Source organism: Etheostoma spectabile, unplaced genomic scaffold (assembly GCF_008692095.1).
Source record: "Etheostoma spectabile isolate EspeVRDwgs_2016 unplaced genomic scaffold, UIUC_Espe_1.0 scaffold00008492, whole genome shotgun sequence".
In the NCBI taxonomy this organism is placed as follows: Eukaryota; Metazoa; Chordata; class Actinopteri; order Perciformes; family Percidae; genus Etheostoma; species Etheostoma spectabile.
This window is the reverse complement of record NW_022603595.1, coordinates 1-60,071: the sequence shown is the minus strand read 5'-3', so window position 1 is coordinate 60,071 and position 60,071 is coordinate 1. Positions and strand designations below refer to the sequence as shown.

Here is a 60,071-nt window from a genome sequence, read left to right as displayed (position 1 = left end):
AAGTAATGCAGAAACCTTAAATAAATGGATTAAGAGCTCTCTTTAAGAGTTGGGTCTCACCAGTCTTTGTTGATGAAGTACATGCAGACCTTAAATAACTGGATTGAGAGCTCTCTATAGGAGTGGTGCTCACCATTTTTTGTTGATGAAGTACATGCAGACCTTGAATACTGGATTTAAGAGCTCTCTATAGGAGCGATGTTCCTCACCAGTCTTTGTAAGGAAGTACATGCAGAGCTTAAATAACTGGATTAAAGAGCTCTCTACAGGAAGCGGTGTCTCACCAGTCTTTGTTAATGAAGTACATGCAGAGCTTAAATACGGATTTAAGAGCTCTATATAGGATGGTGTCTCACCAGTCTTTGTTGATGAAGTACATGCAGAGCTTAAAATAACTGGATTTAAGAGCTCTCTATAGGAGCGGTGTCCTCCCAGTATTTGTTGGATGAAGTACATGCAGACCTTGAATAACTGATTTAAGCTCTCTATAGGAGTAGTGTATCACCAGTCTTTGTAAATGAAGTACATGCAGAGCTTAAATAACTGGATTAAGAGCTCTCTATAGGACGTGGCTCACCAGTCTTTGTTGATGAAGTACATGCAGAGCTTAAATAATGGATGTAAGAGCTCTCTATAGAGTGGTGTCTCACCAGTCTTGTTGATGAAGTACATGCAGACCTTGAATAACTGGATTTAAGAGCTCTCTATAGGAGTGGTGTCTCACCAGTCTTTGTTGATGAAGTACATGCAGACCTGAATAACTGGATTTAAGAGCTCTCTATAGGAGTGGTGTCTCACCAGTCTTTGTTGATGAAGTACATGCAGACCTTGAATAACGGGATTTAAGAGCTCTCTACAGGAGCGGTGTCTCACCAGTCTTTGTTGATGAAGTACATGCAGAGCTTAAATAACTGGATTTAAGAGCTCTCTATAGGAGCGGTGTCTCACCAGTCTTTGTTGATGAAGTACATGCAGACCTTGAATAACTGGATTTAAGAGCTCTCTACAGGAGCGGTGTCTCACCAGTCTTTGTTGATGAAGTACATGCAGAGGGGGTAGGCGGGCAGCTCCACCAGGCCGTACATCGCCACGTTAAGATACCGGCTACCGGAGGTCTCACTGGCCCCCAGAGTCAGACCGTAGTACACCAGACTGCAGGCGTACCTGCAACACAGCCCTTTGGTTTTATTGGTAATAACTTATTTGGTTTCTTGTTGCACAACCTGGATGTGCAGGTGGACATTTTTCTCGTTTTATCCGTTTCTAGAAGCACATCCTGCCCCGTCCTTTCCCTGCAGAGGAGCTGGTTCTGGGTAAACTGCATATTTTCACATGTAAAAATCTGTAAACCAGGTGTCTAATTCAACATGTTATACTATGACTTTTTAAAACTTTTTCAACATGTTATACTATGGCTTTTTAAAACCTTTTCAACATGTTATACTATGGCTTTTTAAAACTTTTTCAACATGTTATACTATGACTTTTTTAAAACTTTTTCAACATGTTTACTATAACTTTCTTGACTTTTTTCAACATGTTATACTATGACTTTTAAAACCTTTTCAACATGTTATACTATGACTTTTTAAACTTTTAAAAACCTTTCAACATGTTATACTATGACTTTTTAAAACCTTTCAACAATGTTATACTATGGCTTTTTAAAACTTTCAACATGTTATACTATGACTTTGACTTTTTTCACATGTTATAACTATGACTTTGACTTTTCAACATGTTATACTATAGGACTTTTAAAACTTTTTCAACATGTTATAATATCACTTTTTAAAACTTTTTCAAATGTAATTGTATGACTTTTTAACAACCTTTTCAACTGTTATACTATGACTGACTTTTTTCAACATGTTATACTATGACTTTCTTGACTTTTTTCAACATGTTACTATGACTTTTTAAAACTTTTTCACATGTTATAGATGACTTTTTAAAACCTTTTCAACATGTTATACTATGACTTTTTAAAACTTTTTCAACATGTTATAGTATGACTGACTTTTTTCAACATGTTATACTATGACTTTTTAAAACTTTTTCAACATGTTATACTATGACTTTCTTGACTTTTTCAACATGTTATACTATGACTTTCTTGACTTTTTCAACATGTTATAGTATGACTTTTTAAAACTTTTTCAACATGTTATACTATGACTTTTTAAAACCTTTTCAACATGTTATACTATAACTTTCTTGACTTTTTCAACATGTTATACTATGGCTTTTTAAAACTTTTTCAACATGTTATACTATAACTTTCTTGACTTTTTTCAACATGTTATACTATGACTTTTTAAAACTTTTTCAACATGTTATACCATGACTTTTTAAAACTTTTTCAACATGTTATACCATGACTTTTTAAAACTTTTTCAACATGTTATACTATGGCTTTTTAAAACTTTTTCAACATGTTATACTAGGACTTTTTAAAACTTTTTCAACATGTTATACTATGGCTTTTTAAAACTTTTTCAACATGTTATAGTATAACTTTCTTGACTTTTTCAACATGTTATACTATGGCTTTTTAAAACTTTTTCAACATGTTATGTATGGCTTTTTTAAAACTTTTTCAACATGTTATACTATGACTTTATTGCTTTTTCAACATGTTATACTATGGCTTTTTTAAAACTTTTTCAACATGTTATACTATGACTTTTTAAACTTTTCAACATGTTATGGTATGAATTTTTAAACCTTTCAACATGTTATAGTATGACTTTTTAAACTTTTTCAACATGTATACTATGACTTTTTAAAACCTTTTCAACATGTTATACTATAACTTTCTTGACTTTTTCAACATGTTTACTATGGCTTTTAAAACTTTTCAAATGTTATACTAAACTTTCTTGACTTTTTGCAACATGTTATTACTATGGCTTTTTAAAACTTTTTCAACATGTTATCCATGACTTTTTAAAACTTTTTCACCATGTTATACTATGACTTTTTAAAACTTTTTCAACATGTTTCTATATGACTTTTTAAAACCTTTTCAACATGTATACTATGACTTTTTAAAACTTTTTCAACATGTTATACTATGGCTTTTTAAACTTTTTCAACATGTTATACTATACTTTCTTTGACTTTTTCAACATGTTTATACTATAACTTTCTTGACTTTTTCAACATGTTATACTATGACTTTCTTGACTTTTTTCAACATGTTATACTATGACTTTTTAAAACTTTTTCAACATGTTATACTAGGACTTTCTTGACTTTTTGCAACATGTTATAGTATGACTTTTTAAACTTTTTTCAAATGTTATACTATGACTTTTAAAACTTTTTCAACATGTTATCTATAACTTTTTAAACTTTTTCAACATGTTATAGTATGACTTTTTAAAACTTTTTCAACATGTTATACTATGACTTTCTTGACTTTTTCAACATGTTATACTATGACTTTCTTGACTTTTTCAACATGTTATAGTATAACTTTCTGACTTTTTTCAACATGTATACTATGGCTTTTTAAAACTTTTTCAACATGTTATACTATGACTTTCTTGACTTTTTTCAACATGTTTATAGTATAACTTTCTTGACTTTTTTCAACATGTTATACTATGGCTTTTTAAAACTTTTTCAACATGTTATACTATGACTGACTTGTTTTCAACATGTTTACCTATGACTTCTTGACTTTTTTTCAACATGTTATAGTATGACTTTTTAAAGCTTTTTCAACATGTTTTATAGTATGGCCTTTTTAAACTTTTTCAACATGTTATAGTATGGCTTTTTAAAACCTTTTCAACATGTTATAGTATGACTTTTTAAAACTTTTCAACATGTTATAGTATAACTTTCTTGACTTTTTTCAACATGTTATACTATGGCTTTTTAAAACCTTTTCAACATGTTATAGTATGACTTTTTAAAACTTTTTTCAACATGTTATACTATGACTTTTTAAAACCTTTTCAACATGTTATACTATGACTTTTTAAAACCTTTTCAACATGTTATAGTATGACTTTTTAAAACCTTTTCAACATGTTATACTATGACTTTTTAAAACCTTTTCAACATTTTATACTATGACTTTCTTGACTTTTTCAACATGTTATACTATGACTTTTTTTCAACATGTTATACTATGACTTTTTAAAACTTTTTCAACATGTTATACTATGACTTTCTTGACTTTTTCAACATGTAATACTATGACTTTTAAAGCGAGAACAAAACAAAAACATACATAATAGTTGCACCTTAAAGCCGTACTCACCAGACGTACATGAGCACCATGGTCCTCAGACGGAGGACTGGGTGGACCACCAGCTGCAGGACGCCGGCCCGGTTCCCACGCCTCCCCCCTTTGGCAGAACCCACGTGCTTCAGCACCAGGTTCTTGGCAGCGTTCCCGTTCCTCAGCGCCATGTAGCGCAGAACCTGTGAACACAAGATGAACAATATCAGGGTTTTTTCCTGCATAGACGCAATTTTGGAGCCCCTCAAAAAAGGTTTTAGTAACGGGTTGTTACGGTAAAAACTCATATTCACTAGGGATGTAACGGTTAAAAACACGTAAAAAACATTTAAAAAACTTTACATCTAGACCCTTATATGTAAAAAAAACTTTACGTCTACACCCATTTATGTAAAACAACTTTACGTCTACACCCGTATATGTAAAACAACTTTACATCTAGACCCATGTGTGTAAAACAACTTTATGTCTACACCCGTATTTGAAAAACAACTTTACGTCTACACCCGTATATGTAAAACAACTTTACACCTACACCCGTATATGTAAAACAACTTTACGTCTACACCTGTATATGTAAAACAACTTTATGTCTACACCCTTATATGTAAAACAATTTTACATCTAGACCCATATGTGTAAAACTTTACGTCTACACCCGTATATGTAAAACAACTTTACATCTAGACCCATGTGTGTAAAACAACTTTACGTCTACACCCATAAATGTAAAACAACTTTATGTCTACACACGTATATGTATAACAACTTTATGTCTACACCCGTATATGTAAAATTTTACGTCTACACCCGTATATATAAAACAACTTTACATCTAGACCCATGTGTGTAAAACAACTTTATGTCCACACCCATATATGTAAAACAATTTTACATCTACACCCGTATATGTAAAACTTTACGTCTACACCCGTATATGTAAAACAACTTTACATCTAGACCCATGTCTGTAAAACAACTTTACATCTACACCCATGTGTGTAAAACAACTTTGTCTACACCCGTATATGTAAAACAACTTTACATCTAGACCCATGTCTGTAAAACAACTTTGTCTACACCCATATATGTAAAACAATTTTACATCTACACCCGTATATGTAAAACTTTACATCTACACCCGTATATGTAAAACAACTTTACATCTAGACCCATGTGTGTAAAACAACTTTGTCTACACCCGTATATGTAAAACAACTTTATGTCTACACCCGTATATGTAAAACTTTACGTCTACACCCGTATATGTAAAACAACTTTACATCTAGACCCATGTGTGTAAAACAACTTTGTCTACACCCATATATGTAAAACAATTTTACGTCTACACCCGTATATGTAAAACTTTACGTCTACACCCGTATATGTAAAACTTTACGTCTACACCCGTATATGTAAAACAACTTTACATCTAGACCCATGTGTGTAAAATAACTTTATGTCTACACCCATGTATACAAAATCCGACTTTTTTAAGTGCATTGATATATTTTACCTCTTCAGCTCGCTCCGTCTGACCCTGAGAATAAAGCCAGCGAGGAGACTCTGGAAGACTTCTGAGGAGAGGAAAGACCAGAGGACAGATTATTGTCTCTGTACAGACATGTTGTCCTGGATATTGACTTTTAACGTCACAGTTGATGAGTGACTAACTTTTTGACATGTTACACAATTTTTTGTCGGTTAGTTCAACATTTCTCAAGTTATTTTCTCAGTTTTCAGAAGTTTACTACCTGAGCAGCTTTGTATGAGAGAATGTTATATAATACATAACAGGCCTAATGGACAATGGGGTGTATTTTAACCAGGGCCCCAAGACCACCTTAGTTCAAGACAAGTCCAAGACCAGGACTAGTCGAGTCCAAGTCAAGACCGAGTCCAAAGAGGTTTGAGTACAAGTCAAGACCGAGTCCAAAGAGGTTCGAGTCAGAGTCCAAAGAGGTTTGAGTCCAAGTCAAGTATGAGTCCAAAGAGGTTTGAGTCCGAGTCAAGACAGAGTCCAAAGAAGTTCGAGTCCAAGTCAAGACCGAGTCCAAAGAGGTTAGAGTCCGAGACAAGACAGAGTCCAAAGAGGTTCAAATCCGAGACAAGACCGAGTCCAAAGAAGTTCGAGTCCAAGTCAAGGCCGAGTCCAAAGAGGTTTGAGTCCGAGACAAGACAGAGTCCAAAGAGGTTCAAGTCCAAGTCCAAAGAGGTTTGAGTCCAAGACAAGACCGAGTCCAAAGAGGTTCAAGTCCGGGTCCAAAGAGGTTCGAGTCCAAGTCAAGGCCGAGTCCAAAGAGGTTCAAGTCCGAGTCCAAAGAGGTTTGAGTCCAAGACAAGACCGAGTCCAGGACAGAATAAAGGTCTTATGCATGACAGTATCAAGACAATCATTTTGGGTTTCACTTTCCCTCCAATATTATTATCAACATAATAAAGACACCAGGACTCGGTCCAGACCAGAAGCCCAAAAGCCATATTGGGCAAGACCAGCGGCCGAGACAAGTCCAAGTCCAAATACTAGCGAGTAAGAGACAAATCCGACACCATATTAATCAGGGAAGGTCCACTGAATGGCCGCCTATCTTTTGCCTGGAGGCTTCCAGGTACAACCACAGTCTGATCTGCTGCCACTGAGCAGCTCCACTGGAGGGATTTTGGGGTTAAGTGCCTTGCTCAAGGGCACCTTAGTGGTGGTGATGAGGGAGGGACAAGCGCTGCTCTTTCACTTCCCCCACTAAAATTTAGTCCAATGTTGGAACAAAACCTGAACCTTTGTTTTAATCCATCCCATTCTGTGTGTTTGAGGAGCTTAACCCTAACTTTAAATGCTTTTATTGGTCTGGTTTTATGCGGCAGCCGGCGTGGACTCGGGTCTCTGACGGGTTTTTAGGGTTTGAGACTCACACGGACATCAGGAAGAACAGGACACCGGACGAGTTCGCCACAGTCGCCAGGTTCCTCCACGGCCGGATGAAGTATCCCAGAGCTCCGAACAGACTTAGACTTAGACTTAGACTTCTCTTTATTGATCCTTTGGGATGACTCCCGCAGGAAATTGAAAGTTCCAGCAGCAGTTTTTAGCAAGAACAAAGAAATAAAAAATAGATAAAAAGACAGTATAAAGACAACAAAATCAACAAAATACCAATAAAAATTATAACAACTATAAGAACATTTGTCAAATAAACAAAGAAAAGACCATAAATTATTATTAAAGTGTCAGTGTTTAGTCCAGTGTTAAAAATGATTATAAATAAATTGACCAGGTGTGAATTTAAGTCCAGGTGTGCATGTATGTATGTATGTGTGTATGTATGTATGTATGTATGTATGTATGTATGTATGTATGTATGTATGTATGTATGTATGTATGTATATGTATGTATGTATTGTCCTCTCTGCCCTATTTCCTCCTCCCCCCTAGTGAGGAGTTGTATAGTCGGATGGCATGAGGGACAAAGGAGTCCTTGAGTCTGTTGGTCCGGCACTTGGGAAGGAGCAGCCTTCCACTGAACCGGCTCCTTGGGTGCTGATGACGGTGTGCAGGGGGTGGCTGGCATTGTCAGTAATGTCCAGCAGTTTGTCCAATGTCCTCCTCTCTGCCACCGTCACCAGTGAGTCCAGCTTCATGCCGACCACAGAGCCGGCCCGCCTGATCAGTTTATCCAGCCTGTGGGTGTCCTTCTTTGATATGCTGCCCCCCCAGCACACCACAGTGTAGAAGAGGACACTGGTGACCACAGACTGGTAGAACATCCACAGCAGTTTGCTGCAGATGTTAAAGGAGCGCAGCCTCCTCAGGAAGTACAGCCGGCTCTGTGTCTTCTGTACAGGTGGCTGCTGTGTGTTGTCCAGTCCAGTTTGCTGTCCAGCCACAGCCCGAGGTATTTGTACGACTGAACTGCCTCCACCTCAACTCCCTCTAGCAGGACCGGTCGTGGTCTTGGTCTGGACCTCCCAAAGTCAATGACCAGCTCCTTCGTCTTAGAGGTGTTGAGCTGTAGGCAGTTAGTGCGACACCAGAGAGCAAAGTCCCCCACCAGACTCCGATACTCCTCCTCCCTGTCACCGCTAATACACCCAACGATGGCTGTGTCATCTGCGTACTTCTGTATGTGACACAGCTCCGAGTTGTAGCAGAAGTCCGAGGTGTACAGGGTGAAGAGAAGAGGGGCAGCACTGTGCCCTGGGGGGCTCCAGTGCTGCTGACCACAGTGTCAGACATGATGTCCTTTAGCCTTACGTACTGTGGCCTGTCGGTGAGGTAGTCTCTGATCCAGTCCACCAGATAGGGGTCCACTCCATCCTGATCAATTTGTCCTGGAGTATAGGGGGGCGAATGGTATTAAAGGCACTGGAGAAGTCCAAGAAGAGGACCCTCACTGTGCCATTCCCCTTATCCAGATGGGAGTGGACCCGGTGTAGCAGGTAGAGGATGGCGTCCTCCACACCAACGTCTGGCTGGTACGCAAACTGTAGGCGGTCCTGGGCGTGCTGTACCTGAGGTCTGAGGAGGCAGAGGAAGAGCCGCTCCAACGTCTTCATCAGGTGTGAAGTGAGTGCCACCGGTCGGAAGTCATTCAGCTCGCTGGGCCTGTTCTTCTTGGGAACTGGAACGATGCAGGATGTCTTCCAAAGGGTGGGCACTCTCCCTAGCTGCAGGCTAAGGTTGAAGATCCGTTGGAGCGGCTCCCCCAGTTCTGCTGCGCAGGTCTCAGCAGTCTCGGACACACTTTATCCGGCCTGCTGCTTTCCTGGGCCGGAGCCTCCTTAGCTGTCCTCTGACTTGGTCTGTGGTGATGTGGGGGGGGGTTGTATTGAGGAGTAGGGGGGTATTGTGGTGTTGGGGGGGAGGTGTGAAGAGGGGGGTATTGCGGTGTTGGGGGGGAGGTGTGAAGAGGGGGGTATTGCGGTGTTGGGGGGAGGTGTGTAGACTGGGATGTGGTGGTGTCAGGGGGGAGGTGTGTGGAGGGAAGGGAACATTGCTGCGGTGAGGGTGGGGGTGGGGGGGGCAAGGGTGGTTAAACCTGTTGAAAAAGTTATTCAGCTCCTTGGCCCTCTCCATTGTCCCCCTGTAGTTCTGGTCTTTGTGTTGTGACCTGTGATGGTCCTCACACCTTCCCAGACCTCCCTCATGTTGTTTTCCCTCAGCTTCTGCTCCACCTTCCTCCTGTAGCTGTCCTTAGCTTTCCTCACACAGTGTTTCACCTCCCGCTGTGCTGCCTTCATGGCCTCCCTGTCCCTGCTCCTGAAGGCAGCCTTCTTCCTGTTGAGGACAGCCTTAACCTCCTGTGTTACCCATGGCTTGTTGTTAGGGTAACATCGGACGGTCTTGATAGGGGAGACCACGTCTGCACAAAAGTTCAGGTAGTCCGTCAGACAGTGTGTCATCCCCTCTATGTCTCACCATGCGGGTCGATCAGCACATCCCAGTCTGTGGTGTTGAAACAGTCTCTCAGGGCACTTTCCATCTCAGGGGACCACCTCCTGCTGTTGCGAGTTGTCACCGGCTGTTTTGGACCAGGGGGGTGTACAGTGGCTGTAGATGAACCAGGTTGTGATCAGACTTCCCCAGTGGGGGAGGGGAGTCGCTCTGTATGCATCCCTCACATTAGCATACAGGAGATCAATTGTCCTGTTGTTTCTGGTCGGACAGTCTACAACCTGGTGAAAAACAGCCAAAGTAGAGTCCAAAGTAGCATGGTTAAAGTCCCAGAGATGATCATGAAGGCCTCAGGGTGCTGTGTCTGCAGCGCTGCTGTGACGGAGTGAATCTTCTCACAGGCAGCGGCTGCGTCCGCTCTCGGAGGGATGTAAACACAGAGAGTAAACACATGGCTAAACTCCCTGGGTAAATAATATGGCCTCATGCTAACGGCTAGCAGCTCGAGGTCCCGGCAACATGAGGCTGTCTTTACGGAGACATGTCCTGGGTTACACCAGCGGTCGTTTGACATACATGATGAGTCCCCCACCTTTGCTTTTTCCACTTGCCTGTGTGTCTCTGTCGGCTCTCACGGCAGTGAATCCAAGCAGGTCCACGTTAGCATCTGGTACGAGGTGGTTTAGCCATGTCTCCGTAAAGATGAACAAGCTGGTCTCACGGTAAGTCCGCTGGTTGTTCAGCGCGGACAGCTCGTCGATCTGTTCGGCAGCGAGTTCACGTTCCCCATGATAACGGAGGGAATCGACGGCTTGTAGCGCCTCCGATTCTCCGCTAGCTCGGCCTTTAGCTTCGCCCCGGCCTTGCAGCCCCTGGGTCTCCTCCTCAGCTCCGTCGGGATAGGGTGCCGTGTCCCGGCGCGTCCCTTTGTGTGCAGAGCCAGCATTCCTCTCTGAGTAAGTGAGAAAGCTGGCTCCTGGTTGAATTATACGATTGGGAATATCCATAGGATATATAGAAACACACTATCTTCGCAAGAAGAGTTAAAAAGAGATACAAAAAAGAGGTTTAAATAAGTAAAAAGAGCTAAAAACTGGAGAGCTACTGGAGAGGCAGCCGTCTTCCACAGCGCCAAAACTAATATCTATACATACACATACATATATACATACACATACATATACACATACATATACACATCTATACATATACATATATGCATACACATACATATCTATACATATACACGTATACATATACATATACATATACATACATATACACGTATACATATACATACATACATACATATACATATATACATACATATCTATACATATATACATACATATCTATACATACACATGCATATCTATACATACACATGCATATCTATACATATATACATACACATACATACATATCTATACATATATACAGGGCGATGCCGATCGCAAAACTCATGCTGGTCAACGTCCCTGGAGAAGGAAATTAATAAATAAACAGAAATCCAACAGTTTACGGTCTTGGTAGGGAAGTTACATCACGGGAACATCGTCAACAAGACAACTATAAGTAGAGCTGAACGATATGGTCAGGACGGGACAGGACGTTACGATGTTGACGCTAAAACGTTTTGCTGCTTGATAGACAAGTAAACGTCCACCTACCAGCCGGGCTAAAGCTAATATAGTTAGCCTGAAGAAACAAGCAGAAAGCTGCTATCAGATAGATAGATAGATAGCTCTCTCTCTCTATCTATCTATCTATCTATCTATCTATCTATCTATCCATCTATCTATCTATCTATCTATCTATCTATCTATCTATCTATCTATATCTAGCGATAGATAGAGAGAGATAGATATATAGATAGATGTTTACTGATCCCAAGAAAAGTGGGAAATTCTAGTGCTACAGCAACAAAATCAGTCACACAGCACAGAATATAAATGTACTAGATACTAGGAAAATATACATACAATATACGTGAAATAATAAAAATGGGAATAAAATAAAAGAACAAATATTGAATATATACATACCCTACATATCTATACATATACACATACATATATACATACACATACATATACACATACATATACACATCTATACATATACATATATGCATACACATACATATCTATACATATACACGTATACATATACATACATATACACGATACATATACATACATACATACATATACATATATACATACATATCTATACATATATACATACATATCTATACATACACCTGCATATCTATACATACACATGCATATCTATACATATATACATACACATACATACATAGTCTATACATATATACATACACATACACATATATACATACATATCTATACATATATACATACCTATCTATACTATATATACATACATACATACACATATATACATACACATCTATACTATATACATACACATATATACATACATATCTATACATATATACATACACATACATACCTATACATATACATACACATACATACATATATATATATATACATATACCCCGTACCGGTCATGGCCCAGTAGGACTTGCCCACGTACTCCTGGGTGAGGACGAAGCAGACGAGGCCGATGCCGCCGTTCATCAGGCCGACCAGGAGACGGGACGCGGCGAAGACCTCGTAGCTGGGCGCCACCGCCGTCAAATACCCGAAAATCACCTCGAAAAACAGACCTGGAAGAAGCAGAAAGACATTCTAGGTCCTTTCAACCCTCGAGTTGTCTTCCCGTCGAAATTGAAAATCAACACTTTCGTCCCATTTTTCAATGTCTGTCCCTTTTTTTGACGTCTTCAACACTACGTAACACTAACTTTATTAACTTTAGTTTTGCAGTTATTTTTGGAATTTATGGTCAATAAACCTCATTTATAGGAAATTATACCTAATGTTGGAGTTAGAGAAGCAGAAATTAGGAATTATTGAGACTAAAATTAAAGGAATGGATGTTGATGATAATCTCAGACTGGAATATGTCAACTTTTACTCAACACTATTTCAACAACACTTCACTTTGTTTTACAATGCTATAAAATAGAATAAGACCCAAAATTAATGAAAGTAGAGATTTGTACTTGGCAAGAGCGTTGGGATCATCATGTTATTTTGGGGATTAAAAAGAACATTGATATAGGACAACATGAGGACAACATGAGGACAATATGAGGACAACATGAGGACAACATGAGGACAACATCAGGGCAACATCAGGGCAACATGAAGGCAACATGAGGGCAACATGAGGACAACATCAAGGCAACATGAAGGCAACATGAGGACAACATCAAGGCAACATGAGGACAACATGAAGGCAACATGAGGACAACATGAGGACAACATCAAGGCAACATGAGGGCAACATGAAGACAACATGAAGACAACATGAAGGCAACATGAAGGCAACATGAGGACAACATGAGGGCAACATGAGGGCAACATGAGGGCAACATGAAGGCAACATGAAGGCAACATGAAGGCAACATGAGGGCAACATCAAGGCAACATCAAGGCAACATGAAGGCAACATGAGGACAACATGAGGACAACATCAAGGCAACATGAAGGCAACATGAGGGCAACATCAAGGCAACATCAAGGCAACATGAGGACAACATCAAGGCAACACGAGGACAACATCAGGACAACATCAAGGCAACATGAGGACAACATCAAGGCAACATGAGGACAACATCAAGGCAACATGAAGGCAACACCAAGGCAACACGAGGACAACATCAAGGCAACACGAGGACAACATCAAGGCAACACGAGGACAACATCAAGGCAACACGAGGACAACATCAAGGCAACATGAGGGCAACATGAGGACAACATGAAGGCAACATCAAGGCAACACGAGGACAACATCAAGGCAACATGAGGACAACATCAAGGCATCATGAGGACAACATGAAGGCAACATCAAGGCAACATCAAGGCAACATGAGGGCAACATGAGGGCAACATGAGGGCAACATGAGGGCAACATGAGGGCAACATGAGGGCAACATGAGGACAACATGAAGACAACATGAAGACAACATGAAGACAACATGAGGACAACATGAGGACAACATGAGGACAACATGAGGACAACATGAGGACAAATGTTGATAGTCCCCAGAGAAGAAATTGTTCATTTCGTGGCGCAGATTAGAACCCAAATTAAATCGTAAACTAAAATAATAAAACGATAGAACATTGTGTCAAACTGGTCGTTATCACCGGGACTAATGAAGTGTCAAGTTTAGTTTCCTCACCTGTCAGGTACACGGGCCTCCTTCCGATCCGATCCGAGAGCGGCCCGAAGACCACGTTCCCGACCAGCAGCCCGGCGAAGAACAGCGACCCGGCTAGACTGACCTTGTAGGCCTGATGCTTGATCAGGAACCACTGGGGGGACACAGAGAGACCGGCGGTCCCGTACAGGCATTAGAAGCTCTATTTCTGCACACCTCCCTGTAAGACCAGCACGCCCAGAATGCACCTGAACACACCTCCCTGTAAGACCAGCACGCCCAGAATGCACCTGAACACACCTCCCTGTAAGACCAGCACGCCCAGAATGCACCTGAACGCATCTCAGCTGCCTCACCTCGGTCACGATGGAGTCGATGTCCTCGGTAAAGGTGACGTGTTGGAGGAGCTCCTGCTGGCTGGGGGGGACGCCGTCCTGCAGGCTGGGGGGGACGCCGTCCTGCAGGCCGGGGGGGACGGCGTCCAGCTGATCGATGCGGTACTCTGGCGTATAACCAACCAGAACTATCAACATAGACTGACAGGCCATGTAGACCTGAAACACACAGAGACCATCACAGAGATATCTGTTGACATTGGATTCAAAGACACCCCCCCCCCCCCAGACCCCTGTTTTGTGTGCCCCCCAAACACACACACACCCTTGGTAACCCACCAGTGATCCCAGACTTTGAGGGGTCTCTAATGCAAGCTGTCTGGCTTAACACAAGTTTTAAAAGTTAATAAGTAATAAAGCGCCTACCTACTGACCCACTAGTTAGAGGGAGGGCTGTCTGAACCATACAGGAAGCTTTGACAAACTTCACTTGAATATGCCAATATTTGCGATTTAATTCGGCATAAATGTGACCTCCCTTTCAGCTATTTCCTTCCCGTAAGTGTAAATAAACTTCGTTCTATGACAAAACCTCATTTAGATATGACGACATTTGCGATGGAATTTGATATTAGTGACAATAAAGATAAATTAGGACATTACTGAAAAACCCCTCGGGAATAAGTGGGCTGTTGCCATGAATTCGGCACACATTTGACATGCATATGAGCCATTTCCTTTTAATAACTAAACAATTTCGACATGTGTCGCGGTGCGTGTCAATGTAAACATCAGGCGCATGGATGCTATGTCAACCTAGGCTAGCTAATAAGACTTGCGGGAATGAGAGGTTCAAAAACAACACATTAAATGTATAAACGAGCTTTGTATGGTATGCCGAATTAAAGAGTAGCTCATGTAAGATATGTAACCAGTGTTAAGTTAAGACTACTTTGTTTGTAAACTTGTCAAATAACAAGGATAAAATAAAATCCCCGTTTTTTTCAAGGAAGTCTGGTGTAAGGTTCTCTACCCCATAGAGTGCACTTGCTGCCCTCGTGCCAAGCTAGCTAAACTGTGACCAAGTAGTGACAGCTCAAGCATTAAAATTACATTTTAAATATTGTTTTACTGGTCCACAGTTGCTTAAAAAACCCTTTCGGAGAAGCCTTTTATTAAGCCACGTAGCGCTCCCGCTGTTAGCTTAAACTCACTGCTATTGCACGGACACTTCCCGCTGTTTTTGTTTCTAAAAACAATTAAAACATGTTTTATTTTAAAGTCACGAACCTGTGTCAGAACCAGGACAGCCACGGCCCGCTTCTGGTAGGGTCCAAACTCGCCGACAACTTGGAAAGCTTCTTCTAGATCCATCCCAGGTCTGGCGGCCTGGCGGCGGCTCTCCGGTTCGCTAGCGTCACCGCCAGAGAAGGGAGGAGAAAAGACGAGAGAGTTATGCGCGCTCACTTCCGGTTTCACTCCACTCCATTTACACCAGAGAGGAAGGAGAAAAGACGCGAGAGTTATCCGCTCTCACTTCCGGTTTCGCTTCACGCCTGCGTCCGTCACATAGACTGTAAATATTAAAGGTTCTGGTCATGTAAAATAATAATAATTATATATATATATATATATATATATATATATGTCTAAATAATATATGTCTAAATATATATGTCTAAATAATATATATATATATATATATTATTTAGACATATATATATATATATATATATGTCTAAATATAATATATATGTATATATAGTTATTTAGACATATATATATTATTTAGACATATATATATTATTTGGATATATATATATATGTCTAAATAATATATATATATATACATATATGTCTAAATAATAAATGATATATATGTCTAAATAATATATATATATTATATATTTCACATGACTAGAACATTTAATATTAACAGTTATAAATTAATGATAAATTAAAGGCCTTTTTCCTAAATTAAATAAAATTATGAATGAACTTTTTTTTTTTGATAGTTAAATTAAAAAAAATAGTTAAAATGGTAAATTTAATTTTTTTAATTTCTTTTATTCATTTTAATTTTATCAGAATTTTTTTATATCTTGTTCCTTTTTATGTTTTGGTGTGGTTTTATTATTATTATTATTTATTTAATTATGTTGTATTTATTTGTGTGCTGCTGATAATTAATTGTAAAACGTTAAGAATATAAAAATGTCTGTTTTGAATAAAAATAAATAAAATAAATATTGACAAGTAGAGTCGGTATAGCAGTGTCCCAGATTTATTGATAAGGCACATTGTATAAACACATGTTCTGACTATAATAAGATATTAAAAAAATAGTGGCTTTTTTTTCTAATCTCTGCTTCATCAACCAGGCGCTTTGGGGTTTTAGTCGAGTGCAAAATAAACAGAAAGTAGCACTTTGAAACGAGGCAAAACAAGACAATAATGGCGTTTTTCCACTGCTGGTAACAGCTCGACTCGACGCATCCTGCGTCCGTTTTCCGTTGCAGATTGAGTAACGAAAGAAAAAGCTTCAAAAGAAGCTGAAGGAAGCAACAAAAATCCCCGCTGAGAAACAACAGCAGGAGTTTGGGAATTCCGACGGAATTCCGACGGAGTTCAGACGTCGACATGACGGTTGTTCGCCGACACAAAAGGGTAAGTTAAGTTTCCTGGTAACGTTAGCTAACATCTGCGTGTGTTCAGGGTCACAGTCAGTATTTACTAGACGCTATATAACTTACATGAACTTTAGCAACATGATTACACACCAAAACATGTCTGCTGTGTACCGTTTGTGTTCCAGAGCATTCACGCTTTGCAAAATCGCCGCCGCAGACCGTCTGGTGGGCGAGGTCCGACCGGTGAGCTCTCTGGTTCTGACCTGCTGGGCTGTGTATAATCTTTATGAGAGTCACGGAGAGGCTTGTGACAACGACTGGGATGCATCTGGGCCGGGGGGGGGGGGGGGGGGGGACACTGTTCACAGGGGCAGAGGAAGAAGACCGGGATGTGCCGGAAGGGTTTGATGTGCTACTTGAAAAGCTAAATAAAAACTTTTCTTTGATATGTTGTCTTGTTTTTTTTAAAGTGACAGTGTGCAATATTGGAAACGACATAAAGCCCATAACAGCCCTTAATATTGAAAAGTGAGAATAGTGCAGAGAGTGGATAATCTGTCGGTGTCTGGCTAGATTTCTTTCTTAAATGTTGTGTTTGTTCTGCACACACACTCCGCACTCTTGTTCGCTAACAACGCAGTGATTAGTGATGATTCTCTCCGACCAATCAGCAGTCTGCAGGTTTCCACGTCACCTTATGGTGTCGCCTCAGCTCGCGTGGAACCTCGACTGAGGTAGTACTAAAAAAAAAAAAAAAAAAAGTACCTGGTAGCAGGTCCCAGGGACTTTTTCTCTTAATGGAAAACCCCCAAAAAAGGCGAGTAGAGTCGAGGCGAGTCGAGTAGATACTAAAGATAGATAGAAAACCGCCATAAGATCCACATCTCAAGTTATACACATAAGAAGATCAGAAGATGTGCTCCCACATGAACATGAACATGCACCATTTTGGTTAAATCTGAGTCTTTCTTCCACAGCCAAATCCTTCTTTCGTCCAACATCCCGCTGTATTGATTTTTAAACAGGTCGAGCAGTTATCAGGAAGCGGTTCGGTACCGGATGGTGGTGCCACCCCAGGAGGCTGTACATGTTGAACTGTAGACCCAGTAGGCATACCAGGTCTGTTGTAGCCTCGATTGTTGCAACAACATAACGCAACCGCCGCTGCAGCCACAACAACCGCAACAACAACAAGGAGCACGAAGATGACACCCACAATCGTCTTAACGTTAGAGCTCCCTGGCTCCTGTATTAGGAACGGGTTTTCTTTGGGTCTACTTTGTCTCGCGCTGACTGGGTTCTGTATCCGGCAGGTGAAGGTCTCCACATCGGCTCTCTCCTCCTTGGTGATGTCCAGGTATTTTCCCGACTCCGTCCAGTCTCCGTCCCCCTTCTTCCAGCTGTAGGTGACGGGTCCATCGTTCGTGGTGACCCCTTCACAGGACAACGTGCAGCGGTCCAACGCGGAGGGACACATCCACGGTCTGACCCATACCATAGGCTCGGGGACTTCTTTTATCAATATAGCGTCATAGCGCTCATTCTGGACCTTGTAGTTCAATTCCACTGAATACACACCCATGTCGGCTTTCGTCATGTTGTTGATCACCAAACGTCCAGTGGTCACATCCACGGTTGCGCGTCCAATGAAGGTTTTGAAGTAAGACAGAACTTCATCTTTGACCCACTTGGCCACCACCAGGTTTCCCTGATGTTTCCACACGAGGTTGGTGATGGGTTCACTAGGACGAGGGCTCAGGTCCAACGTTAGCACCCCGCCATCTTTGTAGTATTTCGGGGTTGACTTGTCCTGGGCTCGAGCGACGTTCAGCACCGCCAAAAGCAACAAAAAAAGTAGTTTCTCCATAGTTCACCGAGGAAGGATATCAACGTTAATTCTTTTTCTCATCCACATACAGGGAACACTGGCTAAGTGAATAACTTCAACTGTATAAAAAAATCATACACGTAATGTATGATATCGAAAGTATAATTTTTACCGGAAAGATTGTTGTGGATAGTCTAAAATGACGAAGGAATGTCCCGCCCTACTCCGCCTCTGATTGGCTAACCCTGACAAATCATAGGCTACTCCTCATAACTGAAGCTAAACCAATCCATACAACGAAGGCAAAGAGTTCTATTCAATCAGAGGCAGAGTAAGGGTGGGTCTTGCCAAATGCCTTCACCGTGCTGTAAATAATCAAGAGGGTAAGTTTAAAGGTTTTTTTGGGACTGTCTATGGTCACTCCCCAATGTGTATAACATTCTCTATCTAATTATATATATAAATGTTTAGAAATCGCGGGACGATACTTTAATGGTAGCGCAGTGGATAAGACGCTCGCCTTTCATGCGGGAGACCCGAGTTCGAGTCCCCAGCGACGCAATTTTATTATTATTCCCTATCTTCTACAGACTTTCAGTTGTTAAAACCATTCATCTTTTAAAATCTAGCTCTAGCTCCTTGTGGTGTTATTCAACTTCATTAAAACCATTCTTACTTTTTTTCTATTCTCACTACTTCCTCATCTTCTTACTGATTTAAGCTGTTTATCCAGTTTAGCTTCAGCACTTCAATTATTTTTGTAGTTTTTCCACCTTTTTTTACATTAGTGGTGTTATTCAACTTAATTAAAGCCATTCCTATTATTTCTATTCTCACTACTTAAGCTTCTTCTCACTGATTGAAGCTATTTATCCTGTTAGAGAAAGATTAAAGCCCTCCTTCCTAAATCCAAATCCAATTCTAAACTAAAATTAATTCAGTTTATTTATAATTTTTATTCATCAGCATGTATTTAATCTTTATTTATTATCGTTAGGTATGTTTTTTCTTTGTTATTTATTTGGTAATGCTGTAATTTACTTGTATGCTGCTTGTAATTATTTGTAAAATGTGAATATAACTAAAAATGTCTGTTTTTATATTTGGAACCATTGAATAAAAAAAATAAAAAAAAATAACCAATATTGACATTGGTACAGTCGGTGTAGCGGTGTCTCACATTTATTGATAAGGCACATCGTATAAACAGAAAATTAAAAACACACATGCTGACTATAATAAATTAAAAAAAGTGGCATTTAATGTTTTTTTCTTGACGTCTGCCTCATGAAACCACGACGACGTGCGACAGAAAGCACGTAAAAAACAGGAAAAAGATAAAAGACAAAGATAGACCAGCAACATTAAAGTGCTCATATTATGCTCATTTTGTATTATTTCTTTAACCCTCATGTTGTCCTCATGTTGTCCCCATGCTGTCCTCATGTTGTCCCCATGTTGTCCCCATGTTGCCCTCATGTTGTCCCCATGTTGTCCCCATGTTGTCTTCATGTTGTCCTCATGTTGTCCTCATGTTGTCCCCATGTTGTCCTCATGTTGCCCTCATGTTGTCCTCATGTTGCCCTCATGTTGTCCCCATGTTGTCCTCATGTTGCCCTCATGTTGCCACCATGTTGTCCCCATGTTGCCCTCATGTTGCCACCATGTAGTCCCCATGTTCTCCCCATGTTGTTCACATGTTGCCACCATGTTGTCCCCATGTTGTCCTCATGTTGCCCTCATGTAGTCCCCATGTTCTCCCCATGTTGTCACCATGTTGTCCCCATGTTGTCCTCATGTTGCCCTCATGTTGTCCCCATGTTGCCCTCATGTTGTCCTCATGTTGCCACCATGTAGTCCCCATGTTGTCCCCATGTTGTCCTCATGTTGCCCTCATGTTGTCCCCATGTTGTCCTCATGTTGCCTCATGTTGCCACCATGTTGTCCCCATGTTGCCCTCATGTTGTCCTCATGTTGCCACCATGTAGTCCCCATGTTCTCCCCATGTTGTTCACATGTTGCCACCATGTTGTCCTCATGTTGCCACCATGTAGTCCCCATGTTCTCCCCATGTTGTCCACATGTTGCCACCATGTTGTCCCCATGTTGCCCTCATGTTGTCCCCATGTTGTCCTCATGTTGCCCTCATGTTGCCACCATGTTGTCCCCATGTTGCCCTCATGTTGTCCTCATGTTGCCACCATGTAGTCCTCATGTTGCCACCATGTAGTCCCCATGTTGCCCTCATGTTGTCCCCATTTTGTCCTCATGTTGCCACCATGTAGTCCCCATGTTGCCACCATGTAGTCCCCATGTTGTCCTCATGTTGCCACCATGTAGTCCCCATGTTGTCCTCATGTTGCCCTCATGTTGCCACCATGTTGTCCCCATGTTGCCCTCATGTTGTCCTCATGTTGCCACCATGTAGTCCCCATGTTGTCCCCATGTTGTCCTCATGTAGTCCCCATGTTGCCCTCATGTTGTCCCCATGTTGCCACCATGTAGTCCCCATGTTGCCCTCATGTTGTCCCCATGTTGCCACCATGTAGTCCCCATGTTGCCACCATGTAGTCCCCATGTTGCCCTCATGTTGTCCCCATGTTGCCACCATGTAGTCCCCATGTTCTCCCCATGTTGTTCACATGTTGCCACCATGTTGTCCCCATGTTGTCCTCATGTTGCCACCATGTAGTCCCCATGTTCTCCCCATGTTGCCACCATGTTGTCCCCATGTTGTCCTCATGTTGCCCTCATGTTGCCACCATGTTGTCCCCATGTTGCCCTCATGTTGCCACCATGTAGTCGTCATGTTGCCACCATGTTGTCCCCATGTTGCCCTCATGTTGTCCTCATGTTGCCACCATGTAGTCCCCATGTTGCCCTCATGTTGTCCCCATTTTGTCCTCATGTTGCCACCATGTAGTCCCCATGTTGCCACCATGTAGTCCCCATGTTGTCCTCATGTTGCCACCATGTAGTCCCCATGTTGCCCTCATGTTGTCCCCATGTTGCCACCATGTAGTCCCCATGTTGTCCCCATGTTGTCCTCATGTAGTCCCCATGTTGCCCTCATGTTGTCCCCATGTTGCCCTCATGTTGTCCCCATGTTGCCACCATGTAGTCCCCATGTTGCCCTCATGTTGTCCCCATGTTGCCACCATGTAGTCCCCATGTTGCCACCATGTAGTCCCCATGTTGCCCTCATGTTGTCCCCATGTTGCCACCATGTAGTCCCCATGTTCTCCCCATGTTGTTCACATGTTGCCACCATGTTGTCCCCATGTTGTCCTCATGTTGCCACCATGTAGTCCCCATGTTCTCCCCATGTTGCCACCATGTTGTCCCCATGTTGCCCTCATGTTGTCCCCATGTTGTCCTCATGTTGCCCTCATGTTGCCACCATGTTGTCCCCATGTTGCCCTCATGTTGCCACCATGTAGTCGTCATGTTGCCACCATGTAGTCCCCATGTTGCCCCCATTTTGTCCTCATGTTGCCACCATGTAGTCCCCATGTTGTCCCCATGTTGCCCTCATGTTGTCCCCATGTTGCCCTCATGTTGTCCCCATGTTGCCACCATGTAGTCCCCATGTTCCCCTCATGTTGTCCCAATGTTGTCCTCATATTGCCACCATGTTGTCCCCATGTTGCCACCATGTATCCCCATGTTGTCCCCATGTTGCCACCATGTAGTCCCCATGTTGCCCTCATGTTGTCCCCATGTTGCCACCATGTTGTCCCCATGTTGCCCTCATGTTGCCACCATGTTGCCACCATGTAGTCCCCATGTTGCCACCATGTAGTCCCCATGTTGCCCTCATGTTGTCCCCATGTTGCCACCATGTTGTCCCCATGTTGCCCTCATGTTGCCACCATGTAGTCCCCATGTTGCCACCATGTAGTCCCCATGTTGCCCTCATGTTGTCCCAATGTTGTCCTCATATTGCCACTATGTTGTCCCTATGTTTTCTCCATCCTGTTCCCATGTTGTCCCCAAAAGCGTAAATATGAGCACTTTAAGCCGGTTTGATTGAGATCAGATGTAACATTTATAGATCGTCCAAATGCTTTGACATCTATAATATACACTTAAAAGTCACGTTAATAAAAGCCGGTGTTATACGACACGTTTTGTACATTCAACTCATCGCCGACAAGGTGAAAATAAGCCAACATTGACAGATACATATTCAAAAATCGTTAGAATAAGACATGATTTAAACTTGTGTTGTCTACTATGAATAATAAATGAATTAGTCAGTTTTTCCCCCAATATTATCATCAACATTTATCACTTTTATTTCCAATATTATCATCAACATTTGTCACTTTTTTTCCAATATTATCATCAACATTTGTGACTTTTTTCCCAATATTATCATCAACATTTGTCACTTTTTTCCAATGTTGTGGGAGCTTTTTTTTGACTTTTTGGTACACCTATTTTTCTGTGACACTTCTTTTTAAACTGAAAGCGGGTTAAATTTGACCCGGGACAACACGAGGGTTAAATAAGTGCTTCTGCATTTTAGTCCAGTGCATCAAAATGTAAATATACAGTTCCTCTAAATAACGCCAGCTCATTGGAGGAGTTTCCCCAATGAGTCACTAACGAGGCAGAAGAAGCATTTCATTCAGCAGAAAATAAAAAAACTCAACAGCTGGGCAGATATTTAAACATATATTTGATTTGACAGCCTATCTTAGGATCCTGTGCGACTCTTTTAATTACAGACACTGCACGTTGAAATGTCTGAATTGACAGAAAATGCAACCCCGCAAAAGACTAATCCACTAGCTGTCAATCATTGAGTCACATTTCACACTTTTTTTGATAATCAAGCAGTTGTTTTGAGTCATTTCTTTTCTATAAAAAAAAAGTCAAAATTGTCTGAAATCTGCTAGTCTGACATTAAAGTGAATGTCTCCGAGTTGTGGACAGGACGAGACGCCATTTTGGGGCTTTTGGGGGGACGTTGATCATCTTTGTTTTTTTGTGAATGAATCTTAATAATCGGTGTAATTGAAGGTCCGTATCAACCAGCCCGGATTGGCAACAACCGCTGTACATATACACACACACACACACACACACACACACACACACACACACACAACACACACTCTCTCTCTCTCTCTCTCACACACTCTCTCTCTCTCTCACACACTCTCTCACAATCACACACACACACACACACACACACACACTCTCTCAGTCACACACTCTCTCTCTCTCTCTCTCTCACACACAATCACACATACACACTCACATACTCTCTCACAATCACACACACACTCTCTCACAATCACACACAATCTCTCTCCCCCTCTCTCTCTCTCTCTCTCTTTCTCTCTCTCACACACAACACACACACACACACACACACACAAACTTCACTCCTTTTCTCCGCCATCTTGGTTCGTGTGTCCATTAAGTGACTCTAGTTCTTCTTCTGCCGCTCCTGGCTTCTTGTCAGAAGGTTCTGGTTTCCGTCCATTTTCGACCGAAGCACCACCAGCAGCAGCAGCACCAGCACCAGCACCACCAGCAGCAGCAGCACCAGCACCAGCAGGGCTGCTAACACCTCCAGTATTTTGGTTTTTTTTCTTGGAATACCAAATTCCACCCCCAATACCCGCAGCCACAATGATCCCAATGACGACACCCGCAATCACCCCAGCGTTAGAGCCACCTTGCTCCTCTCCTAAGAGCGGGTTTCTTTGGGGTTTACTTTCTCTCGCGCTGACCGGGTTCTGGATGCGGCAGGTGAAGGTCTCCACCCCCGCCGACCCCTTCTTGGTGATGTCCAGGTCCTTCCCCGACTCCGTCCACCCTCCGTCCCCCTTCCTCCAGCTGTAGGTGAGGGGTCCAGCGTCTACGAGGACCGCTGGGTCCGCGTCACAGGTTAACGTGCATTTTCCGACGCGGAGGAACACGTCAACGGCCGCGGCACCACCCCAGGCTCGGGGACTTCTTTTATCAATACGGCGTTGTAGAGCTCGGTCTGGACGACGCTGTTCACTTCCACCGAATACGCACCCGCGTCGGCTTTCGTCATGTTGCTAATTTCCAACCGTCCAGTGGTTAAATCCATGGTCGCGCGTCCTTTAAATGTTCTGTAAAAAGTCAGAGGAACTATTTCTTTACCGGTTTCCTTGTTTTTGAACCACTCCGCTACAAAGTTTCCCTCAAGTTTCCACACGACGTTGGTGAGCGGTTCAGTGGGACGAGGGCTCAGCTCCAGCGTTAGCCTCCGCCATCTTTGAAGTACTTCGCGGTTCCCTTGTCCTGGGCTCGAGCGACGTTCAGCGTCGCCAATAGCAACAAAAACCCGGCTAGCTTCTCCATAGTTCACCGAGGACGAATAACGAGCTTCATAACACCGAAAAACGTCGATTTCTATCAGCTAACCACGCTTCGACGACTCGCCAACACCCTTCCTCTCTCTCTCTCTCTCCCTTCCTTCTTTAGAGGCGTTTCTGTTTCTGCTGAAGCAACGGAAAAACCCGTTAACAATAACCCGGAAGTTGTTTTTATTTTTTATTTTTTAGAAATTAATTTACGACATCATGGCAGAGGAAATAACACCTCAACCCACACATAGGGAACACTGGATAAAACGACAACTTAAAATGTATTAAAAAAAAATAAAACATAATGAATTAAATCGAGACTTTGACCGAAGACGTCTAAATGTCCCGCCTACCTACTCTTGCCTCTGATTGGCTAGCCAGCTCTAACAGGACTAATCCAACCAATGAGGGCGCGTTCTTGCCCAGATCATGTGCGCCACTCGTTTGAAAAACATCAGAAATCCGACAAATAAAAAACAGTCTTACAAAAACACACATTAAGGACACTAAAAGAAACGTAAAGGACGCTAAATACTGGGGTTACCGTTGTACATTTGGTGATTAACTGAGTTTTTGCGGACGTCACAGCGGAAATGACGCGAATCTCGTCTACGTTCATGAACAATTCGAACGGGGAGACGTTATTTTCCGTTACACCGGGAGGAACCGAAAGCGGAGTGTGGGTACTTCCCAAATGCGTATCTTTCCCAGTGTGTAATGCAGGGCGTGGAGATAAAGTAACACCCTAACATACCACATTGGTGACTTACATGCATCACATTAGTAACATTTGGAGAAACCCCCCCCCCCACCCCCACCTACTGTGTAATACTATATGTACAATACCTAAAGTACACTGGCATTCTGTATAATACTACAAATAATACCTAAAGTACACTGGCATTCTGTATAATACTACAAATAATACCTAAAGTACACTGGCATTCTGTATAATACTACAAATAATACCTAAAGTACACTGGCATTCTGTGTAATAGTATATGTATATAATCCCTAAAAACACTCTCATTCTGTGTAATACTATATGTATATAATCCCTAAAAGTACACTCTCACTCTGTATAATACTACAAATAATACCTAAAGTACACTCTCATTCTGTATAATACTACAAATAATACCTAAAGTACACTCTCACTCTGTATAATACTACATATAATACCTAAAGTACACTCTCACTCTGTATAATACTACAATAATACCTAAAGTACACTCTCACTCTGTATAATACTACATAAAATACCTAAAGTACACTCTCACTCTGTATAATACTACATATAATACCTAAAGTACACTCTCACTCTGTATAATACTACATAAATACCTAAAGTACACTCTCACTCTGTATAATACTACATAAAATACCTAAAGTACACTCTCACTCTGTATAATACTACATATAATACCTAAAGTACACTCTCACTTCTGTATAATACTACATATAATAACCTAAAAAGACACTGGTATTCTGTGTAATTTCATTTATTTATTAATACTTATTATTTATTAATACTTATTTACTGTTCTACTTACATTTTATATTCTTATATTTGCGTTGACACTGTAAAAGGTGCAGTACTTTAATCTTATTATTAAAGTACTGCACTCATGTATAATGACAGTACTTTATACTCTATTTATTGGCAAAAACAAACAACAACTAGCCTGTTTTTAGAAATAAAAAGGCTGTAATACCTATAAAAAAGGTGCATATTTATTTACGTATGTGACCGAGTTCTGGACTGTTAATTTGCTAAAATCCAACAAAACTTATATTTAACAACAACAATCCTAAATTAGTTCTTCTAAAAAGATAATTTAAACATTTAATAATGTCTGCAACGTGAGCCGACACTTGGACATAATTATTAATCACAAGTACTTGTACTTTTTGAGTCTTCTCATCCCTCGTTCTACTACATTTCAGAGAGAAATAAAGTACTTTTTTTAACCACAGCTTTTTTTTTTTTTTAAAAGAAGTGTCTCACCCAATGTCATCCTGTTCCATCTCTCGGCGTCAATAAAGTTCGTACGAATTCAAGAACAACAACAACCACCACAACAACAAGAAGTATAAAAACAAGTATAAATCTCTTTAATTTTACAAGCAACTTGAAAACAGCTGAGACAAATATTAAAAGGACAAGAGACACTTCACGAGACATCCCGACACGTAGAAGACACAAAGATTAATAAAAAGTACACGAGATAGTCGTAGAGTAATGACGTTGTCGACGGAATAACATTTAAAAAGAAAGAAGGAAGTTAGTCGTCTTAGTTCTGACAGCGGAGCGGGAGTTTGGATCTCTGCGGCGTCGCGGCGTCGTTGTCGGACGCTTTAAACCTGGCGAGCGTCTTCGCCTCCTTCTTACCGCTCTTCTTCTTCTTCTTCTTCTGGGGAAAAAAATTACAAGAATGTACAATTATTAAAAGCTGTGTCAAGTAGAACGTGCACGACCGTGGTTAAGCTTTTCGACCTTGAGCCCCGTTAGCCTCCGAGATGCTAACGAGAGACTTCTGTAGCGTCTGAAGTAGCCTCCGAGATGCTAACGTGATGCTAACGAGAGACTTCTGCAACGTCTGAAGTAGCCTCCAAGATGCTAACGAGAGACTTCTGTAGCGTCTGAAGTAGCCTCCGAGATGCTAACGTGATGCTAACGAGAGACTTCTGCAACGTCTGAAGTAGCCTCTGAGATGCTAACGAGATGCTAACGAGATGCTAACAAGATGCTAACGAGAGACTTCTGCAACGTCTGAAGTAGCCTCCGAGATGCTAACGAGATGCTAACGAGAGACTTCTGCAACGTCTGAAGTAGCCTCTGAGATGCTAACGAGATGCTAACGAGAGACTTCTGTAGCGTCTGAAGTAGCCTCCGAGATGCTAACGAGAGACTTCTGCAACGTCTGAAGTAGCCTCCGAGATGCTAACGTGATGCTAACGAGAGACTTCTGTAACGTCAACACAGTAAAAATGGACCTACTTAACCAAGATGGTTCACTGCTAGCTTAGCTACAAGTTAGCATCAAACACAACAAAGGCTGTCAGTTGAATGGTGTTTTGAGCTAACGTTAGCATAGCATCAAACAACCATAGATAGCTACAACGTTTCTGAAATGATTCCCATCTTCTGTCACTGTTTGTAATGACAAAACTTTATTAATTTCATGGATTTCACTAATCTCAGTACGACAGTTGTGTCGTAAACCGTTTAAATCTGAGCATGCACGACCCCCCCCCCCCAAAATATCGATTATGTCTCCTCTACAGCACTAGGGACAACAAGAGATTCATCCCGGAGGTTGAAAATAATAATATATAATAAAAATAATACTAATAATGCGACGTCACAGGTCAATCAGCGTTAGTTCAAATATAGAATAGTTTGATTTCTGCAGCTCACCTTGAAGAAGGGAACCCGGTTGCTCTCGTTGAAGACGAGGTTCTCGTCGATGAAGGACGGCTCCGTGGCCAAGCTCTCGTTGCCGGCGCTCAGCTCGTCCTCCAGAGAGTCCTGGACACCGTGGGGGGGGGGGGCGGTGGAGGGGAAAATGGAGCAAAAAAAAAAATCAACATTAATGCACAAATGCTGGGAAAACCTCCCACAAATCTATCCCAGTAATGAGACAAAATTACCCGAAAAAGAGGAATTAAAACCAACAACGTTGAAGTGAATAAGCCCCCATGTTGTCCCCATGCCGCCCCCATGTCGCCCCCATGTTGTCCCCATGCCGCCCCCATGTTGTCCCCATGTTGCCCCCATATTGTCTCAATGTTGTCCCCATATTGTATCAAAGTTGTCCCCATGTTGCCCCCATGTCGCCCCCATGTCGCCCCCATATTGTATCAAAGTTGTCCCCATGTTGCCCCCATGTTGTCTTCATGTCGCCCCCATGCCGCCCCCATGTTGTCCCCATGTCGTCCCCATGTCGCCCCCATATTGTCTCAATGTTGTCCCCATATTGTATCAAAGTTGTCCTCATGTTGCCCCCATGTCGCCCCCATATTGTATCAAAGTTGTCCTCATGTTGCCCCCATGTCGCCCCCATGTCGCCCCCATGTTGCCCCCATGTCGTCCCCATGTCGCCCCCATGTCGCCCCCATGTTGTCATCATGTCGCCCCCATGTCATCATGTCGCCCCCATGTCATCATGTTGTCATCATGTTGCCCCCATGTTGTCATCATGTTGTCATCATGTTGCCCCCATGTCGTCATCATGTCGTCATCATGTCGCCCCCATGTTGTCATCATGTCGCCCCCATGTCGTCATCATGTCGCCCCCATGTCGTCATCATGTTGTCATCATGTCGCCCCCATGTCGTCATCATGTTGTCATCATGTCGCCCCCATGTCGTCATCATGTCGTCATCATGTCGCCCCCATGTCGTCATCATGTTGTCATCATGTCGCCCCCATGTCGTCATCATGTTGTCATCATGTCGTCATCATGTCGCCCCCATGTCGTCATCATGTTGTCATCATGTCGCCCCCATGTCGTCATCATGTTGTCATCATGTCGCCCCCATGTTGTCATCATGTCGCCCCCATGTCGTCATCATGTCGTCATCATGTCGTCATCATGTCGTCATCATGTCGTCATCATGTCGTCATCATGTCGTCATCATGTCGTCATCATGTCGTCATCATGTCGCCCCCATGTTGTCATCATGTCGCCCCCATGTCGTCATCATGTTGCCCCCATGTTGTCATCATGTCGCCCCATGTCGTCATCATGTTGTCATCATGTTGTCATCATGTTGCCCCATGTTGTCATCATGTCGCCCCCATGTCGCCCTCATGTTGTCATCATGTTGTCATCATGTCGTCATCATGTTGTCATCATGTTGCCCCCATGTTGTCATCATGTCGCCCCCATGTCGTCATCATGTTGTCATCATGTCGCCCCCATGTCGTCATCATGTTGTCATCATGTCGCCCCCATGTCGTCATCATGTTGTCATCATGTCGCCCCCATGTCGTCATCATGTTGTCATCATGTTGCCCCCATGTTGTCATCATGTCGCCCCCATGTCGTCATCATGTTGTCATCATGTTGCCCCCATGTCGTCATCATGTCGCCCCCATGTCGTCATCATGTTGTCATCATGTTGCCCCCATGTCGTCATCATGTTGTCATCATGTTGCCCCCATGTTGTCATCATGTTGTCATCATGTTGCCCCCATGTTGTCATCATGTCGCCCCCATGTCGTCATCATGTTGTCATCATGTTGCCCCCATGTTGTCATCATGTCGCCCCCATGTCGTCATCATGTTGTCATCATGTTGCCCCCATGTCGTCCCCATGTCGCCCCAATATTGTCCCCATGTTGTCCCCATGTTGCCCCCATGTCGTCCCCATGTCGCCCCCATGTCGCCCCCATGTTGTCTTCATGTTGCCCCATATTGCCCCCATGTCGTCCCCATGTCGCCCCAATATTGTCCCCATGTTGTCCCCATGTTGCCCCCATGTCGTCCCCATGTCGCCCCCATGTCGCCCCCATGTCGTCATCATGTCGCCCCCATGTTGTCTTCATGTCGCCCCCATGTCGTCCCCATGTTGTCCCCATGTTGTCCCCATGTTGTCCTCATGTTGTCCTTATGTTGCCCTCATGTTGTCCCATGTTGTCTTCATGTTGTCCTCATGTTGCCCTCATGTTGTCCTCATGTTGTCCTCATGTTGTCCCCATGTTGTCCTCATGTTGTCCTATATCAGTGTTCTTTTTAATTCCCCAAAATAACATGATTGATTCCAACGCTCTTTGCCAAGTACAAATCTCTACTTTCATTAATTTTGGGTCTTATTATATTTTATAGCATTGTAAAACAAATGGAAGTGTTGTTGAAATAGTGTTGAGTAAAAGTTGACATATTCCAGTCTGTGATTATCATCAACATCCATTCCTTTAATTTTAGTCTCAATAATTCCTAATTTCTGCTTTTCTAACTCAAACATTAGGTATAATTTCCTATAAATGAGGTTTATTGACCATAAAATCCAACAATAACTGTAAAACTAAAGTTAATAAGTTTGTGTTACGTAGTGTTGGAAACGTCATAAGTGTTAAAAAAAAAAAAGGGACAAAAACGTAAGAAAAAGTTAAAATCATTGACAACAAACGTCAACAAAAGCGTTGATTTTCAATTTTGGCTGGAAGACAAAACGAGGGTTAAAAAAGTGCAATTTCCCTGATACATTTAAGTCTCTTTTGGGGTCTTTTTGGGGTTGTTTTGACGTCTCTATGTGGTCGGTTTGTGTCTCTTTGTGGTAGTTCTGCGTCTTTTTTTTAAAAATCATTTTGGCCCGTTATAATCACCAAATCTGTGTGTAAGACACTGGAAAAGCTAGAGACAGATAATAAATAAATAAATAAATAAATACACAAATAACACTAAAAAATCTTAAAGACAAAACCGGCTAAAAACTACAGTCATTAGATTTCTTTAAAAGTTATATTTTAGAGATTAGAGAGATGAGATTTAGACTTAATTCATCCCACAGTTGCTCTATTACAGCAGCAGATGTTACCAACAGTAAAACAACAACAACAACAACAACAACAACCAGGAAAACAACAACGTGCAAAAAGCACTGAATTAATGCAAAGTGGCATTATTTAAACGATGTGGTTAAGGTGTTAAAGTTCGGTGGCCACGGCACAATGCAACTTATGCTCAATGACGTCAGTATTAATGACTTCATATCAAAGTGAATAAGTGACGTGAAATTAAAATAGAACATTTAACTAAATAATATAGCAAGAGTAAGTCACCGTAGTACAGATGAGATTGAGTATTTGGCTCGGGTGCTGCATTTAAAATGAATTAAACGCGACTAACTGGGAGTTAAATAAGTGAAAGTGAACGTACGTGATCCTCCTCCTCCTCTTCCTCCTCTTCCTCCTGCTGCTGCTGCTGCTCCTTCTCCATGGCGGCCTGCAGCGCCTCCTGCCTCCTCCGCAGGCTCTCCAGCAGCTCGCTGCGGCTCAGAGACTTCTCCAGCTGCCGGGGATACACAAACTCCCGACGCTGAGGGGTCGCGCCTGAAGGCAACGCAAGGAACAGACATGCAGTTAAAAAAAAAAAAAATCAAGGAAGTCAAAATTAAGACAATGGACACAAAACGTGGTTTGAATGCTAAAAGCAATGATTTAATAAATGAGATGTGTTGGGGTGTGTGTGTGTGTGTGTGTGTGTGTGTGTGTGTCATTAACTGAGACTCAGTGGTAAATGAAACCGAAACCAAAAAAAAAAAAAGGGACAGACTGAGAAGTAGCAGAGCCAAATTAGCACCTTTTTTAGTATTAGTGCTTGTCAAATTAAATTAAGTCATAAAGAAAAAGAAAAAAAAATGTTTATGTAAAATTAAATTAAATTTTTTTTAATTTTTCTAAAAAAAAAAAAAAAAAAAAGTATGACGCAGTCGGCTCGTAAATTAAGTCAAAGAGAAATTAATTTTTCTTTAAAAGAAAAAAATATTTTTGATGCTGTCGGCTCGTAAAATTAAATTAGAATTAAGTAAATTTAGTCAAAGAGAAATTATTTTCCTTTAAAAACAAACAAAATTCTTAAAAATAAAAAAAATGTCTTTAAAAAAAAAAAATTGTGACGCAGTCGGCTCGTAAAATTAAGTCATGAAAAAAAAAAATTGTAAAAAAAAAATGTAAATTTAAAATTAAATCATAATTAAGAAAAATAATTTTTCTAAAAAAAAAGTATGACGCAGTCGGCTCAAAAAATTAAATTAAGTCAAAGAGAAATTAATTTTTCTTTAAAAGAAAAAAAAATTAATTTTCCTTTAAAAAAAAAATTCTTTAAAAAGAAAAATAACAAAATTAAAAAAAAAATCTTTAAACAGAAAAAAATCTTTAAAAAGACAAAAATAATCTTTAAAAAAGACAAAAAAATCTTTAAAGAAAAAATTAATTTCCTTTAAAAATAAAAAAAAAATTAAAAGAAAAAAAATCATTAAAAGAAAGAAAAAAATTCTTTAAAAAGACAAAAAAAAATCTTTACAAAGAAAAAAAAAAAATTCTTGAAAAAGTAAAAAACAAAAAAAAATCTTTAAAATAAAATAAAAATTGTGACACAGTCAGCTCGTAAAATTAAGTCATTAAAAAAGAAAAAAGAAAAAAAAAAGGAATTTAAAAGTGAAATCGTGAACAGGGTGAGTTGAGATCGTGAATTTCCAACGATTAACCGCGCCGGCCTACGCCCGGGTTAGACCACGTACCGGTGGGCCGGTCCTGCTGCAGCTCCTCCTGCAGGAAGCCCTGGACCAGCTCCTGGCTCGTCTCCACGTGGTCCCGCAGCTCGGCCCGCTGCTGGTCCAGGACCGCCCGGTCCGCGGAGGTCTGGTCCTGCACGGCCACCAGAGACCGCGTCGCCTCCGCCCCCCGACTGGTCAGATCCTCCTCGGCTGTGCGGAGCTGGTCGGCGCAGCGCGTCTCCACGCTCTGGACACAAGATGGAGGGTCAGGGTTTCGTTCGTCTCCCAGGTGACGCTTTTGTTGTGATACAGTGAAAACTCAAACAGCAGCAGTATAAGAAACTGGAACATCCTGTGTGCCTCCTACTTGGTGCACATCCGAATAGCAATAAAACTTAATAAAAAATAATAATAAGATAGATAGAATGCCTTTATTGTCATTATACACAACAACACGGTACTTGTGCAACGAGATTAAAGCAACACCTTTAACAGCGTTGACACAAAAAATATAAGAATATAAGATAATACAAAATATAAAGTCAAAGATATAAAGTGTAGGTAGTGCAGTGAGAAAAGGGGGGGTGGGGGTGCTGGCTCACAGGCCTGAGTCCGGAGAGCAACCGTATCCATGTATATAAATGGGTTAGAAAATCCCCAAATCTGTTCCCCCATTTAAATGATCCCCGCGGGGACGGATTCAGCTGCAGAAATCATCTTCAATATGTTATTCTTCAAGAGGTTTTGTGAAATTAAGATACACACTTCTTAAGACTTTTAGAAATGTAGATTTTTCAAGATTTATTGTCCTACATTGCAGGGAATTTGGATTGGGCTTTAACCTGTGCTGCATCCTAAAAAAAACAACATATCTAATAACAACATTAAAAACACACTTGCACTTAATAGATAAAAACCTATAACAAATATGGAATTCCAGCTAAGGTATTACATAAATAAGCCTATGAAATTGTTACTAAATGAGGCAAGAAATGCATTTAATGAAATGTTAATACATAAAGGAGTGAGTACAGTTTAATAAATAAATATTTTAAATGAGAAATCTTTGGACAAGTTAAATGTACTTGTCCAAAAAGATTGTTATTGCCTTATTTATTCCTAAGCCAAATTAATATAGACATATTCATTTAATATAGACTTAAATGACATTCCATGTACCATATGTCAATTATCAATAAATACGATATTTAGTGTGTTCTCTTAAAGCGATACTCCACGGTAAATCTGGTGTGGAACATTATGAATGAGTCCAACTAAAAAGACGCAAAACCGCAGAGGTCAGAGGGCGTTTTTTTACCTGACAGAGGGCCTGAGCCTCAGTGGAAATCTTCCCCGACAGCGAGAGGTGTTCCTGGGCTTGAGTCTCTGCATGGTCCCGGGCTTTGGAGGTCCACTGGAGGTCCCGCTGGACCAGACCTGCGCACACACACACACACACACACACACACACACACACACACACACACACACACACACACACACACACACACACACACACACACACACACACACCACACACACACACACACCCACACACACACACACCCACACACACACACACACACACACACACACACACACACACACACACACACGAGTCCCCATCATCAGCACTAAACGCACACTGAATGTTTAAAGAGCCACTATTATGCTCCTTTTCAGCATCACATTCATCATGGATTAGATTAGACTTTGTTCATCCCACAGAGGGGAAAGTTCCTTGTTACAGCAGCAGCATGTTCTACATTAGAGCAAAAACAAGCAAACACACAAGCAAACACAAACACAAGCAGCAGACAGTGAGCAGAGGGGGGGGGGCTGGATGTAAGTGACATCAAATGAAAGATTTTGTAAAGTGCGTTTGCCATATTGCAGCGTAAGTGAGTGACATTAAATTAAGTTAAGTATGTAATTAAAATAGTTTAGCAAAAGTAGGTAACCATAAATAATATTGAAAAAGTAAGTACTTGCAACTGGATATCTTTACTATCTGTATTTATATATATATATATGTATATTTTTCAGAGTGTGTGTGGAATAAACGAAACGCAGGAACAGAAACTACAACATTACCAATGCTGTTAAGGGGATGAGAGCAGGCGGCAGCAGCCTGTGTGTGTGTGTGTAAGTGTGTAAGTGTGTGTGTGTGTGTGTGTGTGTGTCAAAAAAGCCATGCTCAAGACGGACAGCGGACCCCAGCACGAGTCCCCATCATCAGCACTAAACGCACACTGAATGCTCTGCAGATGTGGGTTTAAAGAGCCCCTACTATGCTCCTTTTCAGTCTATATAGCGCTAAATCACAACATTTGTACTCGTGGGGTCTAATGCAAGAGGTTTACATGTTCAAGATAACCTGCACCTCGCCTTTTAAGGGGATGAGAGCAGACGGCAGCAGCCTCTGTGTGTTTGTGTGTGTGTGTGTGTGTGTGTGTGTGTGACGCTCAAGACTGACAGTTTTCAGCCGTTTCCTGCAGCTTTCAGGCTCTAACAGGAAGTCACACAAACACTCACATCCTGTTGGGACCGATTTAATAAAACGTCATCAGACCCCAATTTATCAGCTTGCACAGTCTCCAGCTGTTTTATTTAGACAGAGCAGCTGTTAAATGCTCTACATGTGATCTGTTGCTGATGATAATTAACAACAGACTGTAGTTAGACCAGATGTAATCTCTCTGAATTCCAAACTTCACCTTCAGCTGCACATGTGTTCTGTTCAGAATCCGGCTTAAAAATCAGACAAATGGCGATTAAAATCCCTAAGATTCAAAAGCAATATAACGTATGTCACGTTCAGTCAATTCTGAACCAATCAGCTGATCAGATCAGGTCAGCTGAGAGCCAGATTTTTGGAATCCATGGTCATTAAACCTCATTTTTTAGGAAATTATACCTAATGATTGAGTTAGAAAAGCAGCAATTAGGAATTATTGAGACTAAAATTAAAGGAATGGATGTTGATGATAATCACAGACTGGAATATGTCAACTTTTACTCAACACTATTTCAACAACACTTCACTTTGTTTTACAATGCTATAAAATAGAATAAGACCCAAAATTAATGAAAGTAGAGATTTGTACTTGGCAAAGAGCGTTGGAATCAATCATGTTATTTTGGGGAATTAAAAAGAACATTGATATAGGACAACATGTGGACAACATGAGGACAACATGGGGACAACATGGGGACAACATGGGGACAACATGAGGACAACATGAGGACAACATGTGGACAACATGAGGACAACATGGGGACAACATGAAGACAACATGAAGACAACATGGGGACAACATGAGGACAACATGAAGACAACATGAAGACAACATGAAGACAACATGAGGACAACATGAGGACAACATGAGGACAACATGAGGGCAACATGAGGGCAACATGAGGGCAACATGGGGACAAGATGGGGGCAACATGAGGGCAACATGAGGACAACATGAGGACAACATGAGGGCAACATGAGGGCAACATGAGGGCAACATGAGGGCAACATGAGGGCAACATGTGGACAAGATGGGGACAAGATGGGGACAACATGAAGGCAACATGAGGACAAGATGAAGACAACATGTGGGCAACTTGAGGACAAGATGGGGACAAGATGGGGACAACATGAGGGCAACATGAGGGCAACATGAGGGCAACATGAGGGCAACATGAGGGCAACATGAGGGCAACATGAAGACAACATGAAGACAACATGAAGACAACATGAGGACAACATGAGGGTTAAATGATGATAGTGGAGGAGAGGACGTACCGGAGACGGAGCTGTGGAGGTGCGAGCAGCACCCCGTCAGCTCGTCCAGAGCCTGCTTACTCTCGTCGGCGGTCAGACGGAGGGAGGAGGCGAGGGAGGAGGAGGTGGAGGAGAGGAGGTCCGCCTGGGCCGAGGCCTGATGCTCCACTGAGCTGCACCCGCTGCACACAGGGAAGACAAGATGGTGGGGGGGGGCATTAATGGGACATAAACCAGAGATTGTAAAAATAACCGACGCCATTTTATTTTCTACATAGAGGAATTTTTTGCTCCCCTAAAGACGCTTTAGCCATCAGCAGAGCACAAGAATCATGAGAGTTGAAAAATAAAAATGAAGAAAATAATTGAATAAAAATAGCAATGGGGGGGGGGGGCAGTAGCTCGGTCCTTAGGGAGCTGGAACAGAGGGTCGCTGGTTCAAGTCCCCTAACAGACCAAAGTTGGGTGGTGGACTGGTCTTGAGCAAGGTACCAAACCCCCCCCAGCTGCTCGGGGTGCCTTTCCATGAGCATCTAGTGGTATATTTAGTAAATATAACAAACAGCTGTTGAACAAGCAGCATAAAAACAAGCAGTACATAAAAGTTAAGTGAGCAACAGGCTCATTTTCTCAGAGACTTCTATAGGAACAGACTTCTTTTTGGAGCCAGTAGCGCCCCCTGCTGGAAGGAAAACATTACACACGTGTGTGTGTGTGTGTGTGTGTGTGTGTTTTTTTTTTTAAATAAAATGGACGTGTGTCTGTGACTGACCTGCTGATGTTCTCCTGGAGGGTCTGTAGAGGTTTCTGCAGAGCTCTGGAGGAGGAGTGCAGGTCCGTGTAGTCCTGCTGGGCCTCCATGGTGAGCAGGTTGAGCTGGTCCTGCAGGAACTGCATGGTCTGCTTCATGCCCTGAGAACAGGAAGACCAGCAACACCGTTAGCCTCATTTAGCATTCCGGGACCGATACAACGACCTATTTATAAGACGTGGAAAAACGGAAGAATGCTAGTTTTGGTTTGCGTACACAAAACTAAAAAGATAAAAAATAATAACTAATTCAGTTTGTGGAAAAAGTTAAATCTGATCTGACCAGTTTTTACGCTTTGGTTTATTTCTCTAGTGGAAAAAGATCTGGTTCATGTAGTGAAGTTTATTTCAATTTTGCACTGAAACGGATGAAATTTGATGATATTTTTTGGGTGAAACCTCTGGAAACTGATGCGTTGACACATTTTAAAATCGGCTTCGAGTGGACAGATAAAAATTCAGCGGTTGAAGCGAGAAACCATTTGTGAACCTGAAATTCTGCCATGAAAGAAATGTGTATAATGTGTTGAATTGGGCAGAATCTAAACTTAAAGCTGCTCTATTCCTGAATTCAGACACCTGGGAACTTTAAGCTGAAAATGACTTTGCAAGCGGGACAAGAGCTGGTGGAAGAGTCCATCTGCATCGAGGAGTGGTCTTATGGGGGGGGATTCACATTAAAATGAATAAATATTGATCCAGCAATTTTCAATTTCAATCAAAACGGGTAATTTGTGCGACGTCCTGTTGTGTTTTAAAGCCTACAACAAAGCTCAAGTAATCTTTATACAATGTTGATTGTAGGTTCATGTTGTAACGTTGACTAAAATAAGAGGAATAAATAACAAAAAAAAAATTACATCTTGCATGGAAATTGATCTTAATGCCTTTTTTTTTTAAATTTAATTAATTTAATTAGCCCCCCATCATCACATACCCTTCACCATACCTAGAGATTTGCATGGTTTTATTCCAGCTGGTTTAATCGCTGGTTTGCTGGTAACAGCCTTTAATAGTAAAAATGTGCCCGCCTCTATGGGAATCACCTCCTGGACACTGCAAAGGTGCCCTTGAGCAAGGCACCGAACCCCTACCTGCTTGGGGCGCCTTTCCATGCCACCCCCCCCCACCCCCCTCTCTGACATCTCTCCATTAGTGCATGTATAGGTCCTGAGCGTGTGTGTGTGTGTATAGTTCAGGCCTGTGTGTAATAACAACAGAGTGCAAATTGTAATTTCTCCTTATGCCCCCTGTATTTTAAAAGAAACAACGTTTATTCATTTTTCAATATATTATTCATTCACAAAGAAAATTGGTGTCCTTAAAAGGTTGGATTTTCCCCCATTTTTAAAATTAAGATAAACCGACACATGACGTTGGGTTGCAGTTCTCCAAAAGTTTAGTCCATTTCAACTTTTCAAGTGTTTTTTTTGAGTGTCGTTTGTCCCCCCCCACCCTGCCTAAACGCACTACCCCCATCCAAAATGAATGGAAAGAGCCGCGTTGTTGCCAGACCCACGCCGGCAGTCTGACCACGCTCTTACCGCCTGGTGCCGGTCCCGCGCCCGTCGGATCTCGTCCTCCAGCTTGCCGTGTTGGGCCTGCAGCGAGCCGAGGCCCCGCACCGCCTCCTCCCGCAGCCCGGCCAGCTCCCGCACCACGCCGCCGAACACCAACCCCACCTCCTTCATCGCCTCCACCTGGGAGACACGCGGGAGGGGACGGAGACGAGGAGAAGGGTTTAGCAAAGGTGAGCACAGGTGTGTTAAAAAATATTAAAAGGGTTCAGGTCAAAGTGACACCACTCAGATCCTAAAATATAATTCCAGGTGATTCATGTCATTGATTCTTTGGTCAAAACCAGGTCTGTCAAATGGGCCAAAAGTGACATGTGAATAATTGTTGTTTTTTTATTATTTTATTTTTTACTTAAGTTCTTATTGAATATTCAGTACACTATTACAACTGATCTGTCACCTCAATTTGTGAAGGGTTTAGCACAGGTGAGGACAAGTCTGTGAGGGTGTAAAAAAAGGGTTCAAATCCAAGTGAAACCACTCAGATCCTAAAACACAGATTCAGGTGATTCCTGTCATTGAGTCTTTAAAATCTAGGGCTGTCAAACGGGCCAAAAATGACATTTGAATATAACACTCACCGGCCACTTTATTAGGTACCCCATGCTAGTAACGGGTGGACCCCCTTTTGCCTTCAGAACTGCCTCAATTCTTCGTGGCATAGATTCAACAAGGTGCTGGAAGCATTCCTCAGGGAGGTCCATATGACATGATGGCATCACACAGTTGCCGCAGATTTGTCGGCTGCACATCCATGATGCGAATCTCCCGTTCCAACATCCCAAAGATGCTCTATTGGATTGAGATCTGGTGACTGTGGAGGCCATTTGAGTACAGCGAACTCATTGTCATGTTCAAGAAACCAGTCTGTGATGATTCCAGCTTTATGACATGCGCATTATCCTGCTGAAAGTAGCCATCAGAAGTTGGGTACATTATGGTCATAAAGGGATGGACATGGTCAGCAACAATACTCAGGTAGGCTGTGGCGTTGCAACGATGCTCAATTGGTACCAAGGGGCCCAAAGAGTGCCAAGAAAATATTCCCCACACCATGACACCACCACCACCAGCCTGAACCGTTGATACAAGGCAGGATGGATCATGCTTTCATGTTGTAGACGCCAAATTCTGACCCTACCATCCGACTGTCGCAGCAGAAATCGAGACTCATCAGACCAGGCAACGTTTTTCCAATCTTCTATTGTCCAATTTCGATGAGCTTGTGCAAATTGTAGTCTCAGTTTCCTGTTCTTAGCTGAAAGGAGTGGCACCCGATGTGGTCTTCTGCTGCTGTAGCCCATCTGCCTCAAAGTTGGACGTACTGTGCGTTCAGAGATGCTCTTCTGCCCACCTTGTTGTAACGGGTGGTTATTTGAGTCACTGTTGCCCTTCTATCAGCTCGAACCAGTCTGGCCATTCTCCTCTGACCTCTGGCATCAACAAGGCATTTCCGCCCACAGAACTGCCGCTCACTGGATGTTTTTTCTTTTCGGACCATTCTCTGTAAACCCTAGAGATGGTTGTGCGTGAAAATCCCAGTAGATTAGCAGTTTCTGAAATACTCAGACCAGCCCTTCTGGCACCAACAATCATGCCACGTTCAAAGTCACTCAAATCACCTTTCTTCCCCATACTGATGCTCGGTTTGAAATGCAGGAGATTCTCTTGACCATGTCTACATGCCTAAATGCACTGAGTTGCCGCCATGTGATTGGCTGCTTAGAAATTAAGTGTTAACGAGCAGTTGGACAGGTGTACCTAATAAAGTGGCCGGTGAGTGTATTTTTTTATTTTAATTTTCATTGAATATTCAGTACATTATACACTGATCAGTCGCCTCAATTTGTGAGTGATATATGAAAAAATATAAAAATAAAAAAGGAGGGAGATGGGGGAACTCCTGTGCGAAAAGGTGATGATTTCCAAAATAAGAGAAATTAAAAAAAACATACATTTCAAGTCGATGCTTTATCCACCGAGTCCAAGCTGTGAACCAATGTCCTTACGCTTTATTTAAGTAAAGTGTCCACTCATGCCATCTTTTGGTTTACGTCCCTTCTCTCAAACCTAGTACAAAAGTCAACATTTCCATTGCCCTTATTTCCTGTGTGACATCACACCACTGTCGCCGTTTAGGACAATTTAGGCTTATACCAGTTTCTGGTTATCACCTTCCTCTTTGCTGTGAGGAGTATCTTGACCAGGGACCTGGTATCTTGACCAGGTCCCTGTCCCTCTGTACTGTTACAGGTGAAATATGACCCAGGTATAAGACTACGCATGAGAAAGGAACCTTGTACCCGAGTGCATTACTCAAAACTAAAACGCGTATCCTCCCAGAATGGCTTCAGATATTCACAACTCCCAGTTTACCTCACACTCAAGTCAAGACTTATACCCAGAGCTTTGGGAGAGTCTGGAGAAGCAGAGCTCTCTTGAGTAATTGAGTAATGATTAAAAAACACAAATGCATGATGAAGGACCCGAGGATAGTGGAGGGAAATACTGGTCAAGTTTGGGCACCGGCAGAGAGACTACACCCTAGTTGAGGGCTGATAGCTGCGGTAGTGCCCTTTTCTTATTCTTATAATATTTGAATATACATTTTCATGTTTAAAAATGTGGATTATTTGTTCAGAAAGAAGACAGGTGTTGAGTCACCTTGTTGGCCAGAGCGCGCTGCGTCTCCACGGTGGCTCTCAGAGTGTCGTTGAGCTCCTTCACGGCCGACAGACCCATCAGGGTCCGGGCCACCAGCACATCCTCCATGTCCTGCCGATGCTCTTCCTACACACACAAAGATATGGTTTGTGTCCAACAATGAGCCTAGTCCGGTTTCAAATGGGATTTCCCCAACCTGATTGGAAGAAATATCTGAGGAAAACTGAACTTTGATTAAATAATTTGGAGATGGATAGATGGATGCATGCATAGATGATGGATAGATGGATGCATGCATAGATGATGGATGGATGATAGATGCATGCCTGCATGCATGCATACATGGATGCATGCATGCATAGATTGATGGATGCATGCACGCATGCATAGATTGATGGATGCATGCACGCACGCCCGAGGCATGCACGCACGCACCGATGCATGCACGCACGCACCGATGCATGCACGCACGCACCGATGCATGCACGCACGCACGCACCGATGCACAGAGGCATGCACGCACAGATGCATGCACGCACAGATGCATGCACGTACGCATCTATGCATGCACGCACGCGTAGATGCATGCACGTACGCATCTATGCATGCATAGAGGCATGCATAGAGGCATGCGCGCATGCATAGAGGCATGCATGCATAGATGGATGCATAGATGACTAGATGGATGCAGAGATGACTAGATGGATGCATAGATGACTAGATGGATGCATAGATGACTAGATGGATGCATAGATGACTAGATGGATGGATGGATGAATGGGTAGATAGATAGATGTGTAGATAGATAGATGCATGCATAGATGGATGTGTAGATAGATAGATGAAAATCACTAGCTTTAACCCATAAAACCTCCAGAAAACCTTGAGAAAACCCTCATCTTCTCTCTTCCACTGAAGAGGTTGTCCTTGTCCCAGTCTGGATTCTCAAAAGTCACTTTGAGAAACAACGAACTTCAAGCTACGAAGCTTTTTGAAGAAACAAGGCCGACCTGCTCGATTCTTCCAGGGAACGATTGTACAGATTTGCTAAGAATATATTTAGGGCGTCTCCTCTCTAACTGGGACGTTTTGAGACCGATTGGTGGGACTACTGTGGACGTTGTACACTGGTAAGAGATAATGAGGCGTAACCACGTATCAGCTGATTCTAATAGCTCACGTTACTGTATTGTGTCGACAGGTAACTTCCTCTAATTTTGGATGTGGAGTTTTTTTTTGAGCGGGGTGCAAATGTTTCACCACAACAAGTTCCTTCCTGAGACCTTGCCAAGTGTGTGATTGTGATTGGTTTAACCCTCGTGTTGTCCTCCCGGGTTAAAAACAGACAAAGACTTGACATTTTCTTCCCTTTTTCAGAGATTTGTTAAAATTTCAACTACCACCATCTTTCTACCAGTAGTTCTATACTCTGTACTTTTTGGAATTCGTGGTCAATAACCCTCATTTATTTAGAATTATACCTAACATTTTAGTTAAAAAGCAGAAATTATGAATTATTTTGACTAATAGTTAAGATCAGAGGAATGAAAGTGATCAGTTGTATTTATAAAGAGCGTTGGAAGGAATTCAATCCATTTTATGGTAATTTGGTTAAAAAGAAACTCATATTTCAATCATCTACACCACCAAAAGCCTCCAGGTGGCTTTCTGACATTATGATGTTTCTAACATTAGAAAAAAATCAAATTCTCCCTCAGAGGTACATCTAAAAAATTTTACAAAACTTGGGACCCTTTACTGACTTACTTTGAAGGACTTACTGCTCGTCCCTCTTCGTAACTATTGGGGACATACGTTTTTTTTTTTTTTTTTTTTAATTGTTATTTATCATTTATTAATTAATTATTTAATTTTCCTCGGCATAAGGGGTTGTTGGGGTTGGTATGGGGTTAATAGAAGGGTGTCTTGTTACAAATGTCATTTTACTGTTGCACTGTAAAATAACCTTCTCTAAAACAATAAAAATAATTTAAAAAAAAATAAATAAATGAGAAACTCCTATTTCAAATATAGGACATTGTTTAAAGGGTCAGATTTAACCCGGGATAACAACAGGAGGGTTAATCCTGTTTTCCCGTCAAAAGTGAAAAATCAACACTTTTGCTGAGGCCTCGAGGGTTTTTAACTTTACAAGTTTTTGTCCCTTATTTCATCACTTTTGATGCTTTTGTACGAAGTTTGTCATACTTTAGTTTTACAGATATTTTTGGAATTTATGGTCAATAAACCTCATTTATAGGAAATTATACCTAATGTTTGAGTTAGAAAAGCAGAAATTAGGAATTATTGAGACTAAAATTAAAGGAATGGATGTTGATGATAATCACAGACTGGAATATGTCAACTTTTACTCATACTATTTCAACAACACTTCCATTTGTTTTACAATGCTATAAAATAGAATAAGACCCAAAATTAATGAAAGTAGAGATTTGTACTTGGCAAAGAGCGTTGGAATCAATCATGTTATTTTGGGGAATTAAAAAGGACATTGATATAGGACAACATGGGGACAACATGGGGACAACATGAAGACAACATGAGGACAACATGGGGACAACATGAGGACAACATGACGACAACATGACGACAACATGACGACAACATGAGGGCAACATGAGGGCAACATGAGGACAACATGAAGACAACATGGGGACAACATGGGGACAACATGAAGACAACATGAAGACAACATGAAGACAACATGGGGACAACATGGGGACAACATGAGGACAACATGAAGACAACATGAGGGCAACATGAGGACAACATGAGGACAACATGAAGACAACATGGGGACAACATGGGGACAACATGAGGACAACATGGGGGCAACATGGGGGCAACATGGGGACAACATGGGGACAACACAAGGGTTAAAGAAACACAAACAACCCAGATTCCCCCCCCCCCCCTCCTCCCAGAATGCATCTGTGGTGCAGCCCGACCTTACTCCACAGCGCTGTGGAGAAGGAGCGGGACACGCCAGACTGCCCGTGTCCTCACCAGCAGCTGCAGCAGGCTGTCCCTGTCCTGCAGACACAGCGTCTCCTGCTGCTGCACCCGGTCCCGGCAGCGGGACACGCCGTCGGACACCAGCGTCCCCACGTCTCCGACGAAGGACGCCACGGTGACCAGGGCGCCTTTCAGCGCCGCCTCGTTCATCACGCGCACGCCGTCTGCACAGAGAAGAAGAAGAAAAGCTCTCAGACTCTACAATATAAATATATATCCTTCTTATTTGTTATTTTCCTATTTTATTCCTCGTGTATTTTGTTATTTCTTGGGCTGCATGAGCTGCTGTGGAAAGTCAATTTCCCCATTATGGGATCAATAAAGTCCATCTTAATTTATCTTATTTAACTGGATATGCAAGATTAGGGGATCAATAAAGTCCATCTTAACTGATCTTATTCAAATGAATATGCAAGATTATGGGATCAATAAAGTCCATTTTAACTGATCTTATTTAACTGGATATGCAAGATTAGGGGATCAATAAAGTCCATCTTAACTGATCTTATTCAAATGAATATGCAAGATTATGGGATCAATAAAGTCCATTTTAACTGATCTTATTTAACTGGATATGCAAGATTAGGGGATCAATGAAGTCCATCTTAATTTATCTTATTTAACTGGATATGCAAGATTATGGGATCAATAAAGTCCATCTTAACTGATCTTATTCAAATGAATATGCAAGATTATGGGATCAATGAAGTCCATTTTAACTTGTTTAAGATACTGAATATGCAAGATTGCAATAGCATTTTTTTTAGCACATCCCTGGTCTTCAGAGGACTAACACTTCAGATTCTATCGACCCTGCTAACTGCTCCTCCAGCGGGACCCTGGTCTGGGGCCCTGGTCTGGGGCCCTGGTCTCACCGATGGCCTGTGAGTAGCTGCCCAGCATGCGGTGGTGCTGGTCTCCGTGCTGCTGGATGCAGCGCTGCATGCTGCTCAGCGCTCCCTCCATCCGCTGAGAGAAGCTCTGCTGCATCTCACTGTTGTGCTGCTCCACCTGCGAGGTTCAAACACCGAATATGGCGACAAAGACGTTACTTGTGATAATCTAAAAGAGATATTTATATTATATTTATTTACATTTTAGCATATTATCTAAGCAGTTGCACATTTCGCTTTCCAATCCTGTACATCTTCAAATCTTTTTTCTTTTATTCCTATTATTATTTCATGTATATTTTTACTAGTATTTCATTTATATTCTGTGCGACTGATTTTGCTGCTGTAACATCGTAATTTCCCCATTTTTCTTGGGATCAATATCCATCCATCCCTCCATCCATCCATCTCTCCATCCCTCCATCCATCCATCTCTCCATCCATCCATCATCTATCTATCCATCCATCCATCATCTATCTATCCATCTATCATCCATCCATCCATCCATCATCTATCCATCCATCTCTCCATCCATCCATCAATCATCTATCCATCCATCCATCATCTATCTATCCATCTATCATCCATCCATCATCTATCCATCCATCTATCATCTATCCATCCATCCATCATCTATCCATCCATCCATCATCTATCCATCCATCTCTCCATCCATCTCTCCATCCATCCATCCATCCATCTCTCCATCCATCCATCCATCTTGAAGGGTTCTCAGTTCTGCTGCTTTCAGTGTTCTGCTAAAACTCAACAAATCGCTCGTTGAATTTAAAACGCTCTAAACTAAGTTTGCTGAGATTTTCTTTCAACTAACAAAGAAATCCGAGTCCTGGGTTTATTGTCCCAGTTGATATCGCCATGACAACAACTAAAATGATATATTGTGCAGCCCTAGCTCGTTGGTCCTGACCGTCAAAGACCCATTTTAGTGTCACTCTTGGTCTTTCGTCAAATGCATTGAAGTCCATGCAAATATCCACTCAAACATCTTACCAACTCCTATCTAAACTTCCTGTTTCTCAAACTGTATTGACATTAAAAATTCAATATCTAAGTTCTCAACTGTTGGCTCAGAGAAAACAAGACATTTGTTGACTTTTCAAACTTAAATAAAATTATCTGAGCATTAAAAAAACAATACAGAGATACAGAGGTCTTTATTATGTCAGCTCCTCGGTGCCACGGCACTACCCCGAGCCCTCCGAGAGCCCAGACTCTGATTAAGTCTAAACCTGAACATCTTTTTTGGGAAAACACGCATCTTCAACACTTTCCATGAGCTAAGAAAGCAGTTTTTAAGCTTTGTTGAAAAAGGGAAGTTGCTTTAGGGAAGTTAGGAGACTTTTCTCAATCTGATATTTCTTCACTTGTTGTGAAAAACACCTCATGTGCAATCGAATATCACAAAAACACAGCTACACTGCGTTCATTTTCAACCTGTGCTTCTACTTTAAAAGTACAGAGGTTTTTTTTTTTTTTTTAAACCTTGCATTAGATCCTCAGTGTCACAACATCACCCCGAGCCCCCCCCCAGATCCCGGACTCTGATTGAGTCTGGTTCAGTCTAATGTAGGGCTGGGCCTATCAATGCTGACATTTATAGACCAAAACATGTGAGGACTCCTGTGAAAACATCGCATCTCCAAAACTAAACCTTTTCATCACCTGAAAAAGCAGTTAAAACAAGTAAGTTCATAAAAAAGGGGAAATAAATGTCTTGTTTAGGGAAGTTATTTCTGAAGTTGATTTGACGAGACCCCTAATACGGAGATGCACCGTTTGCACATGGCAGCGTCTGTGTGGTGCCGGTTTAAAAAAGGATTTCCTGACCTTTTTCTTCCGGTCCAGCTTGTCGTGCAGACCCATCACGTCACTGGTGCTGGCGTCCACGGTGCTCAGCAGCTGCACAAAGACACACACAAACACACACAAACACACACAAACACAAAAGGACACAAGTTCACTAACATGCAGAGGCTGCTGCTGCTGAGACGTTCTCCTCACAAACAATAACATACAATCTGGAAATGACTGTATTCAGTTTGTTTAAGAAGTGGACAGTGCAAATAAATAGCATGATTACATGATACACGGGTTAAAAATGCGAGAATGAGCCAACAGGCTGTTTTTTGTCTGTAGTTCAGTGGCCTCGTTGTTTAAAAAAAAAGGCTTTTTTAAATGACAAAGAAACGAGAAAAATCAACACAAGCACAGCAGAACTCCAGATAAAACAGAAGTAAAAGATCAGCAGCAAAACACATTACACATACAAGTTAAAACAGAGCATAGAATGGGAAGATAAAATGAGACAAGACAGCTTTTAAGAGCAATAAAAGAATCTGTGAACTTCCAGACTGATGGTACTGATTAGGGGTGTAAATCCCACGCTATTATATCGATTTGATATTTGCCGATATGGCAGCATGAGGCGCCTGCTGAGAGCTCCAAGAAGCTCCAGTGGCAAGCCATGTGTTTGTCAGTGTTGGGGTACCTTCTTGCTGTTTTACATAACCTGATGTATTGATTTATGTGTATAGATTTATGTGTAAGAGTCAGAAAATGACATAATCTCTGTTTTGGCTGACCCTGCACGCAGTTCTGTGAGATTCTCCTCCAGACTGTGGACCCACTGGCGAACATGTCTGTGTATTAGACCCTGAACATTGTGGAAGGCTCTGTATTTTGTATTTTTGTGTTATATTGTATATGTTCTTAATGTGATGTGGATCCCCCTGGGTCGGAAATAGAGGAAAGTATTAAAGTCTCACGAAACGATTTCTAATAAATTCAGGGGCCTGCGACCAATAGGCCAATTTAGAAATTACATTTATAGTAACTGACAAATGATTTGACAATTTTAGTTCCACCCTTTATCCATAATATCTGATTGTTGATCATAGACTAGACACATGGATCTGGATCGGTGTATTAGACCCCTAGAACTAATAACACTGAGTTTACACACCGCCGATGGCAAACAAGATGCAAATCAGTCTCTGTAAAAAGGTTTTTGTGCTTCAAGAGATAATAATAGTGTGAAAAGTACTGAGAAAAGGGAACAGAAAGAGAGAAGAGGGGAGAGAAAAAGCTAAATCAAACTAGCCAACATCTAAATAAAGTCCATCGCAACATGAACACACACTCAGATTCAGGGTGATGCATGTGAAAGGGGGACGTTAGTTAGCATCCGTAGACCTGGTCTGTACCTGTCCTGCCGTGTTGTAGAGAGACTCCTGGACGACGGAGAGCTCCGAGCAGACGAACTCCTCCTGACTCAGCTTCTCTTTGGTCTGCTGCAGGTCTTTGCTGGTCTCCTCCAGCCTGACATCGACACACAAACATGCATAAACAATAACAATAAAAACACCCCTGCAGTCTCAGCTCAACCGGGTACGCAAAAAAAAACCAATCCCTCACATCTGCTGCTTCTCGTCCAGGTCTACGGTGCACTGCTCCAGCCGGGTTTTACTGTCCATGAAGAGCTCCGTCACCTGCACACAGGAACCAAGACACGGTCATTTCCATGGCACCTTTAAAACCTTGGTTACAAAGTGCTTTACAAAAGATTAAAAGGTTAAAAGAAGAAAAGACAAATATTACAACATAATAAGAGGTATCTCTACTCAAAAGGGGAGCATTAACATAGTCTGGAGTGAGACCAATCAAAGCCTTGTAGATGAGGATGATCTTGTATTGAATCCTAAATTTAATTGGAAGCCAGTAAAGAGGAACCGGAGGGGGGGGTGGGGGGTGGTGAGGTCTTAAAGTTTTTAAATCTCTTAATGGGCTGGCCCCATCATATTTATCTGATTTTGCACACTCCAGTCAGAGCACTTAGATCCGCTGACCTGTTGCTTTTAAATGGTCCCAGATCCAGCCTGAGACCCAGATCCAGACTGAAGACTCAGATCCAGACTGAGTGTGTGTGTGTGTGTGTGTGTGTGTGTGTGTCTGTGTGGTAGAGCAAGTGACAGTGATTATCTGACCACAGTGGTAAATCTGTAGCAGGAGAAGTCTCTAACCCTCTCCTTGATTTCATGTTGTGTACAGAGGAAGGAGAACCAGGAAATGAATCGGGGGGGGGGTGCGACACACTGCAGTAAGACCATGAGCGAGGCAACGGTCTTAGCCCTAGAGCTGTTAGTTCTCGTCTGTAACAGCGGTTACAAACAGGCTTGAGAGTTAGAGAACACTAACGTGCTGATGGATTCTGTGTTTTTCAGACTCTGGATTATAGAGACTCCATGTTGGAGTTATGGGGTCAGATACCTTCTTGATCTCCTCCTCCATGGCAGCGATCTTGTCGGTGTACTCTGACGTGTGCTCCTCGTGGGAGGTGATCTGACCCATCATACTCCTGAGAGACACAGAGAGACATTTGTATCTATTACAGCAGAACAGAATAAACAAGCCGCATCCAGCCTCTTAAAAGACTAATGTCTGTCTTATTAAAAGGTGACCTGCCACATACAAAACATTTTTTTTTTAGTTGTAACCTGAATTTCAAACGTCCTGACACATTTTAGGTCCGAAAGAACCAGATCCAGGGTCCAAGCGGCCAAAATGGGTTTCCTCAGGAGGGGGAGGGGGGGGGGGGGGGGGGCTTGAGCCCCCCTTAGAGATCGGGTGAGAAGCTCAGTCCTCCGAGAGGAGCTCGGAGTAGAGCCGCTGCTCCTTCAAGTCGAAAGGAGCCAGTTGAGGTGGTTCGAGCATCTGGTAAGGAGGCCTCCTGGGGGGGTCCCTAGGGAGGTGGTCCAGGCACGTCCAGCTGGGAGGAGGCCTCGGGGAAGACCCAGGACTAGGTGGAGGGACGTCCAGCTGGGAGGAGGTCTCGGGGAAGACCCAGGACTAAGTGGAGGGATGTCCAGCTGGGAGGAGGCCTCGGGGAAGATCCAGGACTAGGTGGAGGAACGCCCAGCTAGGAGGAGGCTATGGGGAAGACCCAGGACTAGGTGGAGGGACGTCCAGCTGGGAGGAGGCCTCGGGGAAGACCCAGGACTACGTGGAGGGACGTCCAGCTGGGAGGAGGCCTCGTGGAAGACCCAGGACTACGTGGAGGGACGTCCAGCTGGGAGGAGGCCTCGGGGGAAGACCCAGGACTAGGTGGAGGGACGTCCAGCTGGGAGGAGGCCTCGGGGAAGACCCAGGACTAGGTGGAGGGACGTCCAGCTGGGACGAGGCCTCGGGTAAGACCCAGGACTAGGTGGAGGGATAATATCTCCAACCTGGCCTGGGAACGCCTCGGGATCCCCCCAGTTGGAGCTGGTGGATGGGGCTTGGGAAAGGGAAGTTTGGGGTCCCCTGCTGGAGCTGCTGCCCCCGAGACCCGATACCACATAAGCGGATGAAGATGGGTGGACTGACACATTTCAAAACTGTTGAAACGGCATAGACCAGAGATCTTAAACAGGAAGTACAGGACCCCTAAGGGGTCCTCGGAGTCAGTGCAGGTTTTTTTTAGATTTAAATTTCTTAACATGAATCTAATATATTATTAGCAAATATAAATCCACTGATGACAGACTTACTGGACTATAGGTACGGTAGCCATCCACAGACAGTTCATCCTGAGACCTCAGTGTGACACATGTAGAGCACGTGCAATATTTAAAAGACGATTTATAAAATTACGCCCACAGTAATTTAAAAGCTTAGTATTCTATGCACTACAAAAAGGTATGTATAAAGGCTTTATTGTAGGCCCAGTTTAATATGTGACTTAAATTTAAATATACAGTATATAGAAGAAGGTCCCTGCTGTGTCTCTATATCATTTAGGGGTCCTTGGCTTAAATCTTAATTTTAGATATACAGTATGTAGAAGAAGGTCCCTGCTGTGTCTCTTTATCAGTTTAAGGGTTCTTGGTTAAAAAACAACAACATTGAAGACCCCTGGTGTTGACATTACACCAACAAAAAGTCTTAGATTTCTACAAAAAGAGAATTTAAGAAACCCGTTAGCCTCAGTAAAGTCTTGACATCATGTTGGTGATGCACCAGGGTGTTACACAACTACAGGTTGAGACCCAGTAAAACAACTAAAACTTAAAAGGGTCCATCTCTGGTGCTTTGATGCGACCTACTCGTAGTTCTCTGCAGACAGATAGACTCCGTTCTTGTCCCGAGTGGCGGCCAGATCACGCTTCAGACGCTCGATTTCCTCCGTGTATTCCTGCCAGGACAAAAGCACAAGTCAGCATTTCCCCTTTAAAAAGATGTTGAATTGTGTTGTTGTGACTTCACAGTTTGACTCAAAGACACTTTCCCAACATGCAGCAGTTCATTTGGCCTGTCCCTTAAACCCTCATGTTGTCCTCATGTTGTCCTCATGTTGTCCCCATGTTGTCCCCATGTTGTCCTATATCAATGTCCTTTTTAATCCCCCAAAATAACATGATTGATTCCAACGCTCTTTGCCAAGTACAAATCTCTACTTTCATTAATTTTGGGTCTTATTATATTTTATAGCATTGTAAAACAAATGGAAGTGTTGTTGAAATAGTGTTGAGTAAAAGTTGACATATTCCAGTCTGTGATTATCATCAACATCCATTCCTTTAATTTTAGTCTCAATAATTCCTAATTTCTGCTTTTCTAACTCCAACATTAGGTATAATTTCCTATAAATGAGGTTTATTGACCATAAATTCTAAAAATAACTGTAAAACTAGAGTTAATAAGTCAGTGTTAAAGTAAAAACATTTAAAAAAAATTGACTAAGAGAGAGAGACACACAGAAAGACAAATATTTTTATCGAAATATTGATAAAAAAGCCTCAATAAAAGTGTTGATTTTCAATTTCGATTGGAAGACAACACAAGGGTTAAGACACACACACACACACACACACACACACACACACGGTTAAGACCCGTGTACCTTGATGAGCGTCCTCTTGGTGAGTTTCTGGTTGACCTCGGGTTTGTTCATGATGTTCTTGGCTCTGCTGGCGTACTCCAGCGTGCTAAGAGTCTCCTGCACAGACAGAATCCTCACAACATCAAACAGAACCCTCACAACACCAAACAGAACCCTCACAACACCAGACAGAACCCTCACATCATCAGACAGAACCCTCACAACATCAGACAGAACCCTCACACCATCAGACAGAACCCTCACAACACCAGACAGAACCCTCACACCATCAGACAGAACCCTCACACCATCAGACAGAACCCTCACACCATCAGACAGAACCCTCACAACACCAGACAGAACCCTCACACATCAGACAGAACCCTCAACCATCAGACAGAACCCTCACCAATCAGACAGAACCCTCACACCAGACAGAACCCTCACACCATCAGACAGAACCCTCACACCATCAGACAGAACCCTCACAGACAGAACCCTCACACCATCAGAGACAACCCTCACACCATCAGACACAACCCTCACATCATCAGACAGAACCCTCACATCATCAGACAGAACCCTCACATCATCAGACACAACCCTCACATCATCAGACACAACCCTCACATCATCAGACACAACCCTCACACCATCAGACACAACCCTCACACCATCAGACACAACCCTCACACCATCAGACACAACCCTCACATCATCAGACAGAACCCTCACATCATCAGACAGAACCTCAACATCAGACAACCCCTCACATCATCAGACACAACCCTCACACATCACGACACAACCCTCACATCATCAGACACAACCCTCACACACACAGACACAACCCTCACATCATCAGACACAACCCTCACAACATCAGACACAACCCTCACAACATCAGACACAACCCTCACAACATCAGACACAACCCTCACATCATCATTAACATGCACTGAATCAGAGGACCAACGTGCACAACAACAACAACCACAACGTATCCACAGGACGTACTTCCAGGTTGCTGGAGGAAGGCGACACCGTGGCGATGATGGAGGTTTTTGTTCGACCCCCGAGGGAGTCCTGCAGGATTCTGGTCAACTTAGACTCCCTGTGGGGACAAAGATGATGTTTTAGGCACTTTTAGGTTGTTGTTTTTTTTATTTGTTGATAGGACAGCTGAAGAAATGAAAGGGGAGAGAGACGGGGAATTAAGAGACAAGGGCCGCAGGTCGGAGTCAAACCTGGACCAGCTGTGTCGAGGAGTAGACCTCTGTATACGTAAAATTGGGACCTCGATTCATGATTTAATTTTTAAATAACCAAGATTTCCTTTAATGACTTTTGATTCTCATTTAATTTTACGAACCGACTGCATCAAACACTACTATTACTCTTCTGTGAGTTTAAAACCTGTTTTATACAGTCTATGTTTCAAAGCGTTGCAATGCGTCACCATGTGACATCACTAATGAGACTCTACCTGTACGGGATGTGACATCACTAACGAGACCCTACCTGTACGGGATGTGACATCACTAACGAGACCCTACCTGTACGGGATGTGACATCACTAACGAGACCCTACCTGTACGGGATGTGACATCACTAACGAGACCCTACCTGTACGGGATGTGACATCACTAACGAGACCCTACCTGTACGGGATGTGACATCACTAACGAGACCCTACCTGTACGGGATGTGACATCACTAACGAGACCCTACCTGTACGGGATGTGACATCACTAACGAGACCCTACCTGTACGGGATGTGACATCACTAACGAGACCCTACCTGTACGGGATGTGACATCACTAACGAGACCCTACCTGTACGGGATGTGACATCACTAACGAGACTCTACCTGTACGGGATGAGACATCACTAACGAGACCCTACCTGTACGGGATGTGACATCACTAACGAGACCCTACCTGTACGGGATGTGACATCACTAACGAGACTACCTGTACGGGATGTGACATCACTAACGAGACTACCTGTACGGGATGTGACATCACTAACGAGACCCTACCTGTCCGGGATGTGACATCACTAACGAGACCCTACCTGTACGGGATGTGACATCACTAACGAGACTCTACCTGTACGGGATGTGACATCACTAACGAGACTCTACCTGTACGGGATGTGACATCACTAACGAGACCCTACCTGTACGGGATGTGACATCACTAACGAGACTCTACCTGTACGGGATGTGACATCACTAACGAAACCCTACCTGTACGGGATGTGACATCACTAACGAGACTACCTGTACGGGATGTGACATCACTAACGAGACCATACCTGTACGGGAGTGGATGTGACATCACTAACGAGACCCTACCTGTACGGGATGTGACATCACTAACGAGACTCTACCTGTACGGGATGTACATCACTAACGAGGACTCTACCTGTACGGGATGTGACATCACTAACGAGACCCTACCTGTACGGGATGTGGACATCACTAACGAGACCTAACTGTCCGGGATGTGACATCACTAACGAGACTACCTGTACGGGATGTGACATCACTAACGAGACTGTACCTGTACGGGATGTGACATCACTAACGTGACCCTACCTGTACGGGATGTGAGGCCTCTTCTCCACCAGGGCGGTGATCACGCGGCCCAGCGTCAGCAGCGATTGGTTTGGTTTCCCGCCTCGCGAGCGCGCTCGCTTGTCCACCGCACCTGAACGCCCGATGTTCTCACTACCTGCGAGATCCACCGGGGGGGGGGGGGGGGGGGGGGGGGTGGGGGTGAGAGGAGTGATAATCTGTGGTTCTGAACATCTGACAACAGAGTATTTTATGGTGAGTCCTCATTACTCAATAGTCAACACTGTAGTTCAGGATGTGAACAGCAATGAGTTTTAATCACAGGACTCCAAATATATAGAAATATAACAGGATTAGGGATGAAAATGGAGCAAGGGGGGGGGGGGGGTGGGGGGGGGTAAACTGGTTCTTATGTCTTACAAATTCTAATGTGCGGCAAGTTTCTACTAAATGATAATCTTTACATCTAGAGCTTTTTAAAATCCACATTTCAAAAAGTAATTCAAAAACAAATTTCAATTTAGCATTTTTTATGACAAAACATACAAATAAAGACTATTTGGTGTAAAAAAAAAAAAAAAAAAAAAAAAAAAAAAAGGGGGGGGAAACATTTCGTACAGATATTAAACAGCTCAAAAGGAGGTTCAAGCTCAATCAAAAATCAAGAGAGGCTTGTTGAGTACATGGACTACGTTAAACGGGTCATATTTATCCTGAGAGATTACCAGGTTGAGTTTCCCGATCTTCACCAGTTCTTCTCCGTCCAGAGTGATCTCCTTCATGTGGATGGTGACGGAGAACACCGAGTGGGAGCGACTGCACAGAGAAACCACAAAAACATCAGCAGAGGTGGTGAACAGTGGGAGGAAATCTGGAGGTCATTAGGCTGGATTGTAAAAGGAAGAAGAAGACATAGGGATCGACCAATCATGGGCTCAGATGATTATCAGGGCTGATATTTGGCAGATTCCAGATTATCTGTGTTCTATTTTAATTATAACCTATAACATTAAAGTGCTCATATTATGCCTTTTCCCTGTCCTTTATTGTGTTATCACACACACTACTGTCAGGACCCTCATACTCTGCTTCTGACTGGCTAGTAGTCCTTACCTAGGTACTGTCAGGGACCTCATACTCTGCTTCTGACTGGCTAGTAGTCCTTACCTAGGTACTGTCAGGACCCTCATACTCTGCTCCTGACTGGCTAGTAGTCCTTACCTAGGTACTGTCAGGGACCTCATACTCTGCTCCTGACTGGCTAGTAGTCCTTACCTAGGTACTATCAGGACCCTCATACTCTGCTTCTGACTGGCTAGTAGTCCTTACCTAGGTACTGTCAGGGCCCTCATACTCCGCTTCTGACTGGCTAGTAGTCCTTACCTAGGTACTGTCAGGACCTTCATACTCTCCTTCTGACTGGTTAGTAGTCCTTACCTAGGTACTGTCAGGGCCCTCATACTCTGCTTCTGACTGGCTAGTAGTCCTTACCTAGGTACTGTCAGGACCTTCATACTCTCCTTCTGACTGGTTAGTAGTCCTTACCTAGGTACTGTCAGGACCTTCATACTCTCCTTCTGACTGGTTAGTAGTCCTTACCTAGGTACTGTCAGGACCTTCATACTCTCCTTCTGACTGGTTAGTAGTCCTTACCTAGGTATTGTCAGGGCACGGCGTCATATTCTGTTTTTCAAAAAGGGAAACCCATTCTTGTAAAACCTCTAAATTCAATTGTGAAGCTGAAAATTAGCAAAATATGAGCACTTTAATGAATTATAAAGTGAGCTAGTGTGGTTCTGCCACGGCTCTCGCCTTGTTCTTTCCTTCGATGTCCTATTTCTATTCTTTACTCTTTGTTTTTCCCCTATCCTATTCATCTTTTATGTGTATTTTTGTGATTTGTTGTGCTACACTGAGCTGATGTGACAAGTGAATTTCCCCGTTGTGGAATCAATAAAGTCTATCTTATCCTAAGCTGTCAGCAACACTTGCTAACACACTAATAATTGCTTAAAGCATTGAAACAAACCTGTAAATGCATATTTGTTACAAATATCGGTTATGCATTTCATTAGCTACCAATTATCGGTATTGTCCCTGAAAAGGTCCTAGTACACATCGCCCATATGAGGTTGTGCAGAAGGAGTCCTGACGTGTGCAATAGAGTGTAAACCTGGAGTAGGCGTTCATCAGCGTGGAGGCCGTCCTCCTCTTGGCCGATCCTCTCTCCAGGATCTGGTAGACTTCATCTTTGTTGTGCACGGTCACCTCCTCCAGACCCTTCACCACCACGCCGCGCTGCGCCACACACACAGACAAAAACACACACACACACACAGACAGACACACACAACACGGCCGTCAGAGCAGAGACGTAACAGGAAAACAATGTCAACAAAATGCATCAATTCGCAGCAACGTCGCCATTTATTCTGCATCTTAAGTGATCTGTGCGAGCCGTCGGAAACGCCAACATCTGTTGGTCGTTAAAAGGAATAGTTCAACATTTTGGGAAATATGTTGTTATTGCTGTCGTTATGATGGGGAAACAAATTCAAAAGGAAAGTAAATATCGTATTGACGCGAATATCAGACAGGGTTTTCTCCATCTGAATAGATCTGGAAAAAGTAAGGTATTCATCCAGGGGGCATAAGTATACACCCCCTATGTTAAAATACAGGGGCATTAGTATACACCCCCTATGTTAAAATACAGGGGCATAAGTATACATCCCCCTATGTTAAAATACAGGGGCATAAGTATACACCCCCCTATGTTAAAATACAGGGGCACATAAGTATACACCCCCCTATGTTAAAAATACAGGGGCATTAGTATACACCCCCCTATGTTAAAATACAGGGGCATAAGTATACACCCCCCTATGTTAAAATACAGGGGCATAAGTATACACCCCCCTATGTTAAAATACAGGGGCATTAGTATACACCCCCTATGTTAAAATACAGGGGCATAAGTATACACCCCCCTATGTTAAAATACAGGGGCATAAGTATACACCCCCTATGTTAAAATACAGGGCATAAGTATACCATCCCCCTATGTTAAATACAGGGGCAAAGTAAAACCCCCCTATGTTAAAATACAGGGGCATAAGTATACACCCCCCCTGTTAAAATACAGGGGCATAAGTATACACCCCATGTTAAAATACAGGGGCATAAGTATACACCCCCTATGTTAAATACAGGGGCATAAGTATACAACCCCCTATGTTAAAATACAGGGGCATAAGTATACACTCCCCTATGTTAAAATACAGGGGCATAAGTTACACCCCCCTATGTTAAAATACAGGGGCATAAGTATACACCCCCCATGTTAAAATACAGGGGCATAAGTATACACCCCCCTATGTTAAAATCCAATAGAGGCAGGTTTTTATTATTAAAGACCAGTTATTTCATGGATCAGGATACTCTGCATCCTGATAAAGTTCCCTTGGCCTGGTGTCCTTAAAAGGTTGGATTTTCCTAATTATTTTAAATTAAAGCAATAAAATCAATTTCCAAAAGCTGCTTTTTAATTCCTTTTTTTAACCCTTGCGTTGTCTTCCCATCATCCATCATCTTTTGGGTTTTTTTTTCGATGAGTTTCCTTTTTTTTTTTTTTTGTAATTTAAATTCATAGTCAATAAACTTAAATGTTATGACATTATACAAAAACAATAAAAAAAAAAAAAAAATGTCTTCTTCGGGGGTTTTGGTCACTTTTTTTTTTTTTTTTAATTTAAATTCATAGCCAATAAACTTAAAATGTTATGACATTATACAACAAAAACAATTAATTTTTTTTGTCATTTCTTCTGAGGTCACTTTTTTAAGATGCCATAAAATCCCAAAAAAAAAAAAAAAAAAAAATCCAGCGAAAGTCATCATTCATTTTACCTGAAGAACATTGTACGGCATCCATGTTATTTTTAGGCAATTTTGGTTGAAAGAAAGCCAAGTTCCTGATGTTAAAAACTGGTCAATTTGACCCTGAGGACAACATGAGGGTTAATCAACGTTAGCATGGGGTGGGGTGTGTGTGTGTGTGTGTGTGTGTGTGTGTGTGTGTGTGTGGGTGTGTGTGGGGTGTGGGGTACCCAACGTTCCTCACCTTGTTCCGCGGGTCGTCGAAGAGCTGCAGCCGCTCGTTGACGTCGTCCGAGGGGCTGAGGAGGTCGAACAGCTCCTCGTTGTAGATCTCCAGCAGCGAGACCTTCACCGAGAACTCGGTGCCGTTCTCCGAAAGCTTCTCGAAGATCTGGTGCAGCGTTCTGGGGATGATGCCCGCCAGGGGGTCCTCGAAGAAAACCACAAACCCAAGAGTTCAAATCGGCTCATTTCCTGCTTCTTACGGCTCCGTTACTGCTGGCGGTGCAATGTAACTAAGTACTTTTACTCCAGTACTGTACTTAAGTACTAATGTTGAGGTACTTGTACTTTACTTTGAGTCTTTTCATGCCACTTTCTACGTTTTACTCCTCTACATTCATCTGACAGCTTTAGTTACTAGTTACTTTAGTTACTCCTTACATTCATCTGACAGCTT

General features: G+C 42.4%; 4 protein-coding genes across 5 annotated transcripts; all 4 read right to left on the bottom strand.

Annotated features, from left to right (window-relative positions):
• Positions 1-1,023: 1,023 nt before the first annotated feature.
• On the bottom strand, positions 1,024-15,735 carry slc22a15 (solute carrier family 22 member 15; the record flags this gene model as incomplete). Of its 2 annotated transcripts, XM_032508594.1 has the most annotated exon segments (10): positions 1,024-1,164; positions 4,277-4,440; positions 5,775-5,835; positions 7,169-7,260; positions 11,088-11,125; positions 12,199-12,363; positions 13,948-14,080; positions 14,283-14,360; positions 14,406-14,480; positions 15,552-15,735. In XM_032508594.1, coding segments are annotated over 10 exon segments (1,031 nt in total), but the record flags the coding sequence as incomplete, so codon positions are not given.
• Positions 15,736-17,828: 2,093 nt separating this feature from the next.
• On the bottom strand, positions 17,829-18,781 carry LOC116678857 (T-lymphocyte surface antigen Ly-9-like). Its single transcript, XM_032508595.1, has one exon. It carries the CDS (start codon positions 18,756-18,758, stop codon positions 17,844-17,846), a length of 915 nt encoding a protein of 304 aa, XP_032364486.1. The 5' UTR covers positions 18,759-18,781; the 3' UTR covers positions 17,829-17,843.
• Positions 18,782-22,748: 3,967 nt separating this feature from the next.
• On the bottom strand, positions 22,749-25,182 carry LOC116678858 (T-lymphocyte surface antigen Ly-9-like). Its single transcript, XM_032508596.1, is given in 3 exon segments — positions 22,749-24,636; positions 24,639-24,971; positions 24,974-25,182. Coding segments are annotated over 3 exon segments (951 nt in total). The 5' UTR covers positions 25,068-25,182; the 3' UTR covers positions 22,749-24,112.
• Positions 25,183-27,164: 1,982 nt separating this feature from the next.
• On the bottom strand, positions 27,165-59,840 carry kif11 (kinesin family member 11; the record flags this gene model as incomplete). Its single annotated transcript, XM_032508591.1, has 22 exons — positions 27,165-27,486; positions 28,494-28,604; positions 31,960-32,132; positions 33,323-33,545; positions 34,617-34,735; positions 37,095-37,255; positions 37,846-37,985; positions 39,428-39,583; positions 42,125-42,250; positions 45,152-45,324; positions 46,036-46,171; positions 47,903-47,974; positions 49,279-49,393; positions 49,490-49,563; positions 50,342-50,429; positions 52,156-52,244; positions 52,953-53,048; positions 53,949-54,045; positions 55,535-55,684; positions 56,240-56,329; positions 57,687-57,811; positions 59,637-59,840. Coding segments are annotated over 22 exons (2,838 nt in total), but the record flags the coding sequence as incomplete, so codon positions are not given.
• Positions 59,841-60,071: the final 231 nt, after the last annotated feature.

Coding starts and splice junctions, on each gene's coding strand:
- LOC116678857 (XM_032508595.1), bottom strand. CDS start 18,758: ATGGAGAAACTACTTTTTTTGTTGCTTTTGGCGGTGCTGAACGTCGCT.